The following is a 72089-nucleotide window of genomic DNA, read 5'->3' as shown; positions in this document are numbered from 1 at the left end:
TAAGTTGAAAAAAAAAACAAAGACCAATATAATGAATAAATGAGATAAATCTTTCTCTTTCTCCCTTTGAAATGAGGGTGTAAGGAAAATGATCCACAAACGAAGGGACTGACCCTTTTCAAGTTATTCTCTTTCTAATGTTGCTATCTTAGCTTATAGAATTGGAAACTTAAGAAACCCTAGGTTTCATCGAGAATTTTCTTTTTAACCATGTTTGGTTTTCATAGAAAATAAGAGAAAGAGAAAGTTATCCCCTCATTTTTTCTATTTTTTCTCTTATTTTCTATCAAAATCAAACATATCTATAAGGAACAACTAGACATTCTATCCATCAAAAATAAAAGAAAGAAACAACTAGCTAGACATTCTTAGTTCCAAAACCTTGGCCATTAGTTTGGATTGGTTTAAATTCCATGGTTCCATTATGAAAGGTTTTCCCTTGAGTTGGTAGTGATTATCAACAGTGATCTTTATTTTATGCAAACTATCTCCCTTATTCACATAAGGTGCCATACTATTAGAAAGAAATCGTCATTGAAAATGGTGTCTTGCCTTAGGCTGTGTTTGGTTGCATTACAAATAAATTTATATTAATGCTGCCATGCAAATGATTCGAGCGTAAATTCTAAAATATTTTTTGTTTTAAATTTTAGCTTATTTTATTCGATTGCAATAAAAATGAAGTAAATTAAGACATAGAGCAGAATAAAGTAAAATCCAAAACAAAATTAAACAAGAATTTACATTTTTTACATTTACACTTCCATGCATTTGTACAAGTGCAAATTTAACAACCAAACACAGCCTTAATAACTAACCCACGTCGCCTATGCTACGTTCAGAGTATCATAAACTTTTCAGGATGACGTGGCTTTGATATCTTCCGTCGAAAGGAGAGCATTCTCTTCTTCTGTTTTAGTAGGAGAGAAAGTGAACTTCCATTAAATCTGATGTACCGCGCAGCAGCATATCATTTCACTCCACCTTCCTCTGATAGAAGGAGGATCCGGCCATGGTGGTAGCAGTAGCACTGCTCTCGCCCTGGCTTTCTATTCCCGCCAGCGCCATTTGTTACTACTGCACTCCTTCGAGGGTAAGAGGAGTTTCCCTCGCCGTTGGTTCTAGGGCTAGGGATTTCTACCGGTATTCCTCGGAGAAGATGAACGTCTCCGCTGTAGACGCAGCCGGCGAGCCCAGCCCCCTTGCTTCAGACGCCGGGAATGGCGTCAGAGAGGCAGAAAATTCAGACGTCCTGGTTCAGTACATAGTTCTTCGAAGAGATCTGATCGATTCCTGGCCGCTCGGGAGCGTCGTCACACAAGGTTGCCACGCTTCTGTATCGGCGATCTGGACACACAAAGACGATGCCGAGACTCTCAGTTATTGCAGCCCTGAAAACATCGACTCCATGCATAAGGCAAGATAACTCTACGGCTGCTTGATTTCTTCGAGCTTCGTTGATTGATTTCTCGTGGATTTTGATTTTGCGGGACAAGGGTCCTGGGTGGGATTTATTTAGGGTTGTAAATTGAGTTTTGAATTGTGAAAGTGTTTTTGGGGAGTTTAGTACTTTAGTTTAGAGTTTAACTACAGACTTTTATTGGGCTCTGCGTAAGTAAATCTTGGAAAAGAATGGGAGTGAAAAATGTAGCTGTCTGTTCTTTTAATAACTCAGGTTGTGAAGAACTTCTTTAGCTTCTTTTACGGAATTTGACATTGAGTGTTTGTTTTCATTCATAGGACCGACCATATTTTAATGCAGTTGTAAATTTTTCATAGTAGACAGATGGTTCTGTAACATTATAATTGACTGCTAGACTTATAGAGGGATTGCCATTTGGGTCTCAAATGCTTGTGCTCGATTGCATCCCCTCACATTGAAGAATTTTGATTTTATTGTTCTGGTTTGACATCAGGATTTCCCATCAAGTGCCAGTGGAACTTAACTTTCTTTGAGTTTTCTAGTTGAGATGGAGATGATTTTCTTCTTGATTTGGAGGTTAAGCTAACTCTTGATTTGTTTTATCAGATTGCTTGGTTCATATTTTAATTGTACAAAATGAGGAAATGAGATTGTGTTTAGACATTGTCCTGGTCAACCTGAGCTTAACTAGTTCATTGAACTGGTCCTATAATATTTAGCTTTAATAGATTTGATTATACTCTTGGCTAAATAACATCATTTAATCTTTTTAATGGGGGTTATATTAAGTATCGAAATCACTTTTTTCTTTTAAGTATGTGCTATTTCTGCATAAATGCCTCTCTTTGCTCAAGACCAGGCAATTTTGATGGTAAGCAAGTCTTTAGACTGATCATCGATAGTTGGGGGGATGGGAGATCACCTAGATTTTATAACTTTTATTAACATGCCAAGATATTAACATGGTCACAGATGAACAGGGATGCTGCTCTATATTTCCCAATATCCAGGACATGGTTATATGTATGGGTATCCCATTCAATATGCTTATGCCATACTTTATATCTGGTTCTTAAGCTAATATGATCCCTTAATACTTCTATATTTCTAAATTTAATTAACTTCTATTGATAAAAAAGGTTAATTAATTTTTAAACATATCTAGATTTTCTATGGTGTGGTTTATTATGGTTTAACATTTTAAAATTAATGTTATGGAATATATTTAGAAATGTTCATACAGTATAAAAAAGGTACATACAATGTTAGATACAGGCAAACCAAGCATGTAATGGAGGTGCAGGGTAAAGAAAAGAAACCATGGAAGAAGAGAATTATAATTCAGCATATAAGATCTTGCCACACATTGAAGAAACATTTTAATACTTATATATAGTTTTTTCCCTAAAATTTCTTCTGATTTCCCTTCAATTTCCGTCGTCTTGATTAATCAATAACTCATATCTAGCTACTTAGAGCAAGAGAGCTGCTTTTTTTTTCGTACCTGCAGAACATGAAAACTGCTTTTTTTGTTTATGGGCCCATTACACATGTATGCACTATGCAGCAAACAAGTTTCCTAGGTGGAGGTCATGAGTCCATGACTTTTATTTTTTATTTTTTTTCCTGTAGCATATAGGCTATGGGCAGCATTTGTACAACTACTGAGAAGACAACTTCAAGTCCAACAGTCCAACTTTTACAGCAGTGGTATCACAACTGCCATGATTCTTTAGTTTTCCCAATCAAACATGAATAGTTTTATAATTTTGTGTTTCTATTCCCCATGAAAGAGAACCTGCATTAAACATATCCATGCTAGACACAGTACATTATGCTTGTAAAGTTTTTCCTCGTCATTTCCTAAATATAAGAGAAAGTGTTTTTTTTCCCCATCCTTCAAATGCCCAGAGATCTTGAAAATACTCTTATCTAGGTGCTTCTTTGGTTTTGCAGGTTACTCTGGAGGTTAAGGGAGAAACACAGCTCTTGAACTTTTCTGAAAAACTTAAAAATGCAGGTATTGCCCATAAGCTGTGGATTGAACAACCTGAAAACTTCCCCACATGTCTTGCTACTAAGCCATACCGCAAATCTATTGTTTCTTCATTTTTCAAGAAGCTGAAACTCTGTAAGTGAAGTGATTTATCAAAAAAAAAAAAAAAACTCTGTAAGTGAAGTACTAATTGTATCAGCCTCAAAGTTAAGTTTGAAATGGGTCCTTGGAAAATGCATACAGCTCCAAAGCACAGCTTTTACATGTTTTAAGGTTGGTGATGAATAGGCAAAGCTGAAGCAGAGAATGCTATAATTGGGAAGGAATACATTCTTTCTTTTTATTTTTTCCCCCGAGTTGTTACTAGTGCAAACAAACAACTTAAGGTCAGTCAATCATGGTACCTCTAGGGCCAATTTTTTATTTCTCCCTCTATCTTTTGATCATTGTCATGCCTGGATGGATCCTAAGGATGTAACTCAAAACCTACCATTGCATATGTTGAAGATTTAAATCTCCCCTTTCTGAGCCTATTCCTCGAGATCATCTATCCCAAGAAGCTGACCCCATTCTACTAACATTTCGGAGTTTGGAGTATATACAGAAAAAGAATAGTGGGTATTCACATTCATTGCACATGGCTTATATGACATGGTTTACCTATATTTGTGGCTTAAAAAAAACCTTACCTTGAGACATTTCAGAGTTATAATCTTATAGACTTATCATGAAGCTTTTTTTTTTTCCTTTTAAAACTTCAAATGAAAACTTAAATTTCATTGGTTGTAATTTCTGTAGAGTTTTAGTTTTGGTTTGCACTTTTTAACTTAGTAATTAGTTAATGTATTGCCATTGGATTTTTCAACTTTGCTCTGTTTTCGTTGACTCTCATTATTCTCAATTTTCATAAATTCAACCTTAAGAAGTGATTCCTAGAATCACAAAATTTAAGAAGAAATTCTCTGAAAGCATGCCAAACGCAGCTTTAGATGCATGAGGGCGAAGCTTTGAGGTGTAATTCTGAAGCCTCACGAATTTCTAATTCTAATAAAACTAAAATGGGAGAAGAGTAGAAAAATTTACAGGTTAAGCATATTGTTATATAGGAAGAGTATTAATAAAAAAGACAAGAACCATAAGAATATTGGATTATTTGTAGTCTTGTATGGAAAACCATTTCATTCTTATAAACCATTTTGATAATAACTATTAATAAGCTTAAAATCTAAATTAACTACTCTTTAAACATGACGAGACATATATACGAACACAAATCTAAATTAACAACTCCTGCCAACTTCCCAACTTTCAAGACCCCCTCCGGCCCTCCCTAGACTAGAGTTTGGCTGCAGATTCGCGACTTTGAGGAAAACCGATACCAAGAAGTAAAGTACACCAGAGAAATGCAAATGCCGTATGTTCTTGTTGGAAGAGTTTGTGGTGGTGGCAAAGTTCAAAGTATCGACACGTATTGGCCATCTTCCTGATATGCCCTTATAGTGGATGTATCGGGGTTCTGACTGGTTCAGGGGATGGAGGAGTTTTAAACCAGCCAGCTCCCCTGAATCGGTTTTAAAAAAATAAAAAAAAAGTAAAAATAGTATCGATATTGCCTGGCATATCGGGCGTATTGATATTTTGAACCTTGGGTGGTGGCACCTCTCAACCAAGTGATGGGGCTTGTGGGCTGTTGGGTGGCGTTTAATCCAACGGCCCTATACTGCATATGATGTTTTAGACTACTACTACATCATGTATGAGTTGTTTCCCGGCTAATAGAAAGTACTTTTTTTTTTCTTTTTTCAGAGACGAATGACGTTCGACTTATATGGAACAGTGATAATGTAATAATGCTGGTTAGTTTATAGGGGTAATAGCATATAAGGACAACTTTTTGGGTTTAATATCAATAAACGTAATATATTTAAAAAAATTTCAGAAATAGATTAACTTTTTAAAAATAATATCAATAAAGGGTAAAAACGCTGTTCATTTTCTCCTTGCCATTTGTTCACCAGAGTTGCCATCCGCCGTTGCCTGCCACCATCGTCCGCCCTCACCGCCGCCTCCACCCACCTCCGCCTTTGCCTCCGGCAACATTGCCGGAGGTGGCCGGAGGCAGAGGTGGCAGCGGCGGCACCGGTGGTCATTCCTCTGCCCGCTGCCACCGCCACCTTTGCCTCCGGCCACTGCCGGAGGTGGAGGTGAAGGCGAACGACAGCTCTAGTGAACAAATGGCAAGAAGAAGATGAACAATGTTTTTGCCCTTTATTGATATTATTTTTAAAAAGTTAATCTATTTTTGATTTTTTTTAAATATATTACTTTTATTATTGATATTAAACCCCCAAAATTGTCCTTATATGCTAGAAACCCTAGGGACGGTGGCTCTGGTGAACAAATGGCAAGAAGTAAAAGATGAACAGTGTTTTTGCCCTTTATTGATATTATTTTTAAAAAGTTAATCTATTTTTGAAATTTTTTTAAATATATTACTTTTATTATTGATATTAAACCCCCAAAATTGTCCTTATATGCTAGAAACCCTAGTTTATATTGTAAGCACATGCACATGAGAACGTCCTTACCTTGGGTTTCTTATTTTCTGTCTAACGGTAAGGAAAGGATATATGCATTATAAACTCACTGAATGCGAATGCCGAAAACGAATGATGGTTCTGGTTCTGGACCTTCCGGTTCCCGACAGGCTCATTAGTCATTTTTTCATCAATTTGGGTTTTAGGCTTTTGGGGTGGCAATGATCATTTCACCCTGCCATGCTGCTTGCCTTTTGATGACATGGCTTAGTCTGGCTTTATGATTATTGATTTATGCAATGCCAACTGTTGGGCTGTGTTGGGCTAGGCATATTAAAGCCCTGGCTCCCTGCTATGGTTGACTGATTCCATCCGCATTTGCACCCTGTCATTGGTTCCGAATCTTCTGATGACAGGACCGTTTTATCTATCATTCAAAGGAAATTGGATTTCCTCCCCACAAAATTATTGGTCTTTTACATTTCACAACATTTGTAGTCGTGCATGGGAACATTTTTGTATTTGTATGTTTTCATTCATGGGGAAATATTTTCGATCGCACAGCTGCAAGTGTTGTGCGGACCAATTTTGTGAAAGGAAGGTGGGTTCGATTTACACCAAACCTGGCAAGTTGAAGCAACCTGTTAACAAAAACCATCAATTAGACAATTAAACTGGTGAATTGTTCGCACCATTGATTATATCATGTGTGTGTGGTATTGTGGGCCGGACCGGGCTGGGCCAAGTTAGAAATAATCATTTCCCTCCACGTGGGCTCCGTGTCTGTGAGGAGCAGAGCCAGTCTCTTAACTAGTCTTTAAAAGAACCCGTGCAAATAAGTAAAGTCATATAGTTTAACTGGTTTTACCAAGTCTTCATCATCCATCTTTTAAACAACAACTATATGATTAGAATTAAGAAAGAATTATTTTTCTTCTCCTATTTGAAAGACTCTCAAGACTCCCAAGTACTACAGTATTCTGCACTAACAATAATGCCCAGAATATAGAGAAAACAAGTGGCTGTATACTGCAACTTGAACAATTTACAAGGCTCAATCTTATCCAGCTTTCCCAAAAGACAGGTCTACCTGGAAACATTTTTTGAATTGGGCCTCAAATACCGACCTGAGCTTAGGTCATGTTGAGGGTTCAGTCGGCTCAAGTCTTACACAGGTAGAACAGTATTAGACTAATGCCTCAAGTGCGTAGGATACTATTTTGCATTCTATAGCTCAAAAAAAGTTTTTAAGTTCTATAGCTCAATTTAGCTTTAAACAATACCGTAACACAAGCCTAGACTTGGACAAAAGGAACTTTGACCAGTACATTTTGGTTGTGTTTTGACTGCTCAATTCTTAGGGCTGTGCTAAGGCTGATCCTTAAGCATGTAAGGAGTACATCATGCCCCAGAGATGTAAACCATAAACTTGTGTTATAACTTATAAATACCCAGAAAAAACCACAATCAAAATAATATGAATAGCAAAGGTCATGAATGAACAAATATTGAATTTTGGAAGAAAGAATCACAGATTGGAAAAATGGATGATGATACTTATCCATCAACTTCCTCCTTTCTGTTTTAGAGTGATTTTGTCTCCCAGACTTAGGGCAATCCCCTGGGTCTTGCTCCTTATCCTTATGTACCCACTGAGCTTCCCGTCTGCTTGTTTCTCAATGCTCAGGTTTACCAAAGCATCTTCCCCAAATACACTCTTAGCATACAGGTTAGCAGAAAGGAATCCACATTCTCCATCTAACACTGATCTGTATCAGGACAGCAACAAAGAGGAAAAAAAATAATAAAAAAGAAAATAATGATCAGTCAGTCTCAATATGAAGGTCAAGGAGAAATGTATGGGATAGATCAAATTTGAGCAAGCCTTTCAAAACCATGCAGAGTATAACGAGGGTTTTTCTGTTCTCTTTTTGATTGAGGCAACAAGTAGGAGCATCCTGTAGGCGGGGCAGTTAAATGCTGGCCTGCCCCAATGCATATGCATTATGTCCACTACATAACAGGTAGGCTTTAATTGGGCCCAGACAGAAGATATTTCTAATTCTTCTTCCTTTTATTTAATATTTTGTTTATTCCTTTTTTTCACCATATACTGGAAAGAAGCTTAACCAATAAAAGGAACATACAGAGGAGAAGGGTGAGAACTTACGGTGGAGTAAGACACTTCATATTTGTAGAGTTGATGATGTGATTCAGGAATTCTTTCTCATCTTGAATTACAGTATTCACTGCCACCTGAAAATGAAATCATAGACTGGATCATCCAAGCACAGCAGAAGATAAAAAAAAAAAGATGATTTGGGCAGCATAGAGAATTCAGAAAAAGAAAAAAAGGGGGCATTCTTATGTGGTTTGTACCAGAAAAAGAAAAAGAAAACAAAAGCTAATTGAATAAACTCAAGGAAATGCTACCCTAACCTTTTCTTCTTGATCAATCTGTAAAACATCCTAAAAATGCCTCTCTATTAATTCCTACTTTTTTTTCTCTTATAAATATATCCTTCCAAAATTAAAGTTTTCTCCACAAAAGTGACAATCTTTGCATATTTATTAGCCCAATGGAAGTGACAATCAAAAGAAGACAAAAGTGGCATGCCACTTAAAGGTTTATATGTCATGTAGCACTGTTAAACATGACAGCATAAGGTCCAAGTATGCAAAGAATGTCTAGCTAAAATCAGTTTAGTTGCCTTGAAGAGAAATGCAGGATCTCATGTACATGTATTAGCATACTTCTTTGCATCAAATTGCTCCTTTCAGAATTTAACTTGTTTCACTTGGCCATGAGATAGCATCTGAGAAACAAAAGCATAAGAAGTATGAAAGACCTTTCCGTTTATGAGTTTATCTGAACCAAGTCAACCTTACCAAGATAATTATATAGCTAAAATTTATTTTGCCACGTGGTACCATTATATTCTAATACAACATGTTGTTAGGGCAGAGTTAATCACTGCTGTTTTTGGGGTATAAAAAGCTGGGGAAATGGGAATCACAAGGTTGGTTGTGGAAGGGATTCAAAAATAATAATTGGACACCTGAGAAAGGAGGGGGATGATTTGGCAATACAGGAATGATGTCAGGCGGTTCAAGATGTTGTCAAGAGCTATGAACATTCAAGTTAGATGGTAAGAAGGTCCACCACTAATGGATTGGCTGATGGATTAGCTAAGCAAGGAGTGCGTAGAAATCACTTGTATTGGACTCAATTGTAATGGGATGGTGGGGTTCTTTTGATGTAAAGGGTGTTCAGATTTAATAACCTCTTGTTGTAACCTTTTTCTTAATTAGTTTTAACAAAATTTTCTTTGTTTCTGATAAAAAACAAAAAAAAAAACATTAAACTAATTATTGCAATACTATAATTCAATTATTGGGATGTGGCTGATAAAGTAAAAATTAGCATGCACAAAACTCTAAACTTCGTATTCCCCAAAACAAAACACAGTACTTTTGTAAACTTCATTTAAAACTTTAGACAAGCCAAACAAAAAAAAGAAAAAAGAAAAAAATACATTTCTTGACATGATGTATCCCGACTAGAACATGGTAATAAAACGGAATATTTACTGTCATTTTCTCTAAGAAGTCTATCTTTGACCACATTTTGTGTCCATACTTTTGAAACAAAATTACTTTTAAACATGGATTATTCCTATACCCTTTTTACTAAACCATGTTTTGCTAACAATGTACTGAAACCATATTCTATATATGGCAGCATGGCTAATAAAATGGGCATCATCAAGCAAAGAGTCTGAACAACTCACCCAGCAAATTATTCTGGGCTGAGTTGTAATTCTGACTGTGTTGGGGTTCAGCTTCACTAACTCTAGGGCTTGAACCTGTTCACTTTTTACTAAGATTTTTAATCAAAGTTACCATTTCCTATCAAAAATAAAACACACAACATACACAACTGACCCAGCAAATTGTTTTTCCTTCTTAATATTAACCCATCTAGATTGTAATCTCAAAAATAGATATTCACCAGCAACCTGAGGTAGATGCTCAAAGTGAAAAGGCTCTCAGCTAGAAACACGTGGAGAAAATCAGTTCTTTGAATAATGATGGATTGGACATTAGGGATAAAAAGCCCAATTACATACAAATATCTGAGCGCCAAAAACCATATGTAAGAATCTGAATCAGAGGAGGCCATACAGATAGATGGCAATGCCCTTCTCTGCACAGGGTCTAATGATGGTGTTCCACATGGTATAAAAAAGGAATTTGGTTGGAAGCTCATTTGGACAGACGTTCTCAATCTATTTGATATTTCTGCAGAAACCCACCAAGGCTACAGGGAAGGGGAAAGGTCAAAATTGAATATAAACTGGAGGTAGATGGATCGATCAGACATTAGTGAGATTATCATTAGTAGATTTCAAGTCTTAAGGATGGCACTAACACCATTCTTTCCCATATAGTTTCTTCTACCATCTTAACTTAAAAAAAACAAGGAAATCCAATGCTATCTCAATTTTCACCATACTGACTTGGAGAGATACTTTAATTGGCTTGAATGTTATTGATGCTTAACAAACAGTAGCCATTCATCTATTCTAGTTCTTCAAAAAATGAAGCATGTTCTACTTAAATATTAGACATTTGTTCAGAGAACCAAGATAATGAGCATGCAATGCTCATTTTGGTGGATCAGAGCTTTGTTGTTCTCTTGCAATGACAAGGATTTACTAAAATGGAACTAGAATGGGGGGCACCAGGGCCTGGGGATAACTTATATTATTCTCAATTCTTTGAACTTTCTTTGTTGAGTCAGATTTAGGTGGTTTGTAATGCACCCTCTCAGACTCATTGGGTGTTTTCTTTTTTCCTTCTTACAATTAATAAATTTTTTTATTGCTTTTTCTGTTTAAATAATTATCATAAAAAGCTAAGTGAAAGCAATTTTTTTTTATAATCAGACAAGTATAAGTAACTCTGCATAATAAAGATACCTTGTTTTCCCATTCAAACTCAGCCCACATAGTTCTGAATGCCCAGTCAGCACAGTTTGCTGGAGAGATGTAGTCCATGATATCAATGTGGATGTCATTGAGGACAATAACTGTTCGTTCAAGCACATTCGAAGTCTCATAGACAATGTTCCCAAATATGACTCCTGTTTCAGTTGATGAGACCTTAATATTTGCCTTTATCTGCTTACTTGATTCTGGAGCTAGTGTATAGTTTTGTGGACGTTCCACGAGCTTGAGATCACCCATGGTTGCTAACTCCAAGCACAAGTTCTGTAGTGTCTCCTTAGTTCGATTAATTATGGTAACATCAAGGACAATGTCATAATGATGAACTGTCACATATGCTTCAGCGTACACAGGATCACTAAATCCTGTAAGTTGAAGAATGCGGTTGAGCTTATTTGCATCATCACCATCCTTGGAAAAGTCTCCAGTGGCACGTTTTAGATCATCATGGATCTGATCTTCCAACTCAAGCTGGCTCATTCCCTGAAAATGAAGGTAACTTAGATAGATGCTAATATTTCATGGACCAGTAAACTGGTCATAAACCAGAACAGTCTTGAGTTGGTCACTTATAGCTCAGTTTTCTGTTGCAAAACATGCCCAAAGGATTTATTTGATTAGCTACAAGAAGCATAAGATAACATTATTTTAGAGTGATAGGGGAGAGAGGGATCCAAAACCCAGAAGATTCATGCAGAAAATTTTTCATTTTGGATTCGTTGTAATTTAACATATCAATAACAGACATGTTCAAAGAAGATTTGTCAATTGGTTAAATATGAACATAAAAGAAAAACTCCTTGCCTTCAAAAGATCAAGAAACAAGGGATACTAAAAGTCTAAACAGCATATGTTGACTCTAAGATGAATACATCTAGCCTCTTGGGAATAAATCATGGAATGGTGTTCCACTCAAGACGAGGTCTTCCAACTTCCCTAGTGAGTGTGTTCAAAAGGGGTCATCATAGGCCAGGCGAAACCTAGTTCCAAGCCATGCTTTTGGGCCGGGCTAGAAATGATCACCCCTAGTGTTGACTATGCCTTCTGCTGTTCTCTCTTATTTTCTATCAAACCAAACATAGCCTAAGTTAGGGGCTACTTGATAATGACTGAAGTGGCTGAACTGAACAACTTATTGCTTTGTCTTTTAGTGGATAATCATTTAAAAAAAAATTGTGGTACAAAAATCTATATTTGAGATTATATAATAAAATATTCATGCCTTTTCTTCAGCCGTTAAGGAGCTCATAACCTACTTAATAACTTATTCACTAAAGCACAAAGCAATAAGTCATTCAGTTGAGCCACTTCAGCTTTTATCAAACAGTCTCTTAATATGATTAGGCTCACAACTTATTTGGTATAAATTTAGCTCTAGAAGTAACAATTTTAAGAATTTGGGTAAAAATTAGAATAGGAGAAAAATTTATATGAAGTTCTTACAGACTTTAAGGCAGTGTTGCATGGATACAGACAAAGGAGTCGGAGTCCAAATGCGTGTCCAAGAGTTTTGACTCAGGAAGACAAGAAAACATGGACTCACAGACATGTCTATGGATTAGTATAGACATTAATATAGTTTATATTTCTTGAATTCTAATATTATATACCTACAAAAAAGAGTATAAAATGTTGCCTGTGTAACTAAAAAATGTTTTCAATCCATGGTTGAACTAGCTGGTTGGGCAGGTCAACCTGTCACCTGGCAATATTTCTAGGTCCATTTCACCCCTAAAGCATTCATTTGCAAAAAACCATTGACTCAATTAACAGCATGGTAACCTTGCCGAATGAACTGCTGAACCACTTAACCTAGTCAATGGATCATGGGTTAGACATTTATTCCCATCATTAATAACAATAATTCTCATTCATCACTTATTTTTATTTAATATGATAAATATGTAATATTAGAGACATGTCATGCTTTTTTCTGCATTTTCTGTATTTTTGTTTATTTGTTATTTTATTATTTAGTTTATGGTGTCATGGGTTGACCCATTTGACCGAGAAGGTTGAACTGCTGATCTGCTACCCTGGAGAAAATTGGTTCCATTTCCAGGTCAGTTTTTAAAACAGTTACTATACAACATATGAAAGATAGAATTCATCTTGTACATTAGCTGTTCATTTTTGTCAAATAAGCTAGAACATAAAAGAGGAAATGTCATGTAGAAGTATCCATCAAGAATATATAGTGCCAGAATCTAATGCAGACACATCATCCATCTAGGAGAGTTAATACAATACTGCTTTAATGTGTTCTTAAGTCTACCCAGAAACAGTCAGGGGATTGCAAAGGCTCACTGTCAGAAGGGATTTGTTCTCACACTTTATGCATGTGCATATGAAGATCTACCTGTTGCCTTTGCTATACAGTATACATTATATGCAAAATTTGATTAGTGTTACAATGGGTAATAGAGATCTGCCCTCACCTTCTAAGGTCTAATTGTTTTATACAGCTTTTAATGCCACCCAGGGTATTGGAATGTGTGAAAAGTTGTATAATATAATTAAACCTTGAAGCTTGAAAGGCAACAATTCTGTATAATTCACAGAAGAAAAAAGTAATTCTGTGTTTATTAGACATTCTAAACTCTCAACATATAAGAGATGTCAAAAGCAGTAGTATAGTCTTACCTTCCTGTTCTTCAAATGGTAGAAGTCGATGAGGTCATCTGGTTGTGCACGAGAAATTTGAGCCTTTGCTTTTATCTCCTCTGTTTCCCTCAGCTGTTTCTCTGCAAGCATTTTAACAAAACTTTGACGGCATGACTCCAACCATATCTTCCTAATCTGCTGGCCAGTATTGCATAGCAATCTAATGCAAAGCACAACCCTATCATAAGAGTCACTGTCAATTGGATGTGGAAGAACTGGAGACTGTCCCAACTGCAACATAGAGACCATGATTAATAAGATTTCACTAGATGTTTTGCTAACTTCAATCTTTGATGACTGAACCTCTTCATATCTCAAAACAAGCTTTGTCAGTGTACAGGCAACAACAGCCCCAAGGAAGAAGTCACCAGTAAGGATGAGAGATCGCAGATTCCCAGGAGATGCCAAGGACCCTGAAACAATGGAAGGAGGAGAGATAGCAATTTCTGAGGCAGCACTCTGGGTTGCGTAGGTCCCATCTGCAAGGATCGCGGGTCTTCTAGAGGAGACAGTTATAGAATTAACTTGCTGAGACTTTTTAGGAGCATCTACAGCATTCTTTTCTTCTGCAGCAGTGTAGAATGGAAGTTCTCCAAGACACTGCTTAATGGTTGCAATTCCATTCTCAACTTCTGAAAGAGAGAGACAATATTCTCCAATGATCCAAAGAGCACAAGCACAAACTCGTGTAGCACGGATCTGATAGAAGGTGTCTAAGAGTCTTGTTATTATTGAAATTCTTAGTTTTGGGTTAGTTGTAATTATTTCTCGCACAAAAATTATCACGTCTATAGCTGAAGAAACATTATTATCCCCTAAGAAATCCATCAACAGATGAACCACAGTGCTGGCCACCTCAGGGAATTTGATAGCACAAGAATGTATAGCCTGAACAAGCATTTGCCGGTACTCGCCATTCTTCTCAAGCTCCGTACTCTGAGTCTTCATGACTTCCTTCTTCAGAGTGAGAACAACCTCATCTATATTCCTAGGAGTTATCAGTTCGAGAACGATATCGATTGTTTTCCTGCGAATGTCAAGGTTGGGGCTAGAAAGAGCCCTGAGTACATCCATGATCATATCAACCATAACATCTCTGTGAGAAGACTTGAGCTCATGCAGACGATCAAGCACAATAAGCTTAACATTGTTGTCACTCTGAGAGAGAAGAAGCTGGCAATAGGTGCTGGCAGCAGCCCTGATAGCCGTGGGGGCGGACGAGAGAGAAACAAGCGCGCCAGCACATTCATAAATAACGGCTTCGGATGGTGCGTTCAGTAGAGAAATGATGATCTTAATGTACTTCCCCTTCTCTCCCGGATTCGTTCTGCAAACCTTTCGGATCAACTCCAGAACAACCATCTGAATAGCTTCCCCCCATTCAGGGATACTATCAACGTGGGTGAGGAGGTAATTGAGTGCACGATCCTGAGCGCAATTGAAGAGCATAAGGAAAGCATTTCGCTTGGCCGAAGGATCCTGCTCAGACGAAAGCCCCTTCTCGATCATCTCCGGTGCATCGACAAGAAGCTGCTCCCCCTGAGGAAGCTTGTAGATCGACATAACCGCAAGGATTGCATTCCTCCTAACAAACTGATGACGATGTTCCAAATTGGACAAAACCGAAGGAATCAATGGCTCAATGATCTCCGTCTCGTTCATCCGACAAAGGAATCTCAGAGTAACACCACGAATGTATTCGTTCGGGTGCTGGAGATTATCCCTGAGTTTCTGGCATATCAGGATCATTTCCGGGAGAACTTTCCCTTTGGAATCCGTTTTATCGATGATCTCCAAATACAGAAGCAAAAGCTTCCGAATCGTGTGATCGTCGGTAGGCAAGACATACCGAATAATCGTGATGAAAAGCTGAGGGATGGTTTCTCCATTCAACAACAGCATGATGGCGTTCTTCATTGCTTCGATCTTCGCAGCAACATCGTTTCCTTCAAGAGCCTCCTTGATCTCGTTAGCGAGAGCAGGAGTTGCTCGGTCGAAGTGAATTAACAACGTAGAAGATTTCTCCATTTCCTACCGTGGTTCCTCCAAATTCTACAACGCCTGTTTCGAAACCTTAACTACTCGGAACTCGTGCTGCAAATTCAACAATTTCAATTGTTAAGGTTTGAGAATCGAGTAGTAACAGAGAAATTCACAGACGTTCCTTGCTCCTACACCAGATCGAAACACTACGTTTCTTACGTTTTGATCGGTTGTGGAAGCTATATGAATGGATCTGAAAAATCGCGAAAAAGAGAGAGAGAGAGAGAAAACTGCCCTCTCTCAAATCTGCGTTTTCTGAGATCTTGTAACCAGAAAAATCTGCATCCTTCCGTTTTCTGGTAGTCAAGAGTTCAAACTTCCATGAGTGCGAAGTTCAAACTAAACAAAAAGAACCGGGTTCAAGTCGGTCGGGTAGAGCGGGTTCAAAGCCCCTACACTCTGGACCTCGGGTTCGGTCCAACCCGAGGTCAAAGAGTTGTTAGTCAGCTGACTCAGTGCCAAACTGTCAATTTAGGCTGAGCTATAACCTCAGTTTGGAAAGTGTATAAATACAAATATGTACAGTGCAAATACATACAAAACAATACAAAATACAAGATTTTGCACTCCATATATTTGCATTTGTACTCCTTCCAAACTGAGCCATAAATGCAAATTTGTTCAAATAGAAAGATGCAAATTTGGTTCGGTTTTGCATTCATGAATTTACAGTGATTATATGTATTGGCCAACTTTGTGTAAAAAGGGTTGAAAAATAAATTAGTTATGCTGTGTTTGGTTGCAGTGCAAATTTATTTGCACTGATGCAAAATTATGGCTGTGTAAATTTTGATTTATTTTTGTTTCAAATTTTACCTTACTTTGATTGCAGTATAAATGAAGTAAAATAATACCTAAAGCAAAACAAAGTAAAATCCAAAACAATATTAAACCAAATTTTGTATTTTTTACATTTGTACTAGTACAAATAAAATTGCACTGCAGCCAAGCACAACCCTTTGGAAGGAGTGCAAATACAAATATATAGAGCGCAAATCCTTGTATTTTGTATTATTTGAAATGTATTTGTACTGTTCATATTTGTATTTGTATTCCTTCCAAACTGAGGCCTAGTACAAAATACATCTTTTTGCATTATACATATTTGCATTTGTACTCTTTTCAAACTGAGCTTTAATTTTAATTACTTTCATTTCCCGTACAAAACATATTCTTACCAAAAAGCCTACAAAACTGAACTGGAGTAAATTTTGTTTCATTCTACATTTGTATTCTTACCAGAGCAAATCCCAACTCAAAATTGTACATGGAATGGGCTTGGAAGCTGGCTTCAGGCCCAAAACATCAAAAAATTTCATTTTGAGAGTTGAGCCTGGGACTATAACTTAGCTAACCCAAGCCCAATCTGAGTGTGTCAAATTTTAGCCTTGGCTGGGCTTAGTTGGGTAAATCGGCCTTAACCCCAACCTTGGTCCAGATTCAAAACTTCAGCCTATTAGGATTGGGGTCTAAGTTGCCTTTGATTTTTGTAATCAAAATATCCCTATTTGTTAATTTTCCCTCATTTTTATGAAGGCAAAAGTCATAAGGAGGTGTTTGGTTTTATCATGTATTCATTCTGCATAACAAGTAATAAATAATATGAAAAAGTAACACTCATGTTTCTGGTTGTTTTTGTGACTTATCTGCCCCTATTTGGTAATCTATCCTCTCATTATATGGTAAGGACAAAATCGTAATTGGCATGGGTTACATTGAAGGAAACTCTCCCATCTTTCTTGAGAGATCTCCAATGGTTGTATATGTGTTTTTTGTTTCCAAAGCTAAAACAAAAAAAAATGCGTTCTTGAATTTCTGGCTTGGAGGTTTTTGCATAGTAAAGAAAGCACTTTTTTTGGGTAGAAAGTAAAGAAAGCACTTTGAGTAAATCTGTTAAGATCCAGATATTTAGGTAATAATGACAGAATCCCTAGAAAAAAAAATTGTTACTTTGTTAGCCCTTTAAAAAATGTTTCAAGATCTGGAGATTCTAAGTGTCAACTCTGATGTTAATGTTTGGAGCATTCCTTTGATTCAGAATGGAAATAAAGATGCTCTTCCTTTTAGCCCTCCAAGTGGAAATTTTGTGGATATGAAAGCTAAAGACTTGAGTGATTTTCAAGCATATGAAGTTGGAATGCTGACATATTGAATGAAGTTTTCCTTGGGTCTCTGGTTAGGAATGTTTTAAATACTCAAATTTTCAGAGAAAGGAGGAAAGATAAAATAGTTTGGTGGACTGCTAGTTCAAGTTCTTTTTCTGTAAAGGATTTCTACAAAAATGAATGTATAATTGAAGGCAATAATTTTTCTTTCTCAGGTTATATCCTATTTTAAAAGAATTTGGAAACTCAAAATCTCTACTGGATTTAAGCTGTTCCTTTGGCGTGTTTGTAGAAATTTTGTGGGGATGAGGCATGTTTTAGCTATTAAAGGTAATGGATAGAGCTATTTTGTTTGCAAATCCTTGGTCTTTTTGTCTCCAAGACGATCAGTTTTAATCTGCACTTGATTTTGTTCTATTTTTTGTTTTAGAGGTAAGAGTGCAATTTCAGCAGACTCGGGTTGAGCTTTTGTCAAAATTCAAATGGTCCCGACATGAAAGCCCAAGCCCAAAGCAGTGTAAAATGCCTACTTGGGCCAACCCGAATTGCACCAATATTTGTAGTTGTAGGGTTCTCAACAATGTGAATGGTAACACAATTGGCAATTGTTTTTGTTTCAGAAATTAAAATAAAACCATTCACATAACAACCCCATAATGATAAGAATGAAAGTAATACATCTTTAGAGTTGATAGCTGTGGCCTGACAATCTAACAATGTGTGGTATTGCTAGAAATGAGCTTTGTTTTTAATAACAGATATAGAAGTTGTGTCCTAGGTGGGCCTTGGCGCAACGGTTGAGTTGCTCCATTCCGACTTGGGTGACCGGGGTTCAAATCTTGGAAACCGCTCTTGTGTGTGCAAGAATAAGTCTGTGTACATCTTTCCCCCAGATCCGGCCCACATTAACGAGAGCCTCATGCATTGGGCTATTCTCATATAGGAGTTGTCAATGGGTTTATTTATATTAATCAAATTTTGAATGGAAGAGGTATATCATCTCAAATGAAAGAACCTCAGCAACCAAATCAATATGAGGGTAAAGTTTTGTCACTTGCTTAATTCTAAAAGTGATCATACTTACTGTATTACTTGTAATGGTGGAATAGATTTGAATAAGTGTCTTATGATCTTGTTGCATTCTTTAATGGTAAGTTTTTGGTTGTTGCAGGTGATCTGTTGCTGTTGGGAATGATCCAGGAAAGCACAAAAGCTGAATTATGGGCATATTATATAAAATTCCTTTTTTTTGCTAAGGCTCAGACTCTCTTTGGTTTGTTTCAACTCTTAATAGTTCACAGTATGTCATTTCTTGGAAATATTGATCAATTTTGGACCGTATCAAAATTCAAAACATCCTAATCTATTTATTTATTTTTTTTTTTTGAGAAAGTTTGTGTTCAACATTTTTCTAGGAACTTCAATAGGGTTGCTCATCTTATGGCCAACATGCTAAATCTTTCTGTTGTTGATAGTTAGAATAGTAGTTAGTTCAGTCAAAAAGGGTAAATTGCATTACTGCTATGTACCAAGGTTAAAAGTATCGATACGTATTGGCCCATATCAGTTGATACGTATCGTTCCAGGACCTCCCTGACATGCATCGTTCCGAGACCTCCCTGATATGCATCGTTCTGGGACCTCCCGACGTATCGGGGGTCTGACCAGTTCAGGGGGTGGAGGAGCCCTAAACCGCCCCCCTGAACCGGTTTTGAAAAAAATAAAAAAGTAAAAAAAAAGGTATTGATATTGCCCGATACACCCTTACCGGCATATCGGGCATATCGATATTTTGAACATTGCCATGTGTTTGCTGAAATAGAGCTGTCGAATGAGAGAAGACGAAGAAGAAGAAGATATGAGATGGGCGGCAGAATTAGTTCTCAGCCAGCCCTAATCTATTATGTATAACAACATTACATAATGTTACATAAATAGACCAGAATGCCCCTGATTAGTGGAGGGACACCTAGTCAAATAAACACTAAATAAGATTAGGCCCAGTAATTAAGGCCCAATAACTAATGACTTAAGACCCAACAAGGATAAACATACAAAATAAGACAGCCAAACCAACATTCCCCCTCAAGCTAAGCATGGATGTCAATCATGTTTAGCTTGCCAAGTAAGTCCAAGAATTTTACTGTAGCTAGCCCTTTAGTCAGAACATCTGCAATCAGCATCTCGGAGGGAGTATAAGGGATGTAGAGTTCTCCTGAGACGATTCTTTCTCTGACAAAGTGACGGTCTATCTCAATATGTTTAGTTCTATCATGTTGCACTGGGTTATTTGCAATGTTGATGGCAGCCTTGTTGTCACAGTACAACCTAAGAGGACACTCAATCTTTATTCCAAGTTCACCAAGCAGGATCTTAAGCCATAAAAGTTCAGCAACACCATGAGCCATAGCTCGATATTCGGCCTCTACACTAGATCTAGCAACCACATTCTGTTTTTTACTCCTCCAAGTAACTAAATTTCCTTCAACAAAGGTGCAGTACCCAGAAGTAGACTTCCTGTCTCCAACTAAGCCAGCCCAATCTGCATCAGTATATCCTTCAACTTCAATTTTACTATTTTTTCTGAACAGAATCCCTTTCCCCGGGCAAGACTTCAAATATCTGAGGATCCTTTCCACAGCTTTCATGTGAGGGATTTTAGGAGTGTGCATGAACTGACTGACAACATGTACAGCATAAGCAATGTCAGGGCGAGTGAGGGACAGGTAAATCAACTTCCCCACCAACTTTTGGTATCTTTCCTTATCAAGGTAGTCCTCTCCTACTGACTCCTATAGACCATGATTCTGTTCTATTAGAGTATCTGCTGGCCTACACCCCATCATGCCTGTCTCTTGAAGAATATCAAGGATGTATTTTCGCTGACATATATAGATGCCCTCTTTGGATCTTGCAACTTCAATCCCAAGAAAGTATCTCAGTTGGCCCAGGTCTTTGATCTCAAATTCAGCAGCCAAGACCTCCTTTAGTCTTTTAATCTCTTCCTGATCATCCCCTGTAATTACTATATCATCCACATATACAATAAGTGCTGTAAGTTTGCCATTTCTCTTCCTTATGAATAGGGTATGATCTACCCATTTTGAGTGTAATCCCCTTTCTTCATGGCCTCACATAGCTTCTCAAACCAAGCTTGAGGGGACTGCTTAAGGCCATATAGGGCTTTTCTCAGTCTACATACCTTCTTACCAAACCCATAACCTGGTGGAGGATCCATGAATACCTCTTCATGCAGGTCACCATTCAAGAAATCATTCTTCACGTCCAACTGATGTAGCTCCCATGAGAAATTTTCAGCTAATGATAATAGAACTCGGATTGTGTTGAGTTTTGCCACCGAACCAAAGGTTTCTTTGTAGTCAATCCATTCTTTTTGAGTGAACCCTTTTGCTACCAGTCTAGCTTTGTACCTTTCAATGGACCCGTCCTCCCTATGCTTCACAACGAACACCCACTTGCATCCAACATTGCATTTCCCTTCTGGTAGTCCACTAATTCCCAAGTCCCTGCTTTCATTAAGGCCTTCATTTCTTCATCCATAGCCTCTTTCCATTTTGGGTCAGATACTGCCTCAGAATACCTGGTAGGAACATGCACAGAAGAGAGAGCAGACACAAAAGAACAATAACGGGGAGACAAATGTGAGTAAGACACAAAATCAGCAATGGGGTGTCTGATAGTACAAGAATGGGTAGACTTACGAAGGGCAATAGGAAGATCCAAGTCAGAGGAACTGATAGGATTACCTTGAGTTTCCGAGATAGGTTGATCCGAGTCCAATTGGTTGTTGTCATGAGTTAGAGGGCCCTTCTTCCTTTTGTTGTAGGTGATTCTGATATCTCTTTGCAGCCTGCTTGAGTCTTCAGTAACATCTGCAACATCACTAGTAGTGGCTGGTACAATGGGAGCCTCACTAGATTCACCCGGGATACTACAACTAGGTGGATCAGGAGGAGAAGATAGAAGGTCTGAGGTAGAGAGAGGCACAAAGAAAGGGGGAACAGAAGAATCCTCTTCAATCCCACTAGTCTCCCCCTGAAGAGGATTCTGGGAAGAATGAAAATAGGATTGAGACTCAAAGAATACCACATCCTTTGTAACATATTTTTTCTTGGTGACTGGATCATAACACTTGTATCCCTTCTGAGTAGGAGAGTACCCCAAGAAGATTCCCTTTGTAGCCCTAGGATCCAATTTGGTCTTCTTCGGATCCTTGACATGCATAAAGCATACACACCCAAAGACTCTCGGTGGAAGAGAAAAGTCAGGAAGATGAGGGCAAAGAACAGAGAAAGGAGTTTTCATCCCCAATACCTTGGATGGCATTCGATTTATCAGGTATGATGCAGTAAGGATTGCTTGAGACCAATAGTTTTTTGGAACTTTGTGCTGAAATAGTAAGGCTCAAGCAGTCTCCAATAGGTGCCTATTCTTGCGCTCAACAACCCCATTCTGTTGGGGGGTACTAGCACAAGATGACTGATGAATCATTCCAGCATCCTCCATAAACAGATTCAAGGACCTTTCAAAGTATTCTGCAGCATTATCTGACCTGAATTGTTTGATTTTCGTGCCAAATTGTGTTTCAATCATTTTGCAAAAAGTCATGATTACCTGCGGCACTTCTTCTCGTGTAGATCCATGTGCATCGAGAATAGTGATCAATAAAACTGATAAAATATCGAAAGCCATCAACAGAAATAATGGGAGAGGGGCCCCAAACATCATAGTGGACTAAGTCAAAAGAAGCTTGAATTTCATTACTCGAAGTTGAATAAACAGTTCTACATTGCTTTGATAGTTGACAGACTTCACAAAATAACTCTGGACTTGAAACACCTTTGAATAATTCTGGAAACAATACTTCCAATGATGAAAACAGTAAATGACCTACCTAGCAAGCCACAGATGTAAACTAGCTATTGACTCCACATTGGACTGACTACTAGTAGCAGATGTTTGTAATGCCGAACTGATGTATGCATCAAGGTAGTAGAGACCTCCACACTCATGACCGCTCCCAATCGTTCTCTTCGTCAATTTGTCTTGAAAGACACAATGGGTAGGAAAAAAGGTTATGCTACAATTCAAATTTTTGGTAAGCTTTGAAACAGATAAGAGATTTGAAAAAAGATTGGGAACATGCAAGACAGATTTGAGTGAGAAGTCCTTGCTTAGGTCAACCACTCCCTTCCTAGAGATGGTAGAGAGAGAACCATCAGCAACCCTCATTTTATCTTGGCTAGACATTAAATGATAGGAAGAAAATAGGGAAGACATGTGTGTCATGTGGTCAGTTGCACCAGAATCAATAATCCAAGAGACAGGATCAATAGTACTAGTTGCACTAAAGGCAGAGACAATACCTGATCTGGCAAGGGAGGAGGATGGAAGAGAATTGGTCCTTAGACGGGCTAGGGCCCGACTAAGTACCTCTACCTCATCGGCAATAAAACCTAAGGACCTGGTTTTGGGGGAATTAGTAGTCTATCCCATGGAAGAGGAAGTAACTGTGGATGAGTGTTTTGAACCATCATCACTGTGACCCGTAGCCAGATTCACACTTGCAGATTGACCATTCTGATGCTTCTTATCTTTCCTCAATGCAGCTGGCTTCAAATGTGGATGGAGAACCCAACAGGTCTCTTTCACATACCTTTCCCCTCCACAGTGGGTGTACTTTAGATGTCTCTTGTTAGGGTGTCTGTTTCCCCTTTGATTTGTAGAGATTAAGGCCGAATGTTCCACAGACTGTTCAGCTAGTTTAGTTTGAGTATCAACCTGCATCTCTTTTCTTCTCACATTTTCATTCCTCACAAGGTAGTAAACATGATGTAAGTCTGGCATTTCATCCCTTCCTAGAATTTGAGACCTTATGCTCTCATATATAGGATCTAAGCCAGCCAGAAATTTAAATGCTCTACCCTCTTCAACTTGTTTGTCATGCTTTTCCTTGTCTCTGGCATTCTCCCAATCAATAATAAGGTGGTGATCTAACTCTTCCCATAGTCCTTCTAGTGTAGCAAAATAAGTTGCAACACTCATATCTCCTTGCCTCAAGGCAGCAATGTCTTGATTCAGTCTGTAAATTCTTGCATTATTCTTTTTCTGTCCATAGGTTTTAGAAACTTTTTCCCATATCTTGGCAGCCGTGGAGAAATGTTGAACAGTCCTAGCTACTCTTGGAGTCATTGAGGCAAGTAGTCAGGACATAACTATATCATTCTCCTTGCGCCAAGCTGCATATTCAGCACTCCCCACTTCGGGTTCCTTCTTCTGCCCGTCCAAGTAACCGATGAGTTCCCGGGATGTGATGAACAACATGGCTGAGACAGACCATTCTCTGAAGTTGTACTCATCCAACAACACACTTGTGATCTGTAGGCTGTGCAGATTTGGATTCTCCAAATTAGGAGACCTCCCACAAGCCCTAACATTTCTAGAAGACACTTCCCCGGATATGGAAGACATCTTCTCCTACTCGTAAAGTCAAGACTGTAAACACAATATATAATGAACTGTTTCACACTTACGGAGCTTGCTGCACTGTAACTCAGTCCTGAGAACCCGACACAGAGTTGAAACACCGAGTACTACACTGCACACTGTGCCCTAATTACTACTGTCGCAGATTATAATCTGTTGTGCTACCTTCTGCTGTGTTCTAATCACTGCTGCCGCAGCCTGCAACTTGCTGTGTTAGATTCTACTGTGTGCTAAGCATTGCTATCTCAGGTTATACTCTCACCCACGAACAGTTCTAGGACTGCTAAGATTCGTCCTTTCTCCAAGATCTGTTCTACATAGATCTATCTTAGCCGAATGGCTACAGTCTGCTGTACTGCGTCTATTAGGGCATCAGCCTCTAGGTCTATCTCCCCTTGGGCCCTACAACCAAGGGAAACCCTAGATGTAGGTCCAGCTGTGTTCTGCGACCAACCCTAGGGTTTCTTTGCAGCAACCAAGAAAAAGAAGAGAGAGAGTTAACTGCGAGTAGAAGAAAAGGCGACTGCTGTAACCAGTCAAAAGATTAGTGCTCTGATACCATGTTTGCTGAAATAGAGATGTCAAATGAGAGAAGAAGAAGAAGAAGAAGATATGAGATGGGCGGTAGAATTAATTCTCAGCCAGCCCTAATCTATTATGTATAACAACATTACATAATGTTACATAAATAGACTAGAATGCCCCTGATTAGTGGAAGGACACCTAATCAAATAAACACTAAATAAGATTAGGCCCAGTAACTAAGGCCCAATAACTAATGACTTAAGACCCAACAAGGATAAACATACAAATTAAGACAGCCGAACCAACACCATGGATCATGGGGGTAGTGTAAATTACTCCCTGAACTTTCAGATTCCAACAAAGATTCCCTCTGTTAGCATTTTGACAGTTAACTTTGAAAAAGATTCTCATATGATTGTTTAAACTTTTTAAATTTTGAAATAATCCTTTTCTTCATGATTTTATAAAATTTTTTATTTTCATTTGTTAGTGGTTTAGTTGATATTAATTGCATGTTTTTGTTGCAATTTCAGGTTTTTATAGAAATTTCTTGATTTTTTTTGTTACAATTTTCATTTTATATAAGTTTCTCAAGTGGGTATTTTGATAAATTAACTTCTTCCATCATCACTCAACTTAATGGAGAGGGGGATCTTTGTCCGAAAGCTAAGGGAGGTCTTATTACAAATGAAAGTTGAGGGGGCTAATTACCACCACCCCCAAAGTACAGGGCAGTAATCTGTAATTTACCCAAAAAGGAGGTCATAGGAAAGTTCTGGAGTAGGTATGCAAATATGATTTTCAACCCCCATGAGACGGATTTAGGCATTGGCACAACACAGCCACACATCAGGAACATCTCCCATGAATGACACTAAAAGACGAGATATTCTCGATGTCACCAACAGTGTGCTGTACTGCTGTGTAGTCAGCAAATCCAAACTCTTAAGAACTCAGGATCCGAATGCCATAGAATTGTTGGCCAATCTGTAAGAGCTTTGTTAAAACACCAAAGACCTTTGAATCCTAAGCATCCCTATCTCTGCTCCTACAAAGCTTTTAATCAATTTCTTTTTGTACCTCGTAAAGAGTAGTCCCACCAAAATCTTTTTTAAGCATCGGTTAAAATGAACACACATACAAACAGCGGAAGGTTGTTCAAGTAAATCAGTTGCAAACTAGAGTAGGCATATTTTTGCACAGACCAGATGGAGAGCGCACTGGCAAGTGGCACCCCCTAAATTTATACATGTTTTGTTTATCAAATCAGATTGCAGAAACTAAAAAACCAATCAAAGGATCCCAAAGAACCTGGAGTGATTACCAAAGAACAGGAGCATCTATACCATGATTGTACAACATGACACTTGATACAAGGAGTTCATCATATATGCATATTTCTGGATACAATCAGACCGAAGTCTTACTACACCACAAGCCAAGGTTACTCTGGTTAACAGTGGGCCAGCTACTTCCCCGATCAATCTAATTTAATTTGCAGTTCTGTTCCAAATTGCGACCAATGCAGAGTCGGTGTAAATTTCATATACTGCAAAAGAATATCAAAGAATATTTGATAAGTACAATATCAACACTTTGAAACAGGCAGAGTTAGAGCATCTTATACAGAACTGAGCAAACAGCTGTGGTGGTCATTGGTGCTGCAAGAACACCAAGCGTATTAGAAAGACCAAAACTTGAGTGCAACTGATAAAATCCCTATCCCGGTATCATGATTTTTGCCTTTGACACAGGCCCTTCTCGCTGGGTTCGGAAATGAGTGAGAAGCTGCTGTGACTGCATAAATATATCCCAATAATTTAAATCAATGAGCTCCAGAAAATAAGTTTGTCCTAATACCTTGCTTTGTTTTATTAAATTTATTTATTTTTTTAATATTTTAAAGCTATTTATTTATTTTTTAATATTTTGAAGCTATTCATTTCATGATTTCTCTGAACCTATAGGCGTACAAAACCATGTTCCATCACTTCCATGCCCTGCATTATTTATGCATGCATATATACATCCACAGGAAAAGTGAAGAACTCATATTTTCTAGAGCGCTATAACTCTGCATTTCTTGATTAGCAAACTCCGCTTTTAATGTTCTCATAGACAGAAATATGGAGAAAAAAACTTCACGAGTAATGCAATTATTCATCCAGAAACATACCTTCTCTTTTGCTCTTGTTGTGCCAGACTGAGACAATGCCACTAGAGGTGGCACAGCTCCTTCCTGCAGAACCAGGGTACAGAACCTGCGACTATTAATGCATAATTGCAACAATATTGACGCAGCATTTTCTTTCCCCCTCTGAGACCCTGTTTCAAGAATCTCAACTAATGGTGGGATTCCACCTTCACGACCAATTGCTGAGCATCCCTCTGGAATTGTAGATAGGTTTGCAAGAAGAGCAACAGCCTTTTCAAGCATTCCAGTGGCAGGATCCAACATCTCAACAAGATACTTAACTGCCCCAGCTCGGACTATTCGTGCTTTGTTCTCATGAGAGATTGATAGATTGAACAAGGCAGTAGCAGCATCTTTCTTACCTCGGAGGGTCCCAGATCTCAGAAGATCAACTAAGGCTTTCACTGCACCAGAGCGACCAATCTTTACCTTGTATTGCTCCAAGACAGAGAGGCTGAACAAAGTTGCAGCAGAGTTCTCTTTAGCCCCTGCATTCCCAGTCTTAAGGACATGTATAAGTGGTTCTATTGCTCCTGCTTCCGCAATCATGGCTTTATTGTCATCATTGATCGATAGGTTCAATAGGGCTGTGACAGCATGCTCTTGGGTCATCTTTTCATCTGAATAGAGCAATGAAACCAATGGTGGAATAGCTCCACACTGGGCAATAATGATACGGTTCTCCATATTGTGCTTTCCGAGAAGCCGCAGCTCTGTTGCAGCTGCAGTTTGCACTTCATTAGATTGACTCTTTAGATCCTCGACCAGTTTCTCCACATAGGACGAAGAGGCCATATTATCCAAACCCGAATCTAATAATGGAAGAGAAAGGCTTCTGTTGTAGTCATTGCACTCATTTTCAGTCCTTTCCACCTTGATTTTGGAGCTATAGAATTGTTTCCCTGACAACAATGGAGAACATCCTGGACTTTTATTTGGAGCACAAAAACTAGTGCATTTGGATGTGACTTCTCCAGATAACTCACTTGCATCCCCATGCTTACTTGACACCCTTGATTGTTCAGAAAGACCCACTGTTAATGCTGTTGGCACATATTCTATGCTAGAAATTGCACTAGACACTGATTCACTCCGGCTGTGAATATATGACTGTTCTGGAGATGGTTGGTCACATTTTGGAGTTTCCTTGCTGCAACTTACATTAGCTTCCTCATCATGTCCTGAAGAGACCTCAACTCTCTGCATCTCAGATCCATTTCCAACTAGAGAGGACCTTGAAGTGGAAATGCTACTGTTAAGAGAACCATGGAAACTATCAGTATGGATGAAATATTGAGGACATGTATGACCAAATAAGGATAAGCCTGAGATATTGTTGCTGGCAGAAGTGTTGCAAAGCCTTATATTGTTCTGATCACACCAATTTCTAATCAAAGCCTTAACAGTATAATTTGGAATGAGATTTGTATGTGTGAGAGTTTGGCGGGTTTGGGGGCAAAGAGTCAGCCCATGATCAAGCCATTTCTGGATGAAAGCCCTCTCATAGGTCTGCCCAGATGCCACAATCACAGGGTCCAACATCAGTTCCAATGACAGAGGACACCGAAAATAGGAAGGAATAGGAACACCATTTATTGCAACAAAAGGCTCAAGTTTAACCATGCAATTACGAATATTGGCAACAAGATACACAATTTGATCGATATGGTCTAACTCCTCTTTCTTTGTCTTGAATTGGTCCTTCATTCTCTCCTTTTCTAGGGCTATACTCTCTGCAAGCAATTCATGATTTGATGTCAAACCAAGAATCTCAACAATCTTTATGAGATTTTCAGTGCGAGGAATGACATTGTTCCTTTGATCTATCATAGCCTCTTCTATAAGTTCTGATATTTTTTCCTGCCCGAAACACTGTATCTCCTGAATGCATTTCTGAAAACAATTTACATAGAGATTAAGCCTGCACTTGTTATAGTCAATTAAAGATTGGAAAAAGTTATAGTGTCCAATGAAATCTATGCAAAAAGAACATTGTCCTTGTATATTTGGAAGGCATTCAAGGATTCAAACTCCATTTACCTGAACATGAGCTAAAAGGGAAGCATATTGAGATGACTGTAGCGTTCTACATAATATGTGGCAGATCTCCATTGAAGATCTCTGGATTTTCGTTGCCAATGGCTCACTCTGTAGAACCTGGAGATATCAAAGGATGAATCAAGGAAGAAATACATGATAAGAAACACAAATACACCAAGTTTGTGGAAACTAGATGACAAGCTTTTTCAAATGTTTGATTTGACAACAATTTTTTTTTTTTTTAATTTCTGCAAAATCCTAATTTTCTGTTGGAAGTATCCAAAGAAAGAAAATGGGAAATTAGAGAACATGAGCATTTTGCAATTGTAAAAGTTGTTTATTTTATCATCTGTATGGATTATGTATAAAATGGGAGAATGGAATTGAAGCACTCTATTTGTGATGCTGTGTTTTATCCATTAAAATATCAAAGCATAAGCACCAATTGAAATAAAGGATAAATTGTTATATAGTTTCTCGAGCAGGTGTGCAACCAATGGCACAAAGCAGAATAACATGATATATATATATAGATGGATAGATAGATAGATAGATATGGGAAAAGACTAGAAAAGACATAATCAGAAATGAATGCATCAACGAGGACTTAAAAGTAGCTTCAATTAGAAACAAGATAAGGGAAAGTTAAATGTGATAGTTTGTTCGTGTGTATAGATGAACAATGACTACAATGAGGAGTGAATTGATCCAGGTAGAAGATTCTACAAGAACAGGGGAAAGATCAAAGTAAATATGGTCTGAAGACTGAAGTTTTTCCCTTCTCCTCTCTTTTCCTTTTCCTCTTCCTCTTTCTTTCTCTTTCAGTTTTTTACTGTGTGTTGCTTCCATAATACCATATTTCACATGATATCAGAGCAAGGAACGTGAGAAAGATCTATATAGGGGTCTCCTTTTACAATCAATCGGATTAGGGTTTCTTCTGGAAGGCTGTAACTACTTACTACAGGGGATCGGACTATGTTCAGCAAGACTTTTTTTTTTATCAATAACAACATTTCATTACTTAATCACAAAAGAATTACAGAGAGGAAGATAAACTTTCTTATCTTCCAAAGGGAGCAAAACATTCCCAAGAACAAAAAGGAAAAATTACACTTGTGCCCAAAACATTGATTCCCCCACGACTCCTTGCTTAGCTAATCCATCTGCAAAGGAGTTAGCTGACCTATTCACCCAGCTGACCTTAACTTCCATCTCCTGAACCAGCCACCTAAATTTTCTCCTCTTGTTGAAGATTAACTAGTTTTATGATGTTTTTCTGAGTAGATGTTTTATGTTAGTTGTTAGATAGGAGGTGGGGACTACAATAGTTATGTGAGTCCAAATTTTATTATGTTTTTGAGTGTTATATATGCTGTTTTATGTTTTGCTGCCCTATAAGGGCATAGTTGTCTTTGTACTGTTCTATTATTTTAGTGTAAATAATAAGTCAAGGGGGCGGCCAGATTATTGCTCTCTTTTCTTTTCAACTTCTCTTCTTCTCTTCTTCTCCTTCTCTCTTCCTTCTCTCTTCAAGAAACTACTTTTCTTTTATATTTTTTAATTCAGCAGATTTCTACTTGGTATCAGAGCATCGGCTAGGGTTTCTTGAAGCATTCTCATGCAGCCCTAGATCAGCCGACTGCATGAAGTAGTAAAGGGATGATCGATCTACTATAGATTGCCCAGTTCTTGGAGTTTTTGGTGGGATCTAGACATCAGGAATGTGATCTACTGTTCGGCATCAAAATCAGGGAAGAACTAGAGTACGAGGAAGAGTCCCAGAAAAGTTGGACTCTTTGTTTTTTATCTGATCTTGGGCGCCCAAGTATTGTTAGTTTTCTTTTGATTTTCTGAAGAGGGCGGTTTGGTTTCTGGAATTTTTTGGGCCTCCCGAAGTGATCGATTCACTTTTCTCTCTGTTGGGAGGCGTGGGGAGGAGAGAGATTTCCCTCCAGCTAGGGTTTTCTTCTTCCGAAAGGGTTGGTTTCTGTGTGTGTGATATTAAATTATTTTTGAAGGTCTCCAATCTATTTTTTTCTTACTATTGAACTGTTTGAAGTAAGACAGAGAGTTGGAATACCGAGATGAAATCTACCGGTACTGTGGGACTAGGTGTTGGAGGTAGTAGTGATATTTTTGGGTCTGGTATCATTACTACAGTAAAACTTGATGGTACAAATTATTTGGAGTGGGCACAATCAGCTAAGATGGCTATTGGTGCCCGTGGAAAATTAAGGTATCTCACTTGGGAGGAGAAGCAACCTGATACAGACTCTTCCCGATGGGTGCAGGAGAATTACATGGTAATGTGCTGGCTGTGTAATTCTATGTTACCTTATATTGCAAAAAATTTCCTATGGGCTAATACTGCTAAGGAGATTTGGGATGGAGTGACTGAAACCTACTCTCAGAAGCAAAATGAAGCCAGAGCCTATCAGTTAAGAAATCAGGTGGAAACAGGGAAAAAAACCTCTTGCTATGTATTTCTCCATGCTGAAAACCCTATGGCAGGAAATAGATCACTTAGAAACTGTGGTATGGGAAAGGGTAAATGATGCAACAACTTATCAAAAACTGGTAGAGAGGAATAGGGTTTTTGAATTCTTGGCAAGGCTGAACCCTGAATTTGACATTGCTAGGCAGCATATTCTTTCTAGGGAGGGTGTGACACTCTCTCAGGCCTATGTTTTTGTCTCTGGAGAGGAGAGTAGGAGGAATATAACGCTGAAACAGCCTAGGATTGACTAGTCGGCTATGGTTGGTACAACAAAACCTAAGACGAATGGAGACAGGGGGAGTAGTGAGACTAGAAGGGAAGATAAGAAGGACTTGGTGTGTGATTATTGCAAGAAGCCTAAGCATACCAGGGACACTTGTTGGAATCTTCATCCAAATCTTAGCCACTATAGGAGACTCTTCAGCCCCTCTCTCCCAAACTGATTGGGAATCCATTGCAGTAGCAGCAGCGAGAACAGAATTGGAGAGGTTTGGACAGCTTATGAGTAAGAAAGATTCACCCAGCTCTAGCCTTTCAGATGGACAGCAGAATGCAGGAACCAACTACACCACTTCCTTTGCACATACAGGTAGTTCATATGCAACTGCAAATCTTGCATCCACTTCAGGTAAGGAGGGACCTCCCTGGATTATAGACTCACGAGCATTTGAGCATATGACTAATGCCGCTACCATTTTCAGTTCCTATCAGTTGTGCTCTGGTAGAGACAGAGTCTCTATAGCAGATGGTTCACATATGCCCATTGCTGGGAAGGGGATAGTTAGAGTGACCAATGATATAACTCTGTCTTCTGTTTTGCATGTCCCTAGACTTCATACCAACCTACTGTCTGTTAGTTCTTTGACAAAAAATTTGAATTGTTTTGTAACCTTTCTTCCTGGTAATTGTGTTTTGCAGGATCTAGAGTCAAAGAAGATGATTGGGAATGGTCGTGAGGTGAATGGAGTCTACCTTCTGGATGAGATTTCGAGACATCAAGGCCATCATGTTAGCAGCAGCAGTAGTAGTGGATCAGAGTCAATGAACCAGATTATGCTTTGGCACAATCGCTTGGGACATCTTTCTTTTAGTTCTTTGAAATGTCTTTTCCCAAAGTTGTTTGAGTTTGTTCAGTTATCTACTTTGGAGTGTGAGAGTTGTTAGTTAGGAAAGCATTGTAGATAGTCTTTTAAACCAAGTAATAAAAGAAGTACTTCTGCTTTTAATATTGTTCACACTGATGTATGGGGGCCATATCAAATCCCTTCCATGGGAGGATTCCATTACTTTCTCTTGTTTGTGGATGATTATACACGACATTCTTGGATATATTTGATGGGATCACGTGATGAGGTTCCTAACTTAATACGATAGTTCCACCAAATGGTTCTCACACAATTTGGAGTGAGAACTAAGGCTTTTAGATCAGATAATGCCAGAGAGTACTTCGAGAAGGTCCTGACCACGTATCTCTTAGAACATGGTGTAGTTCATCAGAGCAGTTGTGCATATACACCGCAACAGAATGGAGTTGCTAAGAGAAAAAACAAGACACATTGTGGAGGTGGCAAGGATTCTTATGGTGTGTGCTTCAGTTCCTGTGTAGTTCTGGGGAGATGCAGTTCTTACAGTCGTGCATTTGATTAACTATGTTCCTTCACGGACTTTGGGGTTTAAGGTGCCATTTAGCCTTCTTTTTCCAGATGGAGAGATATTTCATATACCTCTGAGGGTTTTTGGTTGTGTTTCTTTTGTTCACATTCTTGGCCCTCATCGCAAGAAATTGGATCCTAAGGCCAAGAAATGTGTTTTTCTTGGGTATGCTCAGAACCAAAAGGGGTATTACTGTTATAATCCAGTATCGAGGAGCAGATTTGTCACTATGAATGTTACCTTTTCTGAATGCACATTCTTCTTCTCGAGTGGTTCTCCTCAGGGGGAGAGTTTTGGGGAGGAGAACACACAATCTGTTCCTCTTCCTGTTTCTGTGGTGCCTCCATCAGTTCAGCCAGCATCTACATCAGTTCAGCCAGCACCTGCACCTCCAGTTTCATTACCTGAGCCACTACGGGCAGCCTCATAGAAATATCAGCGCCGGTAGATGATAGTTGACTCCACACATCCTCAACCCACACCACTCTCTGTTAGTCCTTCCGAAACTCTAGATTCGGTAGATACAGTTCCAGGTATTCCTCTTAAGCCTGAGCCTGTTATGTATTCTGATGATAATGTTTCTGTCCCTAACACCATTGTTGCAACTGATCCCACTGACCTTGATCTTCCCATTGCACTTCGTAAGGGAAAGAGAAAGTGTATATTCCACTGCATTTCACACCATCTTTCCTACAGTGCCTTATTACCCTCCTACCGTGCTTTTCTTTCTTCACTGGGTTCTGTGTCTATACCTAGGAATGTTACTGAGGCTCTCTCCAAACCTAAGTGGAAAACAACCATGCAAGATGAGATGGATGCTTTGGTCAAAAACCAAACTTGGGAAATAGTTGATCTCCCCCCAAACAAGGAGACAGTCGGATGTAGATGGGTATTCACAGTGAAGTATAAGGCCGATGGCAAGATAGAGAGGTACAAGGCAAGGTTGGTAGCAAAAGGGTATACTCAGACCTATGATGTTGATTATCTGGAAACCTTTGCACTAGTAGCTAAGATGAGTTCAGTTCATATCCTTTTATCTCTAGCAGCCACCTATTCATGGCCCTTGTTCCAGCTTGATGTCAAAAATGCTTTCCTCAATGGTGATTTATAGGAGGAGGTATATATGGACATTCCAGCAGGCTTTTATGAAAATGTTGGTAAAGGAAAGGTGTACAAACTCAGAAAATCTCTGTATGGACTGAAACAGTCATTGTTGTAAGGCTTACTTAATTGTTACTTTATAGTTGTTGTTAGTAGGACAGTTACAGTTACTTGTTTTTCTTCTTTCTTTTTCTTATTATTCTGATTCTAGGATATGCTGCCAGGGGCATACTTGTAATTTCATATTCTTTTATGAAGTTAATATAAATAGAAAACTGGCGGTAGCCAGTAGACACTTTTTCTTCTCTCAACCGAACCTCTCTCTTCCTCTCTCTCTCTCTCTCTCTCCCAATCCCCACGAATCACCACATGGTATCAGAGCAAGTTTTTTGGGTTGAAAAAGACCTATGATCCTGGTATCAACTTTCTTAAAAGTGTTTGGATGTGGCTGTTTCTGCAGAAACCCTACCAGGTTTCTGGCGGCTGTTTTTTTTTGGGAAACCCTAGAAGTTTCTGGCGGCAGCTTTTGTGATTTCTTTTTCTTGGCCGTAATAGCAATGAAACCCTAGTCGGAGAAGGGTGATGCTGGTGCAGATTCCTCTATTCGATGCTGTGAAGTCAAGTTCAGATTAGCACCTTCGTACAAGTGCTGAACAAGTGTGTTTCTTGTTTCAGTTTGTCTCAGTCTTCTTTGGCCAATGGTGCGTAGGGCTCATGCCTTGATTATATAGTTACTTGTTTGGACATTGGATGGTTAGAGTGTGTGAACTACAGTCAGACTGATTGTAATGTCTATATTGGTGGTGCTGAACCGATTACCAGACTGGTTTATTGTTCTGTTTGGACGTTGTGTTGACTGAACCCCTTGTTCTCAGTAGTATTCCCTGTGTTCTCAGCAATATTTAATGTTCTTTTGCTCACATTCTAGGAGTAAACCCTGAGTTGCTCACGTTCTAATTGTGGCGGCTATGTTGTTGGGTAGTATTTGGACTGGTTTTCAGTAATATTCAATGGCAAGTCATGAATTAACTTCATCGAGGGCTACACCAACCCGCAGCACAACGGATATGGGAGGTGAAAACATGGTTTTTCCCATGCCAATTACCCCTTTAAACGGTCTGAACTACCTAGAGTGGGCTAAGAGTGTAAAACTCTATGTAACTGCAAGGGGTAAAGCTGGTTACAGGGTGAAAGAACCCAAGGGTGAAATGACTGAACATGATAGGTGGGACCAAGAAAATAGTATGGTGATGTCTTGGCTCCTCGCAGCCATGAAACCTAATGTGAAAAAGAATTTTATGTGGGCAGACACCGCCAGTGAGATCTGGGAACAGGCCAGAACTACCTATTCTGAGCAAAGGCATTACACCAAGGTTTACCAGTTGCAAACTGAATCCTCAACATGTAAACAGGGAAATCGTAGCTTGTCCTCATACTATTCAGCCCTTGCCTCCATATGGAAGGAATTGGACCATTATCAGGCCATAAAGTGGAAGCACGATGATGATGCCAAGGCCTATAGGAAGCTGGTCTCTCAGCAAAGGGTGTTTGCTTTCTTGTTGGGACTAAACCTTGCATATGAACCGTTGAGGGTGCAGATCCTAGGAAGCAAAGAGTTGCCTACATTTCACGAGGTATATTCCCTTGTCTAATCTGAAGAAAGCAAGCAGAATGTGATGGTTACAGCTGAGGGGGAGCAACAAGTTGCCTTGGCTGCAATGAATAATAGCTCCAAAGGAAAGAAAAGTGACCCTGAGAAGGCAGATGATAAAGATAAGCTTTTTTGTACCCACTATAGGCGTTCACGACATACACGTGACACTTGTTGGGGCATCCACGGGAAACCCAAGTGGGCAGCAAAGAATCAAGAACAGGGTAAAGGTCATTTGAAGAAAATGAGCACAGCACATGTGGCAACCCAAGATACTCAAGTTGCCGGTAGCACCCGGGATCCCCCTAATAAGTCTGATCCCAAGGAGGATATAATGAATTCATTCAGAGAGCACCTAGAATCTTATGGTAGGACCTTGTGGCAAATGGACAGTTCAGTCACTGGCACTCCCTCTACTTCATTTGCATCTACTTCAGGTAATATGGCTTCTGCATTCCATGTCACTCCCACAGATTCCCCTTGGATCATTGACTCAGGGGCCTCCAACCACATGACCGGTAAGCCTAACTTATTCCAGTCTTATAGCCTTTTGTCAGGAAGGGATAGAGTGAGACTTGCAGATGGTTCTTTTTCTTCCATTGCAGGCCAAGGATCAATATCCCTTCCCCATGGCCTTAACCTGAATTGTATATTGCATGTCCCTCAGCTTCCCATAAACTTTCTTTCAATTAGTAGCATTAGAAGCTCCTTGAATTGTAGTGTGATCTTTTTTGCTGACTCGTGTGTTTTTCAGGATCTAACTTCTGGGAGGACGATTGGTAGAGGAAGCCTAGTGGATGGTCTCTACATTCTCGACAACAAAGCTGGTCTCTCGGTGTCATCCTCAGAGTCGCATAGTCAGTCAAATAAGAGTCAAATTTTCTTGTGGCATAGTCGTTTAAGTCATGTTTCTTTCGAAATAATAAAATGTTTGTTTCTAGTTTTATTTAAGTCGTGTTCAGTGTCAGAGTTCATGTATCAAACGTGTCAGTTGAGCAAACAATGTAGAACAACTTTTCACTCAAGCAATAAAAGATCAAATGTCCTTTTCATGTTGTGTATTCTGATGTATGGGGGCCTACCAATGTAATCTCTGAGGGCGGATATAAGTACTTTATTACATTGATCGATGATTACTCTCGCTATACATGGGTAATTCCTATGCGTAGCAGAGACGAGGTTCCGAAGATAGTGAAAGACTTCCAGAGGATGGTGTTTACGCAATTCCATGTTGAAAAACAGATCTTCCAATCTGATAATGCGAAGGAATACTTCCATGGGGAGCTCAATGAGTTCTTCACCTCCCACGGATCTATTCATAGGAGCTCATGCGCCAGAACACCACAACAAAATGGTGTTGCAGAAAGGAAAAACATACACCTTCTTTAAGTAGCCCGCGAGATGATGTTACACATGAATGTCCCAAAAAGGTTTTGGATGGATGCTATACTTGCAGCTGCGTATGTCATCAACCGCATGCCCTCCAGAGTACTGAACGACATGGCCCTTCATCAGTTATTGTACCCTTAGTGTCCTTTATTTTCCATCCCCATGAGAGTCTTTGGTTGTCGGGCCTTTGTCCATGATTTGTCTCCATCCCGAGGTAAGTTAGACCCTCGGTCCGTTCCTTGTGTCTTTCTAGGGTACCTTTCCTCTCAAAAAGGGTATCAGTGCTTTGACCCAGTTAGTCGTAAATTTTTTGTATCTATGGATGTTTCCTTCTTTGAGTCTGAGCCATTCTTCCCTCCTCCTTAGGGGGAGAGTCGTAGTGTGGAAGAGGAGAAGCAGGTTCAGGTATCTCTTCCTTCTATTCCGGACCTTACTCCCTTCCATGTCTTCCAACGTACACGTCGGAGAGATCAACAGTGTGATAGAAATGTGGAGCAGCCAAACACTGAGCAACTAACATCATTAGACTCCCAGGAGGTAAGTCCACCCCTAACCCTACTCCTAATGTGGATGACCTTGACATCCCTATTGCCCAACGAAAGGGAGTCAGGTCCTGCACTACCAAACACTCCATTACCCACTTTGTCTCCTATGACCACATTTCTCCCTCGTATCGAGCCTTCCTATCGGCAGTTCATTGCATCCCTGTTCCCAAAAATGTTGCAGAAGCCTTAAAATGCCCTGAATGGGTAGATGCCATGGAGGAGATTAATGCCCTCCACAAAAATCAAATTTGGGAATTGGTGGATCCTCCAAAGGGGAAAGACCCCGTGGGGTGCAAATGGGTGTTCACAGTTAAGCACAAGACAGATGGAACAGTTGAAAGGTACAAAGCAAGACTAGTAGCCAAAGGGTACACACAAGTATATGGGGTTGACTATGATGAGACTTTTTCCCCGGTGGCTAAGATGAACTCGATTAGGGTTCTCCTGTCCTTAGCTGCTAATTCTGACTGGGAATTGCATCAACAGGACATAAAGAATGCTTTCCTGAATGGTGACTTAGAAGAAGAGGTATACATGGTTCAACCTCCTGAATTTTGTGCCAAGGGAAGTGAAAACAAGGTGTGCAAGCTACGGAAGTCTCTCTATGGCTTAAACCAGTCTCCCAGAGCCTGGTTCAGTAAGTTTCACATGGCAGTTCAAGAGATGGGATCCAAACAATGTTAGTCTGATCATACACTCTTTGTGAAGAGATGTCAGGAGCAGGTTGTTGTATTGATAGTGTATGTAGACGATATCATCATTACAGGGAGTTGAAGCTCAGAGATACAGAACTTGAAACAAGTCCTTGCATCTAAATTTGAAGTGAAAGATCTAGGACTCTTGAAGTATTTCCTTGGGATTGAAGTTGCCCGCTCAAAAAAATGTATCTTTGTCTCTCAAAGGAAATACACCCTTGATCTATTACGGGATACGGGGAAATTAGGTGCAAGGCCGGCAGATACTCCTATGGATGTGGACCACAAGCTAGGTGACTGTGTTGGTGAACCTCTGAAAGATGTGAAGCAGTTCCAAAAGTTAGTGGGAAAGCTGATTTATCTGTTCATGACCCGTCCAGACATTACCTATTCCGTTGGGGTCCTGAGCCAGTTTATGCACTCCCCTAAGAAACCACACATGGAGGCAGCAGAGAGAGTCCTTAGATACTTGAAGAAATATCCAGGAACAGGCCTACTATTCAGTAAAGACAATCACCTAAAAGTGGAAGTCTTTACAAATGTTGATTGGGCAGGAGCTGTGGATGACAGAAAGTCCACTAGTGGGTATTGCACTTTTGCAGGAGGAAATCTGGTGACCTGGAAGAGCAAGAAGCAAAGTGTGGTAGCAAGGTCAAGTGCTTAAGCTGAATATAGAGCTATGGCACATGGGGTGGCTGAAGAACCTTCTAGGAGAGCTTGGAGTTGTTGCTCATAGTCCTATGTCCCTTTACTATGACAACAAGACTGCAATAAACATCGCCATCAACCCAGTCCTACATGAGAGGACCAAGCATATTGAGGTGGATAAACACTTCATAAGGGAGAAACTGGAAAAAGGGGAAATTTGTATCCCTTATGTCAACTCCAAGGAACAACTTGCTGATGTCCTTACAAAGGGGCTTCCGTGCTTGCGGCACAATGAGTTATGTGACAAGCTGGGCATGATAGACATCTTCAGCCCAACTTGAGGGGGAGTGTTGTAAGGCTTACTTAATTGTTACTTTATAGCTGTTGTTAGTAGGACAGTTACAGTTACTTGTTTTTCTTCTTTCTTTTTCTTATTATTCTAATTCTAGGATATACCGCCAGGGGCATACTTGTGATTTCATATTCTTTTATGAAGTTAATATAAATAAAAAACTGGCAGCAGCCAGTAGACACTTTTTCTTCTCTCAACCGAACCTCTCTCTTCCTCTCTCTCTCCCAATCCCCACGAATCACCACAATCACCTAGGGCTTGATTTAACAGGTTCAGAGGGGCACTCATCCGTTTTGGATACACATAGACACAATTTGATCACACCCTCTTTGTGAAGAGGAGAGATGCTCTGGTGTCAATTCTGATTGTGTATGTGGATGATATAGTGGTGACAGGAAATGATATGGAGGAGATTGATGATCTCAAAAAATCATTGCAACAAGAATTTGAGATCAAAGATCTTGGTGAGCTCAAATACTTCTTAGGGATTGAAGTTGCAAGATCTAAGCATGGGATCTTCATTTCACAGAGAAAGTATGTACTTGACCTACTGCGAGAGACTAAGAAGCTGGGGACCAAACCAGCAGACACTCCCATTGATCCAAATCACAGAATTAATGGTGGATGGTGAGTTGGTAAAGGATGTGGGGAGATATCAAAGAATGGTGGGCCGACTGCTGTATTTGTGTATGACACGACCAGATATTTCTTATGCTGTCAGTGTTGTGAGTCAGAACATGCATGCACCTCGGGTTCAGCACTGGGAAGCTATTGAGAGAATACTTGCATATCTGAAAAAGCACCCTGGCAGAGGCATTCCTTTCTCAAATCATGAGAATCTGAAGCTAGAATCCTATACAGATGCAAACTGGGCAGGATGCTTAGATGACAGGAGGTCTACATCAGGAGTGTGTTCCTTTGTAGGTGGAAACTTGATCTCCTAGAAGAGTAAGAAGCAAGCGGTTGTGGCAAGGTCAAGTGTAGAGGCTGAGTATAGATCCATGGCTCATGGTGTCTCAGAACTTCTTTGGGTTAGATCTCTTTTGAGTGAGATTGGGGTGAAAGCAGAGGAACCTATGATGTTATACTGTGACAATCAGGCTGCAAGCAATATTACCCACAATCCAATTCAACATGATAGGACAAAACACATTGAAGTTGATAGACACTTTATAAGAGAAAGGGTAACAATTGGAGAAGTTTGTTTGCCTTATGTCTCTTCAGAGTTGCAGCTGACTGATGTTCTCACTAAAGAGGTGGCAAAGAACAAGCTTGAATGAGATCTACGCAAGTTGGGAATGTGTGACATTTACTCCCAACTTGAGGGGGACTGTTGAAGATTAATTAGTTTTATGATGTTTTTCTGAGTAGATGTTTTATGTTAGTTCTTAGATAGGAGGTGGGGACCACAGTAGTTATGTGAGTCCAAATTTTATTATGTTTTTGAGTGTTATATATGTTGTTTTATGTTTTTCCGCCCTATAAGGGCATTGTTGTCTTTGTATTGTTCTATTATTTTAGTATATAATAAGTGAAGGGGGCGGCCAGATTATTGCTCTCTTTTCTTTTCACCTTCTCTTCTTCTCTTCTTCTCTTCTTCTCCTTCTCTCTTCAAGAAACTACTTTTCTTTTATATTTTTTAATTCATCAGATTTCTACTCCTCTCATTACTGTACATCCATAGACTACTATTTTCTTTATTCAGCCACCCTACCACCACCTCTGAATCCCCTTAAATGAAGAGTTTTCTTATATTCATTTCCTTGGCTCTTTGAACTCCTTCCAAAACGGCAAGTATTTCAGCCCTGAGAGAGTCACCCACCCATATGTTCAGCAAGATTTATGGGTGTTTAGTGATCGTTCTAACCATCACAGGTGCTCTGACATGTGATCAGTGATATGTGTGTCAGAAACAAATCGTGAGGAAGAAGACAGCAGTTTGCTCAATGTATGTACAAGAAGAAAACATGAATTTACAAGTATAGCCCTTCGTTAACTCTCTTTATCTCTAAACTCCCCTCAAACTGATGCCTAGGAATAAGCATCAGTTAGTCCATAAGAAACATGTGCCAGGCCCGAGTCATTGCTTTTGCCAATAAGTCGGCAATTAGAGGCCAGAGGACACGTGGAAGAGAGATGGTGCCCACAATGAGGAGGTCGCAAATGAAATGGTAATCAACTTCACACCAACTTGTAGTAGATCTCCAAGTATTTGGGCAACCGGCCCAATCAGCATCAACATAGGCAGTGAGGCTAATAGAAGTTGATGAGGAAAAGAATAAGCCATGAGATAAGGCTCCTTGCACATATCTAATAATCCGGTAGACTGTAGACAGGTGTGAATGTCGTGGAAATGACACAAGTTGACTCACGAATTGGACTGCATAAGATATATCTAGTCAAGTCATAGTAAGGTATATTAGACTGCCCACTAACTGGCGATAAAGAGTAGGATCTTCAAAGGGGGGAACTTTCATCCTTACCGAGTTTCAGATTAATCTCCAAGGATCAATTGTCTTGGAATCAGTGAGGTTTGCCATTCTGACAAGATCAGCTGCATATTTATATTGGTTGACTAAGTAACCATGGAAACTGGATAGATTCCTGTTCTCTCTGGATTGGGAAGATCATTGGGGAACCTTGGCTTCTAGAGCTCTTCCAAGGGTGACCTCCAATCATTGGCCCATAGTGTTATGTAAGGAGGAAAGAAGGCGTGGAGGTCCTACCCCCTTTAGATTTGAAAATATGTGGTTACTCCACCCAGGATTTACTAACAAAGTGAAGGAGTGGTGGTATGAGTGTAACCCATTAGTGGAATGGGAGGGGATGAAATTCCATAAGAAACTTCAATTTTTGAAAGCAAAAATCAAGGAGTGGAATCTGGTGGAGTTTGGGAGGATAGAAAAAAGAAAGGGAGATCTATTGGATAAGATTGAAAGCCTTGACTCTAAAGAAGAAAGGGGAGAACTTGGAGAGGAAGACAATGAGCTCAGGAGAGATTTAAGAAGACAGTTAGAGGACTGCCTACACAAGGAGGAAATTAACTGGAGGCAAAAATCTAGGTGTAAATGGGTGCAAGAGGGGGACAGAAACACTAGGTTTTTCCACTCTCTAGCAGATGGCAGGAGAAGGAAGAACCTGATCTCCAAACTGGTAGTAGATGGAGTTGAGCTAGTACATCAACAGGAGATTACTGAGGCTTGTGTGGAGCACTTCAAATCTATTCTAAGAAGGCATGTGTGTAGAAGGGTGTGGGTAGAAGGATTGGATTGACCATATGTAGGGGTGGAGAACAGGAGAAGGTTGGAGAGAAGCTTTAGTTTAGAAGAGATCAAGGAGGTTGTATTCTCTATGGATAGAACAAAAGCCCCAGGGCCGGATGGGTTCACAATGGCTTTTTATCAAGACTGTTGGGATATTTTGAAAGATCATCTTTTGCGAGAGTTTGAGGAGTTTTTCAGGAGAGGAATTATCAATTCGGGTGTGAACTCTACATTTATAGCCTTAATTCCAAAAAAGAAAGATGCTTCCCACCCGAAGGATTTTAGGCCAATTAGCTTGGTTAATAGCTTGTATAAAATCATTGCAAAACTGTTGTCTTTGAGGCTGCAGAAGGTTTGGTCAGATATCATTGCACACTACCAAGGAGCTTTTGTGAATGGAAGACAAATTACTGATCAGATTTTAATTGCTAATGAGAGTGTGGAGAACTTTAAGAGGGATAAGAAGAAGGGAGTGGTCTATAAGTTGGACTTGGAAAAGGCTTATGACTTGGTGGATTGGGAATTTTTTAGGAAAGTTTTGACTAAATTTGGGTTCGAGGATAGGTGGTGTAAGTGGATTATGGGTTGTGTCCGGAATTGTCATTACTCAGTGCTAGTGAATGGGACAGTGGTAGATTTCTTTCCAACCAGTAGGGGTATAAGACAAGGAGACCCCCCTTACTCACTTGCAATTTGCTGATGACACAATTATGTTTTGTGAAAGCTGTAATGTGAGCTTTATCAAGAATTTGAAGTCGGTGATACAACTGTTTGAGAAAATATCCAACTTGAAGGTTAACCTTGGGAAAAGCTGTGTTGTGGGGGTGAATTTGGAGGAGGGAGAGATCAGGGAGAGTGCTGAAGTGCTAGGGTGTGAAGTCTCAAGGTGGCCTTTGAACTACTTAGGGTTGCCTTTAGGTGATAATCCTATGAGAGAGCTTTTGGAACCCGGTGGTGGAAAGGTTTGAAAAAAGACTAGTGTCATGGAAAAAGAACTACCTCTCTCTTGGTGGGAGAATTACTCTTATTAAGGCCACGCTTGCTAATTTACCTATCTTTTTCCTGTCGGTGCTTAAAATCCCAGTGAAGGTTGCTAATGGATTGGAGAAGTTAATGAGAGATTTCCTATGGGAACCGGGAGAGGAAAAGAGGGATCAAAGAGTTAGCTGGGAGATAGTTTGTAGGAGTAAGACTTGTGGTGGTTTGGGGCTTGGGAATATTAGGAGAAGGAATATGACTCTATTGGGAAAGTGGTTATGGAGATTCCCCTTGGAGAAGGAGAAGCTATGGGCTAGAATAGTGGCAAGTATTCATGGGCTGGAGCATAATGGATGGGACGCTGGAATCAGAGCTAAGACCACAAGCAATTCTCCTTGGAAAGCCAATCATGACCTGCTACCAGTTTTCTCCCCTAATATCAGGTATGATTTGAATTCCGGTAACTCCATAAAATTCTAGGAACAAACCTGGGTGGGGAGTGCCCCTCTAAAGGATCAGTTTCCTTCTTTGTTTGCTCTTTCTGATCTGAAAAATGAGCCAATCTCGTCTTTTACCACCCCGTCCTCTTCCACTTCTAGGATTGGGTGGAACTTGGGTCTAAGAAGGGATTTGAGAGATTCAGACTTTGACAATATTTTGAGCCTTGTTGCAATTCTTGATAACGTTGTCTTAGACCCCACTAGGGCGGATTCTAGAATTTGGACACCTTCTCCCAACGGCATTTTTTCTTGTGCCTCTTTCTTCAAAGTCTTAAGTCAGCCCACAGTCCTACCTTCCCTCCTTTTCCTGTTAATGAGGTTTGGTGCAGAGCAATACCTCCTAGGGTTGGTAGTTTTTGTTGGGAAGCCTATCTGGAAAAAATCAACACTGGTGATCTACTCCAAAAGAAGAGACCCAATACTTGTTTGTCACCTTAGTGGTGTGTCCTTGGTAAAGCGGATGGGAAGACTGGTTTTCACCTACTGGTGTCTTGCCATTTTGCGAGGTCAATTTGGGAATGGGCTTTGTCCCTATTTGGATGTAGTTGGAATACCCCATCAGACTTGCAAGGCCTTTTTTCCCCTTCTCTTTTCAGGTGGCGGATAAAAAGGGGAAGGACAATGTGGAGAGGACTAAGGGCTGCAGTATGTTGGACACTTTGGGAAGAAAGAAACTCCAGGATATTCTCAGAAGCTCAGAGAGGAGCAGCAGATCTGAGGGCTATCATTCATATTAGGGCGGTACAGTGGCTGAAATCTTTGGAGCTTTTCACAGATTACACTGTGGATGGCATGTTGAGGAAGTGGGGTGAAATTGCAAATTGCACACAGACTAAGTCAATAATGAGTGTGGCTTGGACCCCTCCACCTAGTGGATTCGTGAAACTAAACTTTGATGGGTGTAGCAGGGGAAATCCAGGACAATCGGGGATTGGGGGTGTTTTTAGGGATGAAAATGGGGTCATTTCTGCTATGTTCTCAGACCCAATTGGAGTGGGTGACTCCCTTAGAGCTGAGATCTTTGCAGTTATGGAAGGAGTACAGAAAGCTAAGGAGTTGAATATCAGGAAACTCTTAATTGAAGGGGATTCAGAGGTGATGATAGGATGGCTGATTAAAGATCACAATGGCTTATGGAAGTACAATAATGAGAGGAGGAAATTCAAGTGGCTGGTGCGGGAGATGGAAGTTAAGATACTTTGGGTTAAAAGATCGGCTAATTCCCTAGTTGACGGTTTAGCTAAACAAGGGGCAGAAAGGGATTCACTTTTTTGGGCTAAGTTGTAACTATAGTGTGTTTTCTTTCTTTTTTTTTCTTTTCTTGAGGTTCTTTGTTGCTCTTGGAAGATAAGCATGTTTGTCTTCCTATTGTAAATCTTCTTTTGAGGAGTTAATGAAAGTGTTATTGATCAAAAAAAAAAAAGGATTCACTAAGAAGTTCTTTCAGATCAACAATTCCTTCTAGGTCATTTCCCATAATGATGATATCATCAACATAGAGAAGAAGAACAATCACTCCTTGATCCCGATGCAAAGTAAAAAGGGAGTAATCTGAGGAATTTTGGATAAAGCCAACATCAGTGATAATAGAGCAAAATCTTTCAAACCAAGTTCTAGGTGCTTGTTTGAGGCCATATAGGAACTTCTTGAGTTAGCATACAAGATGTGGATCCGTACAATATCCAAGAGGAGGTTTCATGTACATAATCTCCTTCAACTCTCCATGTAGGAATGCATTTTTCACATCCATCTGATGGATCTCTCATTGTTTTGCTACAGAGATGGCTAACAAAAGTCGAACAGTATTCATCTTTGCCACCGGAGCAAAGGTCTCCTCATACTCTATCTTGTACTCTTGTTTATAGCTTTGAGCAACAAGTCTAGCCTTGTATCTATCTAGACTCCCATCTAACTTCAAATTCACTAAATAAACCCAATGACTACCAATAATAGAAGCTCTTGGAGCTTTAACCCAGTCCCAAGTGTCATTCTCAAGAAGAGCCTGAATTTCAAAGTCCATGGCATCTTCCAAAGGGAAATTGCTATAGCTTGTTGATAAGACTTGGGAATATCTGTGTTGGACAAAATAACAAAAAAGAGCTATGGTTTGGAGAAAAACCATAGTGGTCAAGAGGTTAAGAAATTCTAGAAGAATGGCAAAATGTGGGTGTAGTGGGTTCACATGGAGGAACAAATGAACTTATAGGAGGAGATGGAGTAACTGGACTAGCAACTAGTGGTGAAGAGAGAGGCATAGAGGGTGATGTAGACCATTGCTTCCTGAAGTAAGTCTGAAATTGCTACAAAGGTGATGTAGGTGCTCTTGAAGAATCTGTAGAGTCAAAATTGTGTAACGAAGAAGTGGAGAGAGCAGGGAATTTAACAATATGCTCAAAGAAAGATATGTTCTCAAGAAAAATAACAGTACGAGAAATCCGAATGTGACAAGCCGTGGGTTCATAGCAAAGAAAGCCCTTGGGGTCAGGACTATAGCCCACAAAAGCACATAAAGCTGCTTGTGCAATTAGCTTAGTATGCTCTTGGGGCAAAAGATGAACAAAACAAGCACAACCGAATACTCAAAGCATAGAGAAGTCTGAAGGACGGTGAAAGAGAGACTGGAAAGGAGAGGAGTTTTCTAGGACAAATGATGGAAGAAGGCTGGCCGCCTTCATCCATAACCAGGAGGGTACATGGAAATCTTGTAGGAGGGTTCTGACTACCCTCAAAATGTGTCTATTCTTTCTTTCTACTACTCCATTTTGTTGCAGAGTGCTGGGACAAGATTTTTAGGATTGGATGCCTTGTTGTTTCAAGTAAGTTTGAAAACCCTCATCAAAGTACTCTCCTCCTAAATCCAACTGTAGGATACATATCTTGGCTTTAGACTGAGTAGCAACATGTTCCTAAAATAGGTTTTGTACTCATTGTGGGTTGGAAGGACATACGATTGCCTACTTTAGAGATTGCTTCTACTTACATTACCATTGTGAGGGATATACTTCACTTCTACTCTTGCCCAAACATTAGGTATTGGCACCACATGCCTTCTTTCTACTTCATCATCTCCATGGATCACTAGGAGCTATCAATCACATGTTAGGTACTTCATCTACTTTTTCTCAATTAGCTCCTTTGCCTTCTTCTGCCCAACATGTGACTCTTTCTAATGGATATAAATCTCTAGTATCCGACATAGGTCACATGAGCCCAACATCCCAACTTTCTTTCTCGTCAGTTCTTTATGTTCCTCAATTTCCTTTCAATCTTGTATTTGTGACTTGTGAGTAAGCTTACCAAGTCACTAAATTGTTCTATTAGTGATGCATGTTCCTTTTCTTTCGTCCAACACTAGTTTTTAGTGTGATGCATGTTAGCTTAGCAATATGAATTGTTTTCTATATTCAAACCTTTCTTTATGGAAATAAAAACCCACTTTGGCTCCACTATTTGTGTTATTCATTATGACAATGATAAAGAATACAAGTCTTCACCATTTATTGAATTCTATAATGAGTATGAAATCATACATCGTCTTTTGTTGATACACCACAATAAAATGGTGTAGCTAAACACAAAACTGTTGTTGACAAGAAGTTACACGGGCTCTCCTAATTCAAAAGTATGTGTCAAAAATTTATTTGAGTGATGTTCTTATTGCCTATTATCTCATTAACAGAATGACTTTATAAATCTTTCATAATAAGATGCCTCATTTTATATTATTTCCTAATACTCCCTTGTTTCCTTTACCATTTCGCATTTTTAGGTGTGTCTGCTTTGCCCATCTTTTTGATCGTCAACATAACAAGCTTGAACCTCATGCAATGAAGTGTGTATTCTTGGGATATTCAAAAACTCAAAAAGGGTACAAATGTTACAATCCTTCTCCGTTATCACTTTGTTAATGCTAAAATTACCCTCATGAGTCCACTCTAGTTATCCCCTTCCCCTCGAGGTGATGTTCTCCCTCTTTCTATCTCCTTTAGTGACTCTTCTCCACAGCCCACCAGTACTACTTTACCTAGGTCACCTATTCTATTATTACTATTACTTTAGTTGCGCAGTCACCTTCAGACCTTGACCTAACCATTGCCCTTCAAAAAGGTAAGCATTTATGTATTGCGTATCCTATTAGTCACTTTGTTTCTTATTAGTCATCATCACCTTCCAATCATGCTTTTGTTACTTCCCTTTCTACAATCTCTATCCCTAAATCCCTCCAAGAATCCTTATCTAATCCTGGGTGGAGGGCAACTATGGAAGAAGAAATGTTGGCACTTCATCAAAACAGCACATAGGATTTAGTTCCTCTCCCTTCTGGTAAGCAATCTGTAGGATGTACATTCGTGTATGCTATAAAGTTTAATCCTGATGGTACAATGGATAGACTTAAAGCTCGTTTGGTTGCTAAAGGGTTTACTCAGACTTATGGTGTAGATTTTGATAAAACTTTTTTTTTTCCGGTTGCTAAGATTACCTCTATCCATGTTGTTATTTCCTTAATTGCGACTAATCAATGACTCTTGTATCTCATTCCTGCATGGTGACCTTATAGAAGAAGTGTACATGGAGCAACCACCTAGGTTTGTTGCTCAAGGGAAGTATAGGGGTATGGTTTGCAGGTTAAAGAAGGTGTTGTATGGTCTAAAACAGTCACCATGTGCTTGGTTTGGCAAGTTCAATGAAGTGGTTCTGGATTTGTTTTACATAGATGCTAGTCTGTTACATGGAGCAACCACCTAGGTTTGTTGCTCAAGGGGAGTATAGGGGTATGGTTTGCAGGTTAAAGAAGGTGTTGTATGGTCTAAAACAGTCACCACGTGATTGGTTTGGCAAGTTCAATGAAGTGGTTCTGGATTTGTTTTACATAGATGCTAGTCTGTCTATTTTGTGTTCAACAGGACTCCATGATGGTATTTGTAAGGCAGTAAAGATAGGGTGGTCTGTACTCTAAAGATACGAGGGATTGGTTAAAGTTGCAGAACTGAAAGGGGAAAGGAAGGGAAGAAAAGAAAAGAAAGTGGTAGGACCCCCGAAGGGGCTGCCTACATACCCTCCGATGAGGGATCAAGCCAATGTAGTTCGTCAGAGATGGAATTCCGACAATGAGATGAAAGAATGGTGGATGGCTGCATGGGAAATGGAGAATGGTTGAGATGAAAAGGAGAGGAGTAATTGCGGTTCAGGGGTGGAGGATGAGGTCCAAAAGTCCTTTGAAATGGATGGGAAGAATATATTTATAGTTTTTGGGTGCACATTCTAGAAGCTTCTTGAGTTGTCATTCTTTCCCCATTTTACCCTCCCATTCTGGAAGGTTCTTTTTACACATTTAAAACATGTGATTAATCTAACTTTCTAGAGTTTTCTTGTTAATTATCATTTCCATGTTTACCCTTTTGCTCTAGAATACTCTTTGTTTAGTCATTTAGATCACATATTGTATTCTCCTTCTAAAATAAGATTGGTTAGATGCATCTTTGTTTCAATGTTTTAAAACACAGAGGCGTGACGCGAGGCGTTCCACTACAGAGGCGTGGGGTGTAGTTCAAAACGCAAAAGGCGTAAGCCTCCTTTAGAGGAGGGGGGTTAGGAGGAGGATGAAGAGGAAGGGGGGATCTCATTTTTTCTTTATTTTTAATAAATCTTTTATATTAAGAAGAATAAAGATGCATAACATTAGTTCAAAGGGGGGTTCTTGTCGAAGCGGAGGCGAGCGAGCGAAGCGAGCTCATTTCTTTTTCTTTCCCTTCCCTTTCTTTTCCTTTCCTTTCCTTTCCTTTTTTTTTCTTTTTTATTTTTTTTCTGTCTTTTTATATCAGATGTGCATGAGGCGTACGCCTCTAGCACGCCTCATGAAAAAAGCGTAAGAGGCGTACACCTCTTGCACCTGAGGCATACACCTCAGAGGTGTCAGCACCTCTGGCATACGCCTCAGGGCATTTTGGGAGCACCTCGCCTGGAAGCGCGCCTCCAGGCATACGCCTCCCACGCCTTTTAAAACACTGCTTTGTTTCTATAATGCTTGTCCCTGAATTGTGCACATATTAATTATGTTATTGTGCTAGAACGTTTAGTGGTTAAATTTAGTTATTAAAATGGACCAAATTAGCCCAGGTTGGCCAGATTGTGTACTTATGTGAGGCCACCCTCTTATAGTATCATTATCTTTGTTGTCTACGTAGATGACATTGTCATCGTAGGGAGTGGTTCACACGATATAAGTGAACTGAAGCATTTTCTACAAGAGAGGTTTCATACTGAAGACCTTAGCAAACTGTAATATTTCCTTAGCATAGAAATTCTGAGATCAACCACGATCTTGGACAGTATAGGAGACTTGTAGGGAAGCTGAATTACTTAACTCTTACCTATCCAGATATATGTTTTGTAATGGGGGTTGTGAGTCAGTTTATGAGCTCTCCACATGTTCCACATCTTGAAGTTGCGTACAAGATCATAAAGTATCTTAAGGGATCACCAGGTATGGGGATTATTTACAGAGATTATGGCCATTTGACTATGTTTGGGTTCATAGATGCTGACTAGGTTGGATCACCAACTAATAGGAGGTCAACAACAGGGTATTGTATGTTTTTTAGGTGACAATCTTTTTTTCTAAAAGAGCAAGAAACTGAATGTTGTGGCGAAATCAAGTGTAGAAGCTAACTATAGAGCCATGAGTCATGCAATAGAGGTGTAAATCCGGTCAGGCGGGCCGTGCTTTGGCAGATCGTGTCGTGTCGGCCCATGGGCCATGCTTGCCTCCTTTGGGATACTTCAGTGGTCAGGCCCGGCACGGCCCATGGCATGAGCCCAAGTGAGCCCAGGCTGGGCCATGGGCTGAGCCAAGCCATGAGAGGCATATTTAAAAAAATAAAAAAATAATGAAAATTTTAAAATAAATTAACAAAATAGACAAAAATTTGAAAAAAAAATCTTAAAATTTTATTTTATATGAATTTTGACGTATACACTTGTTTATATATGAAATAATAAAATGAAATTAATAATTTATATATACTAATGTATTATATATTATATATTATTATATAATTATTATTACATATACATATGTATATGTATATAATTTATAATTATATATACATATACATATACATACATAGGCCATGTTGTATCAGGCTACGGGCCCGTGCTAGCACGGCCTTCATTGTTGTGTCATGTCGTGTCGTGGCTTGAAAACCCAAGCCCAACACGGCCCACGTGCTATAGTGATGAGATGTGCCAAGCTCGGCCCATGTCGTGCCAGGCCGTAGGTGGCACCTCTATCATGCAAAAAGAGAGTTGATGTGGCTTAAGAGCCTTCTTCAAGAAATTGGAATTCCAATGAAGTCCTATGTACTTACATTGTGATAATCAAGCTGCCATTCATATTGCATCAAATCCAGTTTTGGGAGGACGAAACATACTGAGGTAGATTGCCACTTTGTTAGAGAGAATATTCAAAGTGGTGATATTCACACACCATTTGTGAAGATAGAAGATAAGTTAGTTGATTTATGGACCAAGGCCCTACATCATTGATCGTCCTCATATTGACTTTATCACTAACAAGCTAGATCTATATGATATAGACAAACCAACTTGAGGGGGAGTGTTGAAAGAACATTATTTTGGATGTACATGCGTGGCAAGGTAGTTAAGTAATTCTATCTTAAGGTTGGGCCGACTGTTAAGAGGAGATTAAGTCATTCTAATCTCTTTCTAATCAGTTTGGATGTTTTCTCCCTTCTCTCTTCTCTCCTCTCTTCTTTTCTCTCTCTTTTAGTTCTTTAATATTCAATGCTTCTGTAATACCATATTTCGAATGAAGGTAAGGGGACTTTCTTTGAAGGTAAAAAAGAAAAAATTTATAAAAACAAGAACAAAATACAAAACCAGGTGATAATAATCACCCCAACTAAGAATAAAATGAAAACAAAAAAGGCAATAAAATCCTATTACCACCAAACAACTAAAATACTCTCACATGGGTACCCCACTCAACCAAAACCAAACATAAAACCAGCCCACGACCTTAGAACCTTTAAACCCAGAAAAAACAACCAAAAATAATCTCCAAATTCAGAAATGAGGAAAGGAAAAATTATTGCCTTGTTTTTAGGTTCAATTGGTGTAGGTGATTCTTCAAGGGCCAAGATCTTGGCTGTAATGTGTAGAGAACACTGATGTGGGCCCCACAGCAGTGGTCCCCACTGTGTTCGTAGGACAGCATGTGTAGTTATTTGTTTCAGTCATAGTAGTGTCAGTTGGGGTCAGTTCGCTATTTCAGTTGTTGTTTATTTCAGTTTTTATTTACTTTATTTGTCATGTAAGTACTAAGGGCAGATCTGTCCTTTCCTCTATGTACTGAACATAACCTATAAATACTAAGAGAGTGGCGGCGGCAGATGTGTTAGAATCTGTCCCTCCTTTCAAACCCTTGTGTTCTTCTATTTCTCTTCTCTCTTCCTTCTCCTCCTTCTTACTTTTCTTTTGCTTTTCTAAACCTAAAATCTATTAGGGTTCAAGACTGATTGCAGTCTTGATCTTCTACTTGGTATCAGAGCCAATCTAGGGCTTCTCATGTGTGTCTAGTCCAGCCGACCACATGAGGACTAGCTAGGGCTGGAAGCTTATGAAGAAGTATTCGTCGCCTGATTCTTTGAGATTACCAGGAGAGGTTCGCAGCTGTTGAGGACTTGCCGCGGCTTGCAGAGAGTTGGTAATCAGGGAGAAGCAGCGAAGGCTAGGGTTCAGGTAACCCTGAAAGGCATTGAACAGCATTCCATAAGTAAGTTTTTATTTAGTTTCCAGAGACTGCTATCAGTCGAGATAGGTTGGACCTATCTAGAAGGAGAGGCCGAACTGCTTTAAGGCCTTTTTTTCTTTAATCTAGGGTTTGACTGTTGGGCCGAACTCCCTTCTCTCAGAGGTGATCAGTTTTAGGGTTTCATATTGACCCTACGACAGGTCCTAACTGTACGGACTGCTTGGAGAGTGCAGCTGAGCACTTAATTCAGACCTACGATTGAAACCCTAATTCTGCTCCCGCATCTCAGATTGCTCTCTAAGCTGGTTTCAGAAAATAGCATCTCAGATTGCTCTTCTAGGGGATAAAATACTTGACAGACAGCCTGGTACTGTGCTTGCCGATTGATTTCAGATCAGATTTGTGTTGGTTTCCTGCATATACTGTGATTGCCAATTGGTTTCAGATCAGGCCTGCACTAGTTCAAGCATATACTGTGATTACAGATTGGTTTCAGATCAGACCTGCATTGCTTCCATACTGTTTTCTGGTTGTGACCGACTGTCCAAGTGCTATTTTCTGGTGTAGTGGCTCTAACAGTTTGTAGCTACTGATTCTTGACCAAAGATGGAGTTTAAAAATCAGGGAGAAAGTAGTTTTGGGAACAGTAGTTATGGTAGTGTATCTGAAACTGGGTTTCAGATTACAACTGTGAGATTTGATGGGTCAAATTACTTGGAATGGGCTCAATCAGCCATGATGGCTATTGGAGGAAGGGGAAAACTGGGTTACCACTTGGGAGATGTGAAAGAACCTTCCAAGGAGGACCCAACATACACCAAGTGGGTTCAAGAGAACTATTTGGTTATGGCATGGCTGTGTAATTCTATGCAGCCACATATCAGCCGAAATTACTTGTGGGCAAAGACAGCCAAGGAGATAATGGGATGTTGTGAAAGAAACCTATTCCCAACCCCTTAATGTTGCCAAAGCCTATGAACTGAAGTGTGAGGTGAACAGCCTTAAACAAGGAGAGAAGCCAGTTTCTGTCTACTTCTCTACCTTGAAATCCTTGTGGCATGAGATTGACCATCTAGAGACCCTTGAGTGGGAGAGTCCCAAAGATGCACAGACTCACAGAAAGCAAGTCGAGACAAATAGGGTGTTTGAGTTTCTGGCTGGCTTGAATTCAGAATATGACATTGTGTGGCAACAGATACTGACTAGAGATAGTGTGACCCTCTCTCAAGCATACTCCCTGGTGCATAGTGAAGAGACCAGGAGAAAAGTCATGATGCAGCCTCAGCCCCCTTTCCCAGCCCTGACAGCTATTAAACCTAAGTCAGGGGGTGATCCAGAAAGGGACCGGAAGAAGGAAGATAAACGGGACCTGGTATGTGAACATTGCAAGAAACCCAAGCACACAAAAGATACTTGTTGGAAGCTACATCCTCACTTGGTCCCAGCAAAACTAAGAAATAAGAAGGGTAATGCTCATGTGGCCGTGAACACTGATTCGGCATCCTCATCAAGCACATCCCTAGAGACCTTAGCCGCTGTTTGGGCTGCCCTCATACAGTTGGAAAAGGAAGTTGGGAGTTCAGCTCAGCCGTCTCAGTCACCATCAGCTCCTGCCACATCTGCATTTGCACATTCAGGTACTCGAGCCTCAACTTACCATGCTTCAGCTCCAGGTAATACTGACCACTGTTGGGTAATAGATTCAGGTGCATCCGACCATATGACTAGCTTGCCATCATTGTTCACTTCTTATCACTTGTCCTCTGGCCGAGATAGAGTATCCATTGCTGATGGCTCTCTTGTTCCCATTTCGGGCAAGGGTGACATCAAGCTATCGGATACTATCTCTTTATCTTCTGTCTTGCATGTTCCTAAGCTTGATACTAACCTACTTTCAGTCATTAGTATTACCAAACACATGAACTGTTCAGTAACCTTTTTCCCTGACCGATGTGTTTTTCAGGACTTGGAGACAAGGAAGGTGATTGGGATTGGCCGTGAGACGAACGGAATCTATCTACTTGGAGAGAGCTCTCGTCGGGAGGAGTCAGTGGATAAGAAGTCTTTTGTTTCTCAGTCTGTGAGTCCGGTTATGCTTTGGCATAATCGATTAGGTCATTTGTCTTTCAGGTCTTTGAAGAGTCTGTTTCCTGCTTTATTTGAATCTGTTGAGTTATCAAAGTTGAGGTGTGAGAGTTGTGAGTTTGCCAAACATTGTAGAACTTCTTATTCTTTGAGTAATAAAAGGAGTAATTCTTCTTTTGATATTGTGCATACTGATGTTTAGGGGCCATATCACATCTCTTCTATGGGTGGGTACAGATATTTTCTACTGTTTGTTGATGACCATACCCGCTTTTCTTGGGTCTACCTTATGCATTCTCGGGATGAGGTTCCTACTATGACCCAAAACTTCCATCAGATGATTCTCACTCAATTTGGGGCCAAAATCAAATTCCTTAGATCTGATAATGCAAAGGAATACTTTGCTAAGCCATTGACCTCCTACCTTCTTAGCCATGGAGTTATTCACCAGAGCACTTGCCCTCATACACCGCAGCAGAATGGCGTTGCCGAAAGGAAGAATAGGCACATCTTGGAGGTGGCTAGAAGCATTATGTTTACCTCCAATGTACCTATTCGCTTCTGGGGTGATGCTATCCTCACGGTAGTATATCTCATTAATCGGGTTCCTTCCTGGGTTTTTGATATGAAAACCCCTTTTTCCCTTCTATACCCAGACGAGGAGTTGTTCATTGTTCCCCTTAAAACCTTTGGTTGTACCTGTTTCGTTCAACTTCTCGGGCCTCATCATTCCAAGTTTGAACCTAAGGCCTCCAAATGCATTTTCCTCGGTTATGCACAAACTCAAAAGGGTAATTGTTGCTATGATCCGGTTTCAGGGAAAAGGTTTGTCTCCATGGATGTCACCTTCTTTAAGGAGACACCCTATTATCCTAGGGTTTCTCCTCAAGGGAGAGCAGTGAGAGTGGGATTTTGAGTCCCTCTCCTCAGGGGGAGCGCAATGGGAGTGGGGCTGTTCCTTTACCTATTCCACTGGGTGATGAAGGCTGTAGTGGTGAGGGTGGTCAGAGGGATCAGGAGTTGAGAGTCTATCACAGGCGATGCAGGCAGGTTGATCCTTGTCATCGGTAGTTCCGGCCAGTTCCAGTTCCTTCTGTGGCTCCAGATCCAGAGCCTATTGAGACACCTTCCACTGTTGCCACTTCCCCTCCTGATGACCTTGATCTCCCTATTGCCGTCCGCAAAGGGAAACGACATTGCACCACATCTACAGCTCACAACATCTCACAGTTCTTATCCTATGATCGCCTATCTCCCTCTTACCGGTCCTATCTCACTTCCATTGCCAATGTCCCTATTCCAAGAACAGTGCAAGAAGCCTTATCAGTTCCAAAATGGAAAGATGCAATGCAAGTCGAAATGGATGCCCTGTTGAAGAATAATACTTGGGCACTGGTTGACCTACCAAAAGGAAAGAAACCGGTTGGATGTAGATGGGTATTCACTGTGAAGCATAATGCTAATGGCTCTATTGAAAGTTACAAAGCCCGGCAAGTCGCAAAGGGGTTCACCCAGACTTATGGTATAGACTACTTGGAGACCTTTGCCCCAGTAGCCAAAATGACCACCATTCGAGTTCTGTTATCCCTTGCAGCAAATCATTCTTGGCCCTTGTTCCAGATGGATGTTAAAAATGCCTTTCTGAATGGAGACTTACAAGAAGAGGTCTACATGCAGTTGCTTCCTGGATTCTATGATACAGAGACAGGTAAGAAGGTTTGCCGACTGAACAAGGCATTGTATGGTTTGAAGCAATCACCTAGAGCCTGGTTTGATAGGTTCAGATTCGCCCTTGGAAAGTTTGGTTATGTACAGGCCCAGTCAGATCATACACTGTTCATCAAGAGGGTGGAGTCGTCTCTGACACTACTTGCAGTATATGTTGATGATATTGTAGTGACAGGAAATGATAGCCATGAGATTGAGTCCCTCAAACAGCTCATTCATCAAGAGTTTGAAGTGAAAGATCTTGGTGCACTACGGTATTTTTTGGGTATTGAGGTTGCTAGATCTAAACAGGGGATTTTTATCTCTCAAAGAAAATACGTTCTAGATCTGTTGGCGGAAACTAGAAAGTTGGGTGTTAAGCCTACTGATACACCCATTGAACAGAATCACAAGATTAGTGCAGAGGGCGAGGAGCCTCTTAAAGACAAAGTTATGTTCCAACGATTGGTTGGAAAGCTCCTATATCTCTGCCTCACTCGGCCAGATATCAGTCATGCAGTTAGTGTTGTTAGCCAGTACATGCATTCCCCTAGAACTTCTCATTTCCTTGCGGCAGAGAGAATATTAGCATACTTGAACAGATGCCCGGGTAGGGGTATACTGCTCAAGAACAATAATCACATGAAGGTGGAGGTCTATACAGATGCCGATTGGGCTGGAAGTGTTGATGACAGAAGGTCTACCTTTGGATATTGTGCCCTTATGGGAGGTAACATTGTCTCTTGGAGGAGTAAGAAGCAGAGTGTTGTTTCCTGCTCTAGTGCTGAAGCGGAATACAGGTCAATGGCTAACGGAGTGGCTGAAATCTTATGGCTGAGATCACTACTTGAAGAGTTGGGTATTGACTATGAAAAGCCCTTAATGTTGTATTGTGATAATCAGGCAGCTATTAATATAGCCCACAACCCAGTGCAGCATGACAGAACTAAACATATCGAAGTTGATCGACATTTTGTGCGAGAGAGGGTCACATCACAAGTGTGTCTCCCGTATATCACATCTAATATGCAGCTCGCGGATATCCTCACCAAGGTTGTACCAAGGAAGAAGTTAGAGACAGACCTATCCAAGTTGGGAATGATAAATATCTACTCCCAACTTGAGGGGGAGTGTAGAGAACACTGATGTGGGCCCCACAGCAGTGGTCCCCACTGTGTTCGTAGGACAGCATGTGTAGTTATTTGTTTCAGTCATAGTAGTGTCAGTTGGGGTCAGTTCGCTATTTCAGTTTTTATTTACTTTATTTGTCATGTAAGTACTAAGGGCAGATCTGTCCTTTCCTCTATGTACTGAACATAACCTATAAATACTAAGAGAGTGGCGGCGGCAGATGTGCTAGAATCTGTCCCTCCTTTCAAACCCTTGTGTTCTTCTGTTTCTCTTCTCTCTTCCTTCTCCTCCTTACTTTTCTTCTGCTTTTCTAAACCTAAAATCTATTAGGGTTCAAGACTGATTGCAGTCTTGATCTTCTACTTAATGGAAGGTGTACAAAGGGAAAAGGAGCTGAATATTAGAAAGTTGATTATTGAAGGATATTCAAAGCTGGTGGTAGGTTGGCTGCAAGAGGAAGATGGGTTTTGGTGCTATGTTAATGAAAGGAGATTTAAGTGGATGACACAAGATATGGAAGTAAGACTGCAGTGGGTGAAAATAAGTGCTAATTTTTTTGCTTATGTACTGGCTAAACAAGGGGTGGGAAGAGATCAATTTTGCTTTGTTGTGAACTTAAGTAAATTTTGTGGGGAGGATTAAGAGGGCTTATCTCTCCCTTTCATTTGGTCTTTTGTAACTTTATTCATTAATGAAAAAACGGTGTTGTTATTGATAAAAATAATTCTAAATTCCATTAACAACCTGTAAGTATATGGGTTCAGGCCACATGGAGATTGCAGAGTACACTCAAGTGACCACAGCGCACTGACATCACACTCGCAACCCAGGCTTCCATACTAAAATGACAAAGGAACTGCACTAGAGAACACCCAGTCATAATTAACATAGCCTAAAATCCCTACAGCAGTCCCACTCAAGCCTCAATCACAGCAAACAGGCATCCCTGCAGTGAGACATAGTAAATCATGATCACAGCTTACTCATCAAAAAAAAAATCATGGTCACAGCTCAGAACACAATCGAGCTTCAGACACTAGTGTTCTGCAATTTAGCGCATCAACGCAATGACCTTATGTGAACAGCAACATAATGTACCCATGCAGGTCTGCAACAACCCATTACTTGAGCGCTACAGTACAATAATATAACACACAAAAGATCCATGACGACAAACTAGAACTTTGACGTTTCAACCAAAATGTCTAAGGCATGAGAGGTTTCTAGAAGCAAGGTTGTAGCTAAAATCATGCTCATGTGCAGATCCCAAGAGGAAGGGTGGAAACCCAAACCTCGGGATCTCTGCAATGACATGTGGTGAACCCCTACTTGTGACTTCTTTGCCCCAGACCCAACCACCTAACAGATTTTCCCACTTTAGGGAAAGTTCCCTTTCTAATTGTGTGACTTTCTACTCTGTTGGAAAGTTTTCTCAGGAGATCCAAAGTCTTCCATGCAGATACATTACCTTCTCCCCATGTAAGCTCTGCTGGACTGAGTTCTCAGCCTTCCCACCACCTCCATTAAAGCCTCCTTAAAGCTCCCTGAACTCTTCCTCCCCTCTTATTCCTCCCTCTTAGGCCACCCACCATCTTTCAGGGAGACCCCTACTGTTGCCTTACCTCCCCACTCACACTGCCAAGACCTCCATAACACCTAATGGCAGCCCTGCCTTCCTAGTGAAAACAAACTTTCTGGAAAAATCTTCCCCTCCTGAAATGTAAAGACCCATTAGTTTACTTACTTGTGCCTGTGCTTCCACCACTTTATCCAAATTCAACTTTCTTCCAGCCGGTCTTGTTGATCTAAAACCTGATCATCTTTACTCTCCACCACCTCTGACTCTTCCCAACCTGAAACAACCCTTCAACAGCAGGAACTAAATCTGCCACCTCTGAATACACGCTAACACAGTATCACTCCAAAATTTCTTTGTTCTTCAAACTACAGAGTATCTTCCAACATTTATTTGTTATGCCTTGCTCTAATTTTTACCTTCCTCCTATACAATCTCTTATATTTATTGCAAGGACCTGCCCAAAAGAATCCTTTCAACCAAAAAAGAATTTCAGTCACACAGACCAACCGGCCAGAACCCAAACTCTTTAATTCTTTTTGAAACCAAAGAGATTCCACTGCTATCTCTAATCTCTTTTACTGGACTTCCCTCTTTTGCTTTGACATTTCTCCTTCCCAAATCTTCACCAATCTTTCCTACTACAATTTCAAAAAAGCTTTCTTGATCAACAAACTCCTCAGCTTTGGCCTGCCCAAAATTATTTCTGACAACCTCCACCTCTGATAAGATGCTAATACTTTCATCTACGGATTGTAAACCATTGGCAATCACCCCTCTTTTCATCTCAGCAATCACAGGACTTGTACTCTCTATTTTTAGACCTTCCTCCTCTTTAGTCGTTTTGTTCTGTTGAACCTCATCTTTTTTTTTTCAATCAAAAACAGATTCTGTTGAACCTTATCACTTTCAATATACTCTTTTTCAAACTCCTCTGTGCTAATCCACATAGGGTAGCAGCTAGGGATGTCAATGGGTCAGGTTAAATGGTAAACCCGGCTTGACCCGACCCTAATATATTTGGCTTTAGGGTCAAGTTAGGGTTTTGATTCTTCAACCTGAGTCAAGTTCAGTTCAGGTTCAGGTTTTGGATGACCCGTCCCTCCAAGTAATGATACCCTGCATATATACAAAGTATTCTTGTAATTTTTTGACTTCTAACTCTATAGCTTTAACGCTTAAGATTTATTTACATGTTGGTTTTGATTTTCTTCTTTTTTTTTTAAATGGGATTCTTAACTTCAATTAATGGACTTTAGGTCTTCAAAACGTGTTAAAAAATACAACTGAAATGCTATGGGTCAGGTCAGGTTGGGTTGGCATCGAGTTATACCCTATAGGGTTGGGTCAGGTTCGGAAATTATGTATTTTTAAGTCGGGTTCGGGTTGAGGCAAACCCGTGCTGAACCCGACCAGTTGCATCCCTAGCAGCAGCAATGAAACAACCGAGTTTTTGCCCATAAGTTCAATCTCTCTTTCAGAACCTTGAGGGTTCAGATTCGCCTTTCCACTAGACAGAACAAGAGAAAAAACTCCTCCAATTGATCTTTCAAGTGTCTTAAACTCTGAGGACGTCTTGTCCTTTGAGACATCTGCCTCCCCATTGCCCTTTGCTATCTATTGGCACATTTGGAAAGAGTGCAACAGTTGGATATTTGAACCTAAGGCATCCACAGTTGAAGCTGTGATTAGCAAAACCAAGTGGCATCTCATCCATTGGATTGGTGTCTTAAAGCCTTTTGATGGTATAAAGCTTTAGCAGTTCTGGTCTCAGTGGACCAGTAATAGGCAAGCAAGCTCTGCCATTTCTGGTTTATATCTCTAGACTCACCTTTGTACATGGTTTTGATGGATTCCCCCCTCTCTATGGTAGTACAAATTCAGAAATCAATTTATCAAAAAATTAAAAAAAAAAAGTACCTTCCATGTCCCCACTCTAGTAAAAAGAGTTCAATTACCTTTTCCTCAACTCTGTTGAAACATAACCAACCATATAGAGTTTTTGATTTTTTTTGGATCAATAACATAAATTTCTCATTAAGAAAAAAAAGGAGTACAAGGAAATCAAGGGAGAGGTAAACTCTCTTAACCCTCCCCTAGGAAAAAAAAAAAACAAAAAACAAGATTACAATGTAGCCCAGAATATTTGTTCCCTTCCCACCCCTTGCTTAGCAAGAGTATCCGCAAAGGAGTTGGCACTTCTCTTACCCACTGCAGCTGAATTTCCAAACCATGTGCTAGCCAGTTGAACAATCTTTTTTCATTGGCAAACTTCCATAGACCATTCTCTTCCTTTTGCAGCCACCCTATAACCAGTTTTTAGTCCCCTTCAACAATGAGCTTGCAACAGTTCAGCTCTTTAGCCTTCTTCATCCCTTCCATCACTGCCAAGATCAAAGCCTAAAGTGGGCCACCTACACCAATAGGTCCAGAAAATAAAGCAATGACTGTCCCATCTTCACCCTTAAAGGCTCCTTCAATGCCAACAGCCCTGGGCTACCTTCACTGTGGCCATCAAAGTTCAGTTTGACAAATCCTGAAGCTGGTGGAGACCAAAGGGGGCTGATCTTGGTTTTTTCAGGGGCTGAATCAACCACTTCCTTCCAATTCCTTCCGATCATATCTATAGAGATTCCTTCAAACATTTCCAGAGATAGCACCCTCTGTACCATTCTAATAGTAACCGCTTAAATAATGGCATCCTTATTCCTTTCCTTGTTAGAAAAAATCCTTGAGTTCCTTTTTTCCCAAATTGTCCAGCAAGTGGAAACTCTAACACATCTCCAAAGAGTCCTACCCCTCTTCTTTGGCCACCTAAAGAAGGAAGTGGCAAACAAGCTTTGTACATCTAGTGGGGTTCCACCTGCAATCAAACAAAGAGAAAAACCAAACCCAAATATCTAAAACAAAAGGGCAAGAAATTAATAAGTGACGGCAGCTTTCACCATTAGCCTTACAAAGGATACACCAATTGGAAGATAAGTACGAGTTAGGTCTTTTTCTTTGAAGCAAGTCACAAGTGTTACACCTTCCCAAAAAGGCTTCCCAACAAAAACCCCCAATCCTTGGAGAAACCGGTTTACCCTAAACTTCCAAGACTGGAAAGTCTTGTCCCAAGCTATCAGAGGGCTATACTAAGGCATTGAAAAAAGAAGCACATGAAAACATACCGAAGGAAGTCAAATTCCATATCTTGCTATCCTTCCTCCTTGAGTCCAAAACCACCCCTCCCAGGATCTGAATTAAAGCTAAAACATTATGGATTTCAGGATCCTTAATACCACTTCTAAAACCCAAATCCTAATCAAACCCAGAGCATGAATTTAAGGGAACCAAAAAGGTAGACACTGGCTCATCTTTAAAAAAGGAAAGGGAATAAAATGAAGGGAATTGATCTTTCAAACGCACATCCCCCACCCAATTATGCTCCCAGAATTTCATACGGTTGCCAGAACAGAGATCATACCTGATAAAAGGCAAGAAGGAAGGAAGAGTAGCATGTATAGATTTCTAGGGAGAAAAGCTCATGTAAACCCTAGCCAAAATTCCAACACTCCAACGTCCCATCCATCAGCTATTTGCCCATACTTACAATCACCTTAGCCCAGAACTTATCCTTTTCCATTGGGAATCTTCAAAACCACTTCCCCAATAGAGCTCCATTCCACTTTTGAATACTCCCTATACCTGGTCCACCAACATTCTTTCCTCTAGTGACCACTTCCCACCCAACTCTTAGTGAATCTATCTTCCACTAGGTTCCAAAAGTTGTTATTTCTCGAATTATCCCCTAATGATCAAGGTTCTAAATATCGATACGCCCGATACGTCGGTAGGGCGTATCGGGCAGTATCGGTACTTTTTTTAACTTTTTTTTCAAATCCGGTTCAGGGGGGCTGGTTTAAGGTTCCCCACCCCTTGAACCAGTCAGAACCCCAATACACCCTCTGTAAGGGCATATCGGGGTGCTCCGATATGATACGGATCAGCCGAGGCTAATGATAGTCTCAAGTAGCTCAGAGGCCAATCTGAAATCACACACCCCAAAAATTTCCGCCCTTTCTACCACCTCTCTCTCATCCATTTTTTTAAGATAAAGGAAAATTTTAATAAACAAAAAGAAGATTCAAGGAAAGGTGATAAGCAATCACCCAAGGGGAAAGAAACAACCAAGAAATACCCAACAAAGATGAAACAAAACCAGACAGTCCAAACCAACCCAACATGGTCAACCCCTTAAAACCAAATCCCTTACAAAAAATACATATAAATGATACAAAAAGAGGGTCGAAAACAACCCCAATCAACAAAGCACCCACATCTGTCACCCAACAAAAGACCCAAAACAAATAACCCAGCCCCTAATTGACTCCAACCAATCTTGTTAGGCCCAATCTCAAATGGAGCTCCTTTTATCCTTGCAAATACCTTTGACACTGCTATCTGTTGTTGACTTTTTCTATTCTTCTAGGTTCTGCATCTTCTAGCTATGTTTAAAGTTCCCATAGCTTCTTTCTATTTTCCAACAGGTTTTAGGCCTACATCCAACCCCTCCACCACACAACTTTTGTCAAAGTTACCTCTTATATTTGACATATTTTCAAGGAGTTGAACCACCAATTTAAAGTTCCTTACCATCTAATCTCCTCACCCTCACAAAACAGTATAGCATCATCAGCAAATTGTAGATGGGTGACTGGTACCCCACTTCTCCCAACCCTCCAACCCCTCACCAGGTTTCTAGAATATATCCTTGTTATTAGTCTGCCCAAGACCTCAGCAATTAGAGTGAACAAGAAAGGGGAAAGGGGGTCCCCTTGTCTAATCCCTCTAACTGTAGGGAGATGGTCCACCACTGCCCCATTGAGAAGAATAAAGTAATGGAAAGTCTCTATATTGCCCCTTATCCACTTACATCACTTTGCTCCAAATCCAAAGCTCTCCATAACCTACAATAGGAAGGACTAGTCCACCAAATCATATGCCTTTTCCAAACCCAGCTTACACACCACTCCTTTTCTCCCATTCCTTATCAAGTCCTCCACACTCTCATTGACAATTAAAATCTGATCAGTTATTTGCCTATAACTTACAAAGGCACTTTGATTATGGGAAATGATGTAAGGAAGCACAACCCTAATCCTTCTCGATAGCACCTTAGCAATAATTTTATATAGGCTATTTAATAAGTTGATAGCCCTGAACTCCTTGGGGTGATTTGCACCATCCTTCTTTAGAACCAAAGCTATAGAAGTTGAGTTCAGCCCTGGGTTTATCACACCCCTATCAAAGAATTCATTAAAAACCTTCTGGATGTCTTGATTTAAAATGTCCCAACAGTCTTGAACTCTTGATAAAAGGCCGACCCATCTGGTCCTAGTGCTTTAGTTCTATCAATAAAGAAAATTGCTTCCTTTATTTCCTTCAAATCAAAGCTTCTTTCAAGCCAAACTTTAAGATCCTCAGGTACCTTTGGCCAATCCAACCTTCCAGCCATAATCTTCCATTTAGGGGTCTCCTATAAATAGATTTGAAGTGATCCACAAATTCCCTTGCTGTCTCAGACTTTTGGGTGAGTGTTACATCATCTTATCACTAACTTGGAGATAGAGTTTTTCCTTCTTCACCCATTGGCCAAAGCATGAAAGAATTCTGTATTTCTATCCCCCTCCTTCACCCACTTATGTCTGGATTTCTGCATCCAGCTAACCTTCTCCTTAAACAACAGATCCTCCAAACTGCTTCCTTAATAACCATCTTTCCTCTTTATCCCTTTCCTCAAAGGTCCCTTCACTTTCCTTAGTATCCAATTCCTCAATTTTACCAATCACTTCCTATTTTCTCTGGATTTTCCTCCCATATCTTGTATGTTTCTCTTGTAATGTGTTTATTGATTAGTTTCACAGGATGGTGGTGGTTGTATGAACCCACTTCAAAGACCCACCATTAGCTGTTCACTAATCCAGTCAATATTCAAGGTTTTATTAATATAGAAAGAGAACAGATTATAAAGTTACAAAGGTGGTTAGCCTCGGCTAACCCTATTCTTAGATTTATATCACCCCTTGAAGGTGCCTCAATACATCTGATCTCTCATAGCGCCTAGCTTAGCCAAGCCATCTGCTAGACCATTTGCAGACCAAGGTATCCACTTTACACTTGTTCCCAGATCACAAGATCTGTGAACTCCCTAAGAGTCAATCTGTTTTCTCTTTTTTCTTTTTTTTATAAGTAACATATTTCATTAAAAATAGAATCAGTCTGTATCACAATCCCTCTTGGTTCATGTTTAGCCACCCAATAACTACTGTTGATTCTCCTTCAACAACCAAGTTTCTCAAATTCAGCATTTTAGCCCATCTTAATGCATAAATTACAGTAGCAGGCAAGATAGATATTATTATTTCTTCTTGATTGATTCTCTCAGGTAATATGGAATTAATATAATCATAATTTACATCCATTTGTGGTGCTCAGAATTTGTTGTTGTTTCTAGAATGATGATAATATCAATTACAGGCCTCCATGAGAATGATCATTTCATTTTTCTTTTTTGTAGTTTTCTACCGTAAACCCAACTGAAGAGATGCTTCTGTTTTTTAATTTGATGCAATACTTTGTTAGAAGAGGTAACAGCTCGTGCCTCTTCATGGGTTTCCTGTATTGCCTTAATTTCTGGATTAATAAATTATTTTCATTCATCAAAAAAAATATGAGACTTTATTTAATATGAAATTTTGTTCTGTTTTGTAATCTTCCATAGTTGTTCTAATATGCTACATTTTCTTTGTTTATATAGAGTTTCTTAGAAATTACAACATGGTATTTTATCTTAAATAACAAGCTCCAGGCATGTTCAGCTAGGTAGCTCTATCATCCTTTTTGAACATGCAATGAACGTCCCATGTGACTGGTTGACTTGAAAAATAGAAAATATAAGAAACAAAAGAATAAGGTAAATCAACAAAGATTTCTTTTGCATCAAGTATTGAAGAAAATAAGAGATAAACTGGGCACTCACACTGCATATCTTACTCATCTTAGAAGACCATTTCTCCATGAACTCCCTAGCCTCATTAACAGCCACATCCATTTCTTCACATTCTTTGAGTAAATGTTCATTCATTGGTACCTTGTGGTCAACAACTTCATCAAGAACAGGTTTTAAAAGTTTCAATAAGCCCACCATATATCTGTAATCCTTCTGTATGGGTACAGATTTCACTGTCTGGCAGGCTGCTAGATGAATAAATCGGGAAAAGCTGTTAACCAGACATCTTATAGATCTTGTGTCCATGAGACCTGTCTTATGAAAAGAAAAAAGATATCAGGATTCAGGAATAGCATAAAGATATTGAAACTATGCTGTTAGTTCAAGAAAATTGAGTCAACCTCTCTGATATGGTTATTCCTCGACAATAACTAGTTTAACAGACTGTAGCAGTGAGAATTTAAAAGCATATTTGCAGTTATCAATCAGTACTCTGCTCAGTATGTAGACTACGTATCATGCCAAAGTAGCATCTCGAAGCATGTGCCTTCATTTTTCATTTTGTTGGGATTGTTCTCCTTCTGGCTATGTAAGTTAACAGAAGAAGGAAAAACAATCCTACTGGTCGGATGGTACAATAAAAACATAATTATATAAGTGGTAAATGGTGATCAAACTGAGAAAAATTGTACACAGATGAAATTTGCATAGCGGTATTTTAGTCTTTTTTTTTCGCATGCCAACACATGCAGGTGCCAAAATTCTTCTAAACAGGTTCCTACTTTAAATCTTAATTTTAAGTGACTTTCATTTTAAAGTATCTTTCCATACTCTAAATGACTCCTCATTTTAAAGTGTCCTTTAAAACATATCTTTTATTTTAAATTAATGACTTTTCATTTCAAAATTAGCAACCCTTCATTTGTAACCTTTCTTTACTAAGTATCTTTTAATTTAAACTAGGTAACCTTCCAGTGGTGCCTTTTCTTTGTTTAGTCTCTGTTCTCACAAAGTGCCATTGGGTCTATATATACCTATGGACAAGTGGAACTCAAGACACACACACACACAAAAAAAAAAAAAGAAAAAAAAAAAAAACAATCTTCTCTACAATTGTATTCTGCGTTTTTCATTCTCATACATGTCATTAACTGAGTTAGTGCAGTTCATGAGACCTAGTATTTCAGGTGCACGGTTACTGTGAGACATCAAGCATATTAAATCCTAGGGCAGTTCCCTAGGTTCTATAACCATCTTTTCATAATAATTATCCATAATTTTCATAAGACAAGTATAAATTTTATGTTTAAGTCTAGAAAATCAACATTTTAAGAGAAGAAAAAGAACAAAGGAAAGAAAATTCAAAAAAAAAAATATAGGGGCTGAACCCCTACTTTTGTTATGGGAAAAGAAGAAAAGAAACGATGAAATTTTAAGTTCTTCCCTTGCTTATGGATTCAGGTATTGAAATTTTTGAGAGTTCAATCAAGGATCAAAATTTTGATACAATACGCCCCGTACCGGGTATATTGTATTGTATCTTTGGGGTCAAAATAAAAAAGGAGGGAGTATCATTATAAGTACCGATACACCTCTGCCATACACCTCTGCCGATACACATAGCTGTATCGATACTTTGAACCATGGGTTCAATGCAGCAGTTAGCAATGTTTGTGTTGATTAAACCCTAACAAATAAGAAAATAATAAAAAGAAATTAGTATATAAACACATAAAATAAATATTCTAGTTTAATAATGTCTTATAATTATAATGTCAAAAAATTAAAAATATAAAAGTATTTTATAACAAAGTGCACAAAACTACTTGGAGACTGTGCGAGGCGAGCCTCCAAGGATGCCTTGTCGCCTAGGCGCCACCTTGACAACTATGACCCCTACATATCTATATGCACCAAATTTGATCTAAAGGAAGCGATATTCTGATAAAGACAGTGCCCTTGACACACCTCAACCGATAAGTCCATTTCCTCTTTCTTGTTTTTACTTTCCTAACCTTGTTTGTTAGTTTGTAGTATCCTATTATTCTTCCTACAAAAGTGTGCAGTATAATTGCCTCTGTAAGAAAATATATTACTTAAGATCATTTAATAAGCAAAGAAACTAATGAGTTTTAATGGATATAAGCAACTCAGTTAATGAATAAAAATATCTAATATCATAGTAAGAAAAATAAAAAAAAAAGAAATCTTCTATAGATAACATTTATTTATTTATGCCATATAATACATCACTAGAAAATGAAAAAACAGGATTTTTTAAACAAATCATATAGTTGGGATAAGGATTTGCAAGTTCAGTACTATCATCTTTGTCAATTGAAAATCCATGGAATTTGCAAGGCATCATTATAACTACTCCTAACTCTTGAAAGTGTTTTACATCATTTTGGGTATCTTGAAACTGTTCAAATAATTTTTTACAAAGTCAGAAACCCAACTTTAATTATACTGCTAGTTGTAGTGCAGAATCCATGTTAAAGAAAAAACTAAACAGAAACAAAGAAAGAAGGAAGAAACTTTTGTTGTTTCTCATGGAACAATTTTTCATTATAGATGAATCATGACCTCCTAAAGAGAAGCAAGATACCCGGCTGGGCTAAGGACCTTAACATAAAATGAGATGAACGAAAGAAAGCGTAAGTCTCTAATGTCACAACTGCTTGAAATTGAGAAATCAAAGAAAAGAAAAAAAAAAGAAAAACAAATTGATCATAATTCACTCATTCATTTCCATTATTGATTACTTTTCTAAAGAAGTAATTTTACAACACAATCATGACAAGGAACAAGAATCAGGTAGCAACACTGACAACCTTCACACATGTTTGTTAACAAACGATGATAAGTAAAAAATAAATAAATAAATAAAGAAGTTAAAGGTGGGAGGAAAAAAAAAAAAAAAACTTTAACCTCAGCTAAAGATGAACGACCAGGTTCAAGGAAAAGTAGGTCAAGTCCGACTCAAAGCTCTTCTACATGAAATTGCACTTGACAAAACAAACCCCAGTTGAGGATTTCTGGATAACTGGCATGAAACCGTTAGTTCAGATTGCAATCCCCCGTATCAAGACCATATTTCGAATAAGACTCCAAAGTTCCAAAGCTCAGCTTTTACAATTATAGGATTGAAATTACTTGCAAATGAAAGCTTCTTTGCATGAAGTCTCTCAAAAGAAGAAAAGCCCACCAATTGTTTGAAAAATGCATTGAGCTAAGACCTAAATCGTTTTGCAAAATCACCTAAACAAATGTGTTCAAATTCTAAGCTCCCCTCCTTCCGACCCAAAATAAGCCTCGAAATCAATACAGGAACCAGGCATTCAGGCAATGCATGTCAGCTTCCGAACTTGAAATCAAGCAGGCAAAGAATGCCCAACTGATCTCTTAACGAAATTATCATAAATTCAAAAACAAAAGAATCATACGTGTCCCGATACAAAGAGAATAAGCAGCCGTACCTCTGTTGCTGTGGCTTAAGCTTGTTGATGGACAAACAGAACAACCCAAACCCAGTAGTCGGCAAGCCCAAAACGGTGCATTTTTTACTTTTCCTCTCCCAGAACCCTCACTGCGATCTTCTCATGCCTTGCTTTCCTCGGTCCTTGCAGGGTCACCATGACAGAAAGAGAGAGTTACAGGCAAAAGAACGAAAAAAATACAGAGAAGAAAAAGAAAAAAAAAAAAGAAAAGAAGAGAGAAAAATAAAGGAATTTGGTGGGACCTTTTCTTAATTGCAGATATGTTTGGCTTTTTCCGGTGAAATAAATAAAAGAAAAAAGCGAAGACGGGAGAAGAGATGAAAGTATGAAACCAATATCAAGACGATCCGAGCGTACAGGGTCTGGTGACTGCTCTGGCTGTTTTCACAGTGACGGAATGATGACGGAGAAGATTACAGAGCATGACACTGTGACGGAATAACAAACGGAACATAACGGAGCAAATGAGAGCTGTCTTCGTCCCTATCTATTTTTCAGTTTTTACCGAGAGGCGAAAGCGTGGGCCCGGGGACTAAGACGCGTAACACTGTCTAGGGGCCACAATTTGCCAAGTGTCAAACCCACGTTGAGAGCTACACGCAGTGGATCCCACCCAGAATTAACTGAATCAACAACCAGCCTAAGGTGGTGGCGTTGGATGACGGACGACGCTGAATTGACCTTTGGTCTCTAAGAATTTTGCTTTTTCTCTGAGGCTAGCGGTGAGATCAACATATCTCTGACTTTTTTAGAAAAAATAAGCTTCAAATTATTAGAGGTGGACTCTTCGCCAAATGGACAATTTGACTGATTTGGATAATTTTGTCCAAGGATGTCAACGGGTCGGGTTTTCTATGGTTTTACATTATTCGAATCTGACTCATGACCGCTCCGACCCGAACCCGATTTCAGATTGGATGAATGGTATCGGATGGAATCCAAGTTATCCAACCCAATCCGGCCCATAAATAGTGCAATGTCATCGGGTCCGGTTTAGTAATGAGTTTACCTTAACCCGAAACCCGGTTATCTTACCCTAACCTGATAGGGTCGAGTCACTTAACCCGACCTACTAATATCCCTAATTTTGCCATTGATTTTTATGATAAAATAACTATAAAATACAAATTCAGAGTATCTCTAATTCTTTTTCATTTTTAGAACTGCAAAATACTGCACAAATTTATTTTTTGACAATTCATATTTTATAAACTATTTCCGGAACTTAAAAAAATCGGGTGATGTTGGTTTGGGGTGTAGGTTTTCTAATGGATGGGATCTATCAAATTGCCATCCTTGAATTTAACACGTGGCAAGTTAGAGACATCATAATTAATACATAGCCATGTATCATATGATGATGTGATTAAGCTGGGCTCTTTGTGTGAGCTGCTCTTAGACCCTACCTTTGAGAGTGGCCTAAGAGCCTGTTTACAAGGGCGTCTGCGTTGACTTAGCCACTGAGTTTCATTAAAAGTTGATTTTGCAGGTGTATGAGCTGCTCTTTCTAGGCTTTTACTAAATATAAATATGGCTTCAACTTTCAAGGGGCTGCATGAATAGCCCTTAATCCTTAAGTTTTGGTTTGGTTGAGATCCTTTGGAGAAGCTTCAAGGGAAAACTGCTTTTTGGGCTGAAGGACAACTGATCAGTAGGGACCATCTCAAGACATGTCTGGTTAAAAAATCGGAAACCCCAAATATGCTATCATTCAGCCAAAAAAATTGGCCTTTCGTTCATTCCGTGAAGTTTTTTTTATTTTTAATTTCACTTTAGTACTCTGAACTTTGGTCGGGGTTAGTGTCAAGTTAGTACCTGAACTTTCAAATGTGTCGCTGTAGTACTTAAACTTTCAAAAAGTATCAAGTTGGTCTCTGCTATTAACCGACCGTCAGATGTCAATTATCTCTTGAAAATATCAAAACTACCCTTCAAAAAAAGAAATAGTTCATTGTCTTTAAGCTTGAGACTGAATGGATTGAGGTATTTGAGATTCTAGACTAATGAG

General features: G+C 39.6%; 3 protein-coding genes across 7 annotated transcripts; 1 reads left to right on the top strand and 2 right to left on the bottom strand.

The window, feature by feature from the left end:
• Positions 1-950: 950 nt before the first annotated feature.
• LOC104600882 (Peptidyl-tRNA hydrolase II (PTH2) family protein) lies at positions 951-3762 on the top strand. Its single transcript, XM_010264032.3, has 2 exons — positions 951-1417; positions 3380-3762. The coding sequence occupies exons 1-2, from the start codon at positions 1013-1015 to the stop codon at positions 3560-3562; spliced, it is 588 nt and encodes a 195-aa protein (XP_010262334.1). The 5' UTR covers positions 951-1012; the 3' UTR covers positions 3563-3762.
• A 3426-nt stretch (positions 3763-7188) lies between these two features.
• Positions 7189-15985, bottom strand: LOC104600881 (coatomer subunit beta-1-like). Its single transcript, XM_010264031.2, has 5 exons — positions 15832-15985; positions 13609-15723; positions 10939-11448; positions 8127-8212; positions 7189-7725 (listed from the first exon to the last, which is right to left on the bottom strand). The coding sequence occupies exons 2-5, from the start codon at positions 15655-15657 to the stop codon at positions 7521-7523; spliced, it is 2850 nt and encodes a 949-aa protein (XP_010262333.1). The 5' UTR covers positions 15658-15723; positions 15832-15985; the 3' UTR covers positions 7189-7520.
• Positions 15986-25966: 9981 nt separating this feature from the next.
• On the bottom strand, positions 25967-70768 carry LOC104600880 (U-box domain-containing protein 3-like). 5 transcript variants are annotated; one of them, XM_010264027.3, is made up of 7 exons: positions 70324-70768; positions 70061-70203; positions 66612-66892; positions 29044-29160; positions 26986-28896; positions 26442-26606; positions 25967-26358 (listed from the first exon to the last, which is right to left on the bottom strand). In XM_010264027.3, exons 3-6 carry the CDS (start codon positions 66885-66887, stop codon positions 26529-26531), a joined length of 2382 nt encoding a protein of 793 aa, XP_010262329.1. In that variant the 5' UTR covers positions 66888-66892; positions 70061-70203; positions 70324-70768; the 3' UTR covers positions 25967-26358; positions 26442-26528. The 5 variants fall into 5 exon arrangements, with proteins under 5 accessions (XP_010262329.1, XP_010262330.1, XP_010262328.1 ...); XM_010264028.3 differs by lacking the exon at positions 70324-70768 and having other exon boundaries at positions 66612-66896; positions 70061-70291; XM_010264026.3 differs by lacking the exon at positions 70324-70768 and having other exon boundaries at positions 70061-70290.
• Positions 70769-72089: the final 1321 nt, after the last annotated feature.

The sequence above is a fragment of the Nelumbo nucifera genome, chromosome 3, assembly GCF_055504915.1.
Source record: "Nelumbo nucifera cultivar China Antique chromosome 3, China Antique-T2T, whole genome shotgun sequence".
In the NCBI taxonomy this organism is placed as follows: Eukaryota; Viridiplantae; Streptophyta; class Magnoliopsida; order Proteales; family Nelumbonaceae; genus Nelumbo; species Nelumbo nucifera.
Note: the sequence above shows the minus strand (reverse complement) of the source record. Positions and strands in the feature narration are given on the sequence as shown.

Excerpts from the sequence above, each read along its gene's own strand:
- LOC104600881 (XM_010264031.2), bottom strand. The coding sequence starts at position 15,657 with ATGGAGAAATCTTCTACGTTGTTAATTCACTTCGACCGAGCAACTCCT. Across the intron at positions 11,449-13,608 it reads ACCATTTGAAGAACAGGAAG|GGAATGAGCCAGCTTGAGTT; the intron begins GTAAGACTATAC and ends CTTCATTTTCAG. Across the intron at positions 8,213-10,938 it reads AGTTTGAATGGGAAAACAAG|GTGGCAGTGAATACTGTAAT; the intron begins GTATCTTTATTA and ends TTTCATTTTCAG.
- LOC104600880 (XM_010264027.3), bottom strand. The coding sequence starts at position 66,887 with ATGGACACAAGATCTATAAGATGTCTGGTTAACAGCTTTTCCCGATTT. Across the intron at positions 28,897-29,043 it reads CCCTTTTAGCTCATGTTCAG|AAATGCATTCAGGAGATACA; the intron begins GTAAATGGAGTT and ends AATTGTTTTCAG. Across the intron at positions 26,607-26,985 it reads CAACAAGAGCAAAAGAGAAG|TCACAGCAGCTTCTCACTCA; the intron begins GTATGTTTCTGG and ends ATATTTATGCAG.
- LOC104600882 (XM_010264032.3), top strand. The coding sequence starts at position 1,013 with ATGGTGGTAGCAGTAGCACTGCTCTCGCCCTGGCTTTCTATTCCCGCC. Across the intron at positions 1,418-3,379 it reads ACATCGACTCCATGCATAAG|GTTACTCTGGAGGTTAAGGG; the intron begins GCAAGATAACTC and ends TTGGTTTTGCAG.